Raw genomic sequence first — 72089 nt, forward strand, 5'->3', positions numbered from 1 at the left:
GCACGCAGTATTCCATGTAGGATACGGAGACCGGAACCGCACGCAGTATTCCATGTGACATACAGAGACCGGAACTGCGCGCAGTATTCCATTTAGGGTACAGAGACCGGAACTGCACACAGTATTACATGTAGGATACACAGACCGTAACTGCACGCAGCATTCCATGTGGCATACAGAGACCGGAACGGCACGCAGTATTCCATGTAGGATACACAGACCGTAACTGCATGCAGTATTCCATGTGGCATAGGGAGACCAGAACTGCGCGCGGTATTCCATTTAGGGTACGGAGACCTGAACGGCACGCAGTATTCCATGTGGAATACGGAGACCGGAACTGCACGCAGTATTCCATGTAGGATACAGACACCTGAACTGCACGCAGTATTCCATGTAGGATACGGAGACCGGAACTGCACGCAGTATTCCATGTCGGATACAGACACCAGAACTGCTCGCAGTATTCCATGTAGGATACAGAGACCGGAACTGCACACAGTATTACATGTAGGATGCACAGACCGTAACTGCACGCAGTATTCCATGTGGCATACAGAGACCGTAACTGCACGCAGTATTCCATGTAGGATACGGAGACCGGAACCGCACGCAGTATTCCATGTGACATACAGAGACCGGAACTGCGCGCAGTATTCCATTTAGGGTACAGAGACCGGAACTGCACACAGTATTACATGTAGGATACACAGACCGTAACTGCACGCAGTATTCCATGTGGCATACAGAGACCGGAACGGCACGCAGTATTCCATGTAGGATACACAGACCGTAACTGCATGCAGTATTCCATGTGGCATAGGGAGACCAGAACTGCGCGCGGTATTCCATTTAGGGTACGGAGACCTGAACGGCACGCAGTATTCCATGTGGAATACGGAGACCGGAACTGCACGCAGTATTCCATGTAGGATACAGACACCTGAACTGCACGCAGTATTCCATGTAGGATACAGAGACCGGAACTGCACACAGTATTCCATGTAGGATACGGAGACCGGAACCGCACGCAGTATTCCATGTAGGATACAGACACCTGAGCTGCACGCATTATTCCATGTAGGATACAGACACCTGAACTGCACGCAGTATTCCATGTAGGATACGGAGACCGGAACTGCACACAGTATTCCATGTGGCATACAGAGACCGTAACTGCACGCAGTATTCCATGTAGGATACGGAGACCGGAACCGCACGCAGTATTCCATGTGGCATAGAGAGACCAGAACTGCGCGCACTATTCCATTTAGGATACGGAGACCGGAACTGCACGCAGTATTCCATGTGGCATTCGGAAGCCGGAACGGCACGCAGTATTCCATGTAGGATACAGAGACCGGAACTGCACGCAGTATTCCATGTGGCATTCGGAAGCCGGAACTGCGCACTGTATTCCATGTAGGATACAGAGACCGGAACTGCACGCAGTATTCCATGTGGCATTCGGAAGCCGGAACCGTGCACTATTCCATGTAGGATACAGAGACCGGAACTGCACGCAGTATTCCATGTGTTAGAGATTGGATCTGTGCACAGTAATGGAATGACCTCCTGAAATCTAGTTGACACATCCATTATGGTCAGCAAATACTGATTCCCACTTTTTGTCTTGGGAAATGGTGCCAGGTGATAAATTTGGACCCTATTAAAAGGTCCCTCAAATGCTGGAATGGGGATTAAAAGTGCTGGTCTGATTACCGCTTGAAGTCTCCCTATTACCTGACGTGTGACATTTACACAAAAGTTCAACTATACCCCTGTGCAGTCACGGCCAATAAGAATGATTTTGTATTTTTGGTCAAGGTTTCGTTGCTGTGAAATGACCCCCTACTGGAACCTCAGTCACTACCTGCAAAATCTCCTTTCTATAACCCTCCAGTAATACAATTTGGCGAACCTCTACCTATTTCTCATCTGCCTGCATATGTTAACGGTCTCCATTTGCTCATGACTACATTTTTAAAAAATATATTTTTATTGGTATTTCCCAGTTTAAACTGTTTTTACAGAGTTAAAACGGTAGCACAAGTGGATAGCACTGTGGCTTCACAGCTCCAGGGTCCCAGGTTCGATTCCCGGCTTGGGTCACTGTCTGCGCGGAGTCTGCACGTTCTCCCCGTGTCTGTGTGGGTTTCCTCCGGGTGCTCCGGTTTCCTCCCACAGTCCAAAGACGTGCAGGTTAGGTAGATTGGCCATGATAAATTGCCCTTAGTGACCAGAACGGTAGGAGGGGTTATTGGGTTACGGGGATAGGGAGGAAGTGAGGGCTTAAGTGGGTCGGTGCAGACTCGATGGGCCGAATGGCCTCCTTCTGCACTGTAATTTCTAATCTCAATGTATGGTGTATCTGGGTATTTACAGAGGTACATTATATCTATTGCAATAACACCCTAGTATACACACACATTCTGTATATGTTTTCTGATACGACTGCTTTATCTTTGAATCATTCTGTTGTAATTAGAACCATTCCATAGAGCCACAGAATTATACAGTGCAAGAAGAAGGCTATTGGCCATCGAGTCTGCACCAACCCTCTGAAACGGGCCCACCCTCCTGCCATACCCCCCCGAACGCCACCTAATCTGCACAACTTGGGACACGAAGGGGCAATTTAGCATAGCCAATCAACCTAACCTGCAAATCTTTGAACTGTGGGAGGAAACCCACACAGACACGGGGAGAAAGTACACACTCCACACGGTCATCCAAGGCTGGAATTGAACTTGGGTGTCTGGCACTGTGAGGCAGCAGTGCTAACCAGTGTGCGGCCCTACCAACTTTCCTGACTGAAGATATCAGCTTCACCCTCCACCGCCTCTTGTTCTTTATCAACGGTCTGGTCAAAGATTGTTTCTGATAACTGAACCTCAACCTCCCTATCTGCACTCCTCGATTTCTCCTCCGCCTGGCCCAACCTGTGGTTTTGTGATCTTGTCACTGCATTATCTGGAAACATCCCAGGATATGCTTCTAACAACACCTCAGTTGTTTGACTTTCCATCGGCTTTTCAACCACTCCCACCTGGATATCATTACCCAGGATAAACTGTACACTGTATCGAACCCCGTGCTGTACCTGTCCTGGGGTGTTTGATGGGGACAGTGTTGAGGGAGCTTTACTCTGTATCGAACCCCGTGCTGTACCTGTCCTGGGAGTGTTTGATGGGGACAGTGTAGAGGGAGCTTTACTCTGTATCTAACCCTGTGCTGTACCTGCCCTGGGCGTGTTTGATGGGGACAGTGTTGAGAGAGCTTTACTCTGTATCTAACCCCGTGCTGTACCTGTCCTGGGAGTGTTTGATGGGGACAGTGTAGAGGGAGGTTTACTCTGTATCTAACCCCGTGCTGTACCTGTCCTGGGAGTGTTTGATGGGGACAGTGTCGAGGGAGCTTTACTCTGTATCTAACCCCATGCTGTACCTGTCCTGGGAGTATTTGATGGGGACAGTGTAGAGAGAGCTTTACTCTGTATCTAACCCCGTGCTGTACCTGTCCTGGGAGTGTTTGATGGGGACAGTGCAGAGGGAGCTTTACTCTGTATCTAACCCCGTGCTGTACCAGTCCTGGGAGTATTTGATGGGGACAGTGTAGAGGGAGCTTTACTCAGTATCTAACCCCGTGCTGTACCTGTCCTGGGAGTGTTTGAGCATAGAACATAGAACATAGAAAATACAGCACAGAACAGGCCCTTCGGCCCACGATGTGCCGAACCTTTGTCCCTAATGGTTCCTAATGTTTCCGACTCAACTACTTCCACAGGCAGTGCATTCCATGCCCCCACTACTCTCTGGGTAAAGAACCTACCTCTGATATCCCTCCTATATCTTCCGCCTTTCACCTTAAATTTATGTCCCCTTGTAATGGTTTGTTCCACCCGGGGAAAAAGTCTCTGACTGTCTATCTATTCCCCTGATCATCTTACAAACCTCTATCAAGTCGCCCCTCATCCTTCTCCGTTCTAATGAGAAAAGACCTAGCACCCTCAACTTTTCCTCGTAAGACCTACTCTCCATTCCAGGCAACTTCCTGGTAAATCTTCTTTGCACCTTTTCCAAAGCTTGATGGGGACAGTGTAGAGGGAGCTTTACTCTGTATCTAACCCCGTGCTGTACCTGTCCTGGGAGTGTTTGATGGGGACAGTGTAGAGGGAGCTTTACTCTGTATCTAACCCCGTGCTGTACCTGTCCTGGGAGTGTTTGATGGGGACAGTGCAGAGGGAGCTTTACTCTGTATCTAACCCCGTGCTGTACCTGTCCTGGGAGTGTTTGATGGGGACAGTGTAGAGGGAGCTTTACTCTGTATCTAACCCCGTGCTGTACCTGTCCTGGGAGTGTTTGATGGGGACAGTGTAGAGGGAGCTTTACTCTGTATCTAACCCCGTGCTGTACCTGTCCTGGGAGTGTTTGATGGGGACAGTGTAGAGGGAGCTTTACTCTGCATTTAACCCCGTGCTGTACCTGTCCTGGGAGTGTTTGATGGGGACAGTGTAGAGGGAGCTTTACTCTGTATCTAACCCCGTGCTGTACCTGTCCTGGAAGTGTTTGATGGGGACAGTGCAGAGGGAGCTTTACTCTGTATCAATCCCGGGCTGTACCTGTCCTGGGAGTGTTTGATGGGGACAGTGTGGAGGGAGCTTTACTCTGAATCTAACCCCGTGCTGTACCTGTCCTGGGAGTGTTTGATGGGGACAGTGTAGAGGGAGCTTTACTCTGCATTTAATCCCGTGCTGTACCTGTCCTGGGAGTGTTTGATGGGGACAGTGTAAGAACAAAGAACAAAGAACAAAGAAATGTACAGCACAGGAACAGGCCCTTCGGCCCTCCAAGCCCGTGCCGACCATACTGCCCGACTAAACTACAATCTTCTACACTTCCTGGGTCCGTATCCTTCTATTCCCATCCTATTCATATATTTGTCAAGATGCCCCTTAAATGTCCCTATCGTCCCTGCCTCCACTACCTCCTCCGGTAGTGAGTTCCAGGCACCCACTACCCTCTGCGTAAAAAACTTGCCTCGTACATCTACTCTAAACCTTGCCCCTCTCACCTTAAACCTATGCCCCCTAGTAATTGACCCCTCTACCCTGGGGAAAAGCCTCTGACTATCCACTCTGTCTATGCCCCTCATAATTTTGTATACCTCTATCAGGTCGCCCCTCAACCTCCTTCGTTCCAGTGAGAACAAACCGAGTTTATTCAATCGCTCCTCATAGCTTATGCCCTCCATACCAGGCAACATTCTGGTAAATCTCTTCTGCACCCTCTCTAAAGCCTCCACATCCTTCTGGTAGTGTGGCGACCAGAATTGAACACTATACTCCAAGTGTGGCCTAACTAAGGTTCTATACAGCTGCAACATGACTTGCCAATTCTTATACTCAATGCCCCGGCCAATGAAGGCAAGCATGCCGTATGCCTTCTTGACTACCTTCTCCACCTGTGTAGCCCCTTTCAGTGATCTGTGGACCTGTACTCCTAGATCTCTTTGACTTTCAATACTCTTGAGGGTTCTACCATTCACTGTATATTCCCTACCTGCATTAGCCCTTCCAAAATGCATTACCTCACATTTGTCCAGGTTAAACTCCATCTGCCATCTCTCCGCCCAAGTCTCCAGACAATCTAAATCCTGCTGTATCCTCAGACAGTCCTCATCGCTATCCGCAATTCCACCAACCTTTGTGTCGTCTGCAAACTTACTAATCAGACCAGTTACATTTTCCTCCAAATCATTTATATATACTACAAAGAGCAAAGGTCCCAGCACTGATCCCTGTGGAACACCACTGGTCACAGCCCTCCAATTAGAAAAGCATCCCTCCATTGCTACCCTCTGCCTTCTATGGCCTAGCCAGTTCTGTATCCACCTTGCCAGTTCACCCCTGATCCCGTGTGACTTCACCTTTTGTACTAGTCTACCATGAGGGACCTTGTCAAAGGCCTTACTGAAGTCCATATAGACAACATCTACTGCCCTACCTGCATCAATCATCTTAGTGACCTCCTCGAAAAACTCTATCAAGTTAGTGAGACACGACCTCCCCTTCACAAAACCGTGCTGCCTCTCACTAATACGTCCATTTGCTTCCAAATGGGAGTAGATCCTGTCTCGAAGAATTCTCTCCAGTAATTTCCCTACCACTGAAGTAAGGCTCACCGGCCTGTAGTTCCCGGGATTATCCCTGCCACCCTTCTTAAACAGAGGAACAACATTGGCTATTCTCCAGTCCTCCGGGACATCCCCTGAAGACAGCGAGGATCCAAAGATTTCTGTCAAGGCCTCAGCAATTTCCTCTCCAGCCTCCTTCAGTATTCTGGGGTAGATCCCATCCGGCCCTGGGGACTTATCTACCTTAATATTTTTTAAGACACCCAACACCTCGTCTTTTTGGATCACAATGTGACCCAGGCTATCTACACCCCCTTCTCCAGACTCAACATCTACCAATTCCTTCTCTTTGGTGAATACTGATGCAAAGTATTCATTTAGTACCTCGCCCATTTCCTCTGGCTCCACACATAGATTCCCTTGCCTATCCTTCAGTGGGCCAACCCTTTCCCTGGCTACCCTCTTACTTTTTATGTAAGTGTAAAAAGCCTTGGGATTTTCCTTAACCCTATTTGCCAATGCCTTTTCATGACCCCTTCTAGCCCTCCTGACTCCTTGCTTAAGTTCCTTCCTACTTTCCTTATATGCCACACAGGCTTCGTCTGTTCCCAGCCTTTTAGCCCTGACAAATGCCTCCTTTTTCTTTTTGACGAGGCCTACAATATCACTCGTCATCCAAGGTTCCCGAAAATTGCCGTATTTATCTTTCTTCCTCACAGGAACATGCCTGTCCTGTATTCCTTTCAAAACTAGAGGGAGCTTTACTCTGTATCTAACCCCGTGCTGTACCTGTCCTGGGAGTGTTTGATGGGGACAGTGTAGAGGGAGCTTTACTCTGTATCTAAAACCGTGCTGTACCTGTCCTGGGCGTGTTTCATGGGGACAGTGTAGAGGGAGCTTTACTCTGGATCTAACCCCGTGCTGTACCTGTCCTGGGAGTGTTTGATGGGGACAGTGTAGTGGGAGCTTTACTCGGTATCTAACACCGTGCTGTACCTGTGCTGAGAATGTTTGATGGGGACAGTGTAGGGAAGCTTTACTCCGTATCTAACACCGTGCTGTACAAGTCCCGGGAGTGTTTGATGGGGACAGTGTAGAGAGAGCTTTACTCTGTATCTAACACCGTGCTGTACCAGTCCTGGGAGTGTTTGATGAGGACAGTGTAGAGAGAGCTTTACTCTGTATCTAACCCCGTGCTGTACCTGTCCTGGGAGTATTTGATGGGGACAGTGTAGAGAGAGCTTTACCCTGTATCTAACCCCGTGCGGTACCTGTCCTGGGAGTGTTTGATGGGGACAGTGTAGAGAGAGCTTTACTCTGTATCTAACCCCGTGCTGTACCTGTCCTGGGAGTGTTTGAGCATAGAACATAGAACATAGAAAATACAGCACAGACCAGGCCCTTCGGCCCACGATGTTGTGCCGAACCTTTGTCCTAGATCAATCATAGATTATCATTGAATTTACAGTGCAGAAGGAGGCCATTCGGCCCTTTGAGTCTGCACCGGCTCTTGGAAAGAGCACCCTACCCAAACTCAACACCTCCACCCAACACCAAGGGCAATTTGGACATTAAGGGCATTTTATCATTGGCCAATTCACCTAACCCGCACATCTTTGGACTGTGGGAGGAAACCAGAGCACCCGGAGGAAACCCACGCAAACACGGAGAGGACGTGCAGACACCGCACAGACAGTGACCCAATCCGGAATCAAACCTGGGACCATAGAGCTGTGAAGCAATTGTGCTATCCACAATGCTACCGTGCTGCCCTTGAGAACAAATAAATCTACACTATATCATTTTACCGTAATTCATGTACCTATCCAATAGCTGCTTGAAGGTCCCTAATGTTTCCGACTCAACTACTTCCACAGGCAGTGCATTCCATGCCCCCACTACACTCTGGGTAAAGAACCTACCTCTGATATCCCTCCTATTTCTTCGACCTTTCACCTTAAATTTATGTCCCCTTGTAATGGTTTGATCCACCCGGGGAAAAAGTCTCTGACTGTCTACTCTATCTATTCCCCTGATCATCTTATAAACCTCTATCAAGTCGCCCCTCATCCTTCTCCGTTCTAATGAGAAAAGGCCCAGCACCCTCAACCTTTCCTCGTAAGACCTACTCTCCATTCCAGGCAACATCCTGGTAAATCTTCTTTGCACCTTTTCCAAAGCTTGATGGGGACAGTGTAGAGGGAGCTTTACTCTGTATCTAACCCCGTGCTGTACCTGTCCTGGGAGTGTTTGATGGGGACAGTGTAGAGGGAGCTTTACTCTGTATCTAACCCCGTGCTGTACCTGTCCTGGGAGTGTTTGATGGGGACAGTGCAGAGGGAGCTTTACTCTGTATCTAACCCCGTGCTGTACCTGTCCTGGGAGTGTTTGATGGGGACAGTGTAGAGGGAGCTTTACTCTGTACCTAACCCCGTGCTGTACCTGTCCTGGGAGTGTTTGATGGGGACAGTGTAGAAGGAGCTTTACTCTGTATCTAAACCCGTGCTGTATCTGTCCTGGGAGTGTTTGATGGGAACAGTGTAGAGGGAGCTTTACTCTGTATCTAACCCCGTGCTGTACCTGTCCTGGGAGTGTTTGATGGGTACAGTGTAGAGGGAGCTTTACTCTGTATCTAACCCCGTGCTGTACGTGTCCTGGGAGTGTTTGATGGGGACAGTGTAGAGGGAGCTTTACTCTGTATCTAACCCCGTGCTGTACCTGTCCTGGGAGTGTTTGATGGGGACAGTGCAGAGGGAGCTTTACTCTGTATCTAACCCCGTGCTGGACCTGTCCTGGGAGTGTTTGATGGGGACAGTGTAGAGGGAGCTTTACCCTGTATCTAACCTCGTGCGGTACCTGTCCTGGGAGTGTTTGATGGGGACAGTGTAGAGAGAGCTTTACTCTGTATCTAACCCCGTGCGGTACCTGTCCTGGGAGTGTTTGATGGGGACAGTGTAGAGAGAGCTTTACTCTGTATCTAACCCCGTGCTGTACCTGTCCTGGGAGTGTTTGAGCATAGAACATAGAACATAGAAAATACAGCACAGACCAGGCCCTTCGGCCCACGATGTTGTGCCGAACCTTTGTCCTAGATCAATCATAGATTATCATTGAATTTACAGTGCAGAAGGAGGCCATTCGGCCCTTTGAGTCTGCACCGGCTCTTGGAAAGAGCACCCTACCCAAACTCAACACCTCCACCCAACACCAAGGGCAATTTGGACATTAAGGGCATTTTATCATTGGCCAATTCACCTAACCCGCACATCTTTGGACTGTGGGAGGAAACCAGAGCACCCGGAGGAAACCCACGCAAACACGGAGAGGACGTGCAGACACCGCACAGACAGTGACCCAATCCGGAATCGAACCTGGGACCATGGAGCTGTGGAGCAATTGTGCTATCCACAATGCTACCGTGCTGCCCTTGAGAACAAATAAATCTACACTATATCATTTTACCGTAATTCATGTACCTATCCAATAGCTGCTTGAAGGTCCCTAATGTTTCCGACTCAACTACTTCCACAGGCAGTGCATTCCATGCCCCCACTACACTCTGGGTAAAGAACCTACCTCTGATATCCCTCCTATACCTTCCACCTTTCACCTTAAATTTATGTCCCCTTGTAATGGTTTGATCCACCCGGGGAAAAAGTCTCTGACTGTCTACTCTATCTATTCCCCTGATCATCTTATAAACCTCTATCAAGTCGCACCTCATCCTTCTCTGTTCTAATGAGAAAAGGCCTAGCACCCTCAACCTTTCCTCGTAAGACCTACTCTCCATTCCAGGCAACATCCTGGTAAATCTTCTTTGCACCTTTTCCAAAGCCTGATGGGGACAGTGTAGAGGGAGCTTTACTCGGTATCTAACCCCGTGCTGTACCTGTCCTGGGAGTGTTTGATGGGGACAGTGTAGAGGGAGCTTTACTCTGTATCTAACCCCGTGCTGTACCTGTCCTGGGAGTGTTTGATGGGGACAGTGCAGAGGGAGCTTTACTCTGTATCTAACCCCGTGCTGTACCTGTCCTGGGAGTGTTTGATGGGGACATTGTAGAGGGAGCTTTACTCTGTATCTAACCCCGTGTACCTGTCCTGGGAGTGTTTGATGGGGACAGTGTAGAGGGAGCTTTACTCTGTATCTAACCCCGTGCTGTACCTGTCCCGGGAGTGTTTGATGGAGACAGTGTCGAGGGAGCTTTACTCTGTATCTAACCCCGTGCTGTACCTGTCCCGAGAGTGTTTAATGGGGACAGTGTAGAGGGAGCTTTACTCTGTAGCTAACCCCGTGCTGTAGCTGTCCTGGGAGTGTTTAATGGGGACATTGTAGAGGCAGCTTTACTCTGTATCAAACCCCGTGCTGTACCTGTCCTGGGAGTATTTGATGGGGTCAGTGTAGAGGGAGCTGTACTCTGTATCTAACCCCGTGCTGTACCTGTCCTGGGAGTGTTTGATGGGGACAGTGTAGAGGGAGCTTTACTCTGTATCTAACCCCGTGCTGTACCTGTCCTGGGAGTGTTTGATGGGGACAGTGTAGAGGGAGCTTTACTCTGTATCTAACCCCGTGCTGTACCTGTCCTGGGAGTGTTTGATGGGGACATTGTAGAGGGAGCTTTACTCTGTATCTAACCCCGTGTACCTGTCCTGGGAGTGTTTGATGGGGACAGTGTAGAGGGAGCTTTACTCTGTATCTAACCCCGTGCTGTACCTGTCCCGGGAGTGTTTGATGGAGACAGTGTTGAGGGAGCTTTACTCTGTATCTAACCCCGTGCTGTACCTGTCCCGAGAGTGTTTAATGGGGACAGTGTAGAGGGAGCTTTACTCTGTAGCTAACCCCGTGCTGTAGCTGTCCTGGGAGTGTTTAATGGGGACATTGTAGAGGCAGCTTTACTCTGTATCAAACCCCGTGCTGTACCTGTCCTGGGAGTGTTTGATGGGGACAGAGTAGAGGGAGCTTTATTCTGTAGCTAACCTCGTGCTGTAGCTGTCCTGGGAGTGTTTAATGGGGACATTGTAGAGGGAGCTTTACTCTGTATCTAACCCCGTGCTGTCCCTGTCCTGGGAGTGTTTGATGGGGACAGTGTAGAGGAAGCTTTACTCTGTATCCAACCCCGCGCTGAACCTGTCCTGGGAGTGTTTGATGGGGACAGTGTGGATGGAGCTTTACTCTGTATCTCACCCCGTGCTGTACCTGTCCTGGGAGTGTTTGATGGGGACAGTGTAGAGGGAGCTTTACTCTGTACCTAACCCCGTGCTGTACCTGTCCTGGGAGTGTTTGATGGGGACAGTGTAGAAGGAGCTTTACTCTGTATCTAACCCCGTGCTGTATCTGTCCAGGGAGTGTTTGATGGGGACAGTGTAGAGGGAGCTTTACTCTGTATCTAACCCCGTGCTGTACCTGTCCTGGGAGTGTTTGATGGGTACAGTGTAGAGGGAGCTTTACTCTGTATCTAACCCCGTGCTGTACGTGTCCTGGGAGTGTTTGATGGGGACAGTGTAGAGGGAGCTTTACTCTGTATCTAACCCCGTGCTGTACCTGTCCTGGGAGTGTTTGATGGGGACAGTGCAGAGGGAGCTTTACTCTGTATCTAACCCCGTGCTGGACCTGTCCTGGGAGTGTTTGATGGGGACAGTGTAGAGGGAGCTTTACTCTGTATCTAACCCCGTGCTGTACCTGTCCTGGGAGTGTTTGATGGGGACAGTGTCGAGGAAGCTTTACTCTGTATCTAACCCCGTTCTGTACCTGTCCTGGGAGTGTTTGATGGGGACAGTGTAGAGGGAGCTTTACTCTGTATCTAACCCCGTGCTGTACGTGTCCTGGGAGTGTTTGATGGGGACAGTGTAGAGGGAGCTTTACTCTGTATCTAACCCCGTGCTGTACCTGTCCTGGGAGTGTTTGATGGGGACAGTGCAGAGGGAGCTTTACTCTGTATCTAACCCCGTGCTGGACCTGTCCTGGGAGTGTTTGATGGGGACAGTGTAGAGGGAGCTTTACTCTGTATCTAACCCCGTGCTGTACCTCTCCTGGGAGTGTTTGATGGGGACAGTGTCGAGGAAGCTTTACTCTGTATCTAACCCCGTTCTGTACCTGTCCTGGGAGTGTTTGATGGGGACAGTGTCGAGGAAGCTTTACTCTGTATCTAACCCCGTGCTGTACCTGTCCTGGGAGTGTTTGATGGGGACAGTGTAGAGGGAGCTTTACTCTGTATCTAACCCCGTGCTGTACCTGTCCTGGGAGTGTTTGATGGGGACAGTGTAGAGGGAGCTTTACTCTGTATCTAACCCCGTGCTGTACCTGTCCTGGGAGTGTTTGTTGGGGACAGTGCAGAGGGAGCTTTACTCTGTATCTAACCCCGTGCTCTCCCTGTCCTGGGAGTGTTTGATGGGGACAGTGTAGAGGGAGCTTTACTCTGTATCTAACCCCGTGCTGTACCTGTCCTGGGAGTGTTTGATGGGGACAGTGTAGAGGGAGCTTTACTCTGTATCTAACCTGAGCCATACTTAACCTTGATGAGACTTTACGATGGACGCAATGTTAACACAGAAGGGGTTTGCACTCTGGTGACCTTTCACGTATCAGCTACAGGATTGGCTGTCGTAGGGTCACTCTAATCTCAGTGTGTGAGTCGGGGCTGAAACAAACATTGACATTGCTGCAAAGAGATAAAACTTGGAGAGAAAGCAGAGCAGTATTCAACACGTGTTATTTGTCACCTTCTGGCCTCTGAGTCAGAAGGTCAGGGGTTCAATCCAAACTTCAGAGACGGGAGAGAGAAATATAAACTGGCATTGCCTGCTTCGACTGAGGGAGCGCCGCACTGTGGGAGGGTCAGTGCTGAGGGAGCGCCGCACTGTGGGAGGGTCAGTGCTGAGGGAGCGCCGCACTGTGGGAGGGTCAGTGGTGAGGGAGCGCCGCACTGTCGGAGTTTCAGTGCTGAGGGAGCGCCGCACTGTGGGAGAGTCAGTGCTGCGGGAGCGCCGCACTGTGGGAGGGTCAGTGCTGAGGGAGCGCCGCACTGTCGGAGGGCCAATGCTGAGGGAGCGCCGCACTGTCGGAGGGTCAGTGCTGAGGGAGCGCCGCACTGTCGGAGGGTCAGTGCTGAGAGAGCGCCGGACTGTCAGAGGGTCAGTGCTGAGGGAGCGCCGCACTGTCGGAGGGTCAGTGCTGAGGGAGCGCCGCACTGTCGGAGGGTCAGTGCTGAGGGAGCGCCGCACTGTCGGAGGGTCAGTGCTGAGGGAGTGCCGCACTGTCGGAGGGTCTGTGCTGAGGGAGTGCCGCACTGTCGGAGGGTCAGTGCTGAGGGAGCGCCGCACTGTCGGAGGGTCAGTGCTGAGGGAGCGCCGCACTGTCGGAGGGTCAGTGCTGAGGGAGCGCCGCACTGTGGGAGGGTCAGTGCTGAGGGAGCGCCGCACTGTGGGAGGGTGATTACTGAGGGAGCGCCGCACTGTCGGCGGGTCAGTGCTGAGGGAGCGCCGCACTGATGGAGGGTGATTACTGAGGGAGTGCCGCACTGTCGGCGGGTCAGTGCTGAGGGAGCGCCGCACTGATGGAGGGTGATTACTGAGGGAGCGCCGCACTGTCGGCGGGTCAGTGCTGAGGGAGCGCCTCAGTGTCGGAGGGTCAGTACTGAGGGAGCGCCGCACTGTCGGAGGGTCAGTGCTGAGGGAGCGCCGCACTGTGGGCGGGTCTGTGCTGAGGGAGCGCCGCACTGTCGGAGGGTCAGTGCTGAGGAAGCGCCGCACTGTCGGAGGGTCAGTGCTGAGGGAGCACCGCACTATCGGAGGGTCAGTGCTGAGGGAGCGCCGCACTGTCGGAGGGTCAGTGCTGAGGGAGCGCCGAACTGTCGGAGGGTCAGTACTGAGGGAGCGCCGAACTGTCGGAGGGTCAGTGCTGAGGGAGCGCCGCACTGTCGGAGGGTCAGTGCTGAGGGAGCGTCGCACTGTCGGAGGGTCAGTGCTGAGGGAGCGCCGCACTGTGGGAGGGTCAGTGCTGAGGGAGCTCCGCACTGTGGGAGGTTCAGTACTGAGGGAGCGCCGCACTGTCGGAGGGTCAGTGCTGAGGGAGCGTCGCACTGTGGGAAGGTCAGTACTGAGGGAGCGCCGCACTGTTGGAGGTTCAGCACTGATGGAGCACCGCACTGTCGGAGGGTCAGTGCTGTGGGAGCGCCGCACTGTGGGAGCGTCAGTACTGAGGGAGCGCCGCACTGTCGGAGGCTCAGTACTGATGGAGCACCGCACTGTCGGAGGGTCAGTGCTGAGGGAGCGTCGCACTGTGGGAGGGTCAGTGCTGAGGGAGCGCCGCACTGTCGGAGGGTCAGTGCTGAGGGAGCGCCGCACTGCCGGAGGGTCAGTGCCCAGGGAGCGCCGCACTGTGGGAGGGTCAGCACTGAGGGAGCACCGCACTGTCGGAGGGTCAGTACTGAGGGAGTGCTGCACTGTCGGAGGGTCAGTACTGAGGGAGCGCCGCACTGTCGGAGGCTCAGTACTGATGGTGCACCGCACTGTCAGAGGGTCTATGCTGAGGGAGCGTCGCACTGTCGGAGGGTCAGTGCTGAGGGAGCGCTGCACTGTCGGAGGGTCAGTGCTGAGGGAGCGCTGCACTGTCGGAGGGTCAGTGCTGAGGTAGCGCCGCACTGTCGGAGGGTCAGTACTGAGGGAGTGCCGCACTGTCGGAGGGTCAGTACTGAGGGAGCGCCGCACTGTCGGAGGGTCAGTACTGAGGGAGTGCCGCACTGTCGGAGGGTCGGTGCTGAGGGAGCGCTGCACTGTCGGAGGGTCAGTGCTGAAGGAGAGTCGCACTGTCGGAGGGTCGGTGCTGAGGTAGCACCGCACTGTCGGGGGGTCAGTGCTGAGGGAGTGCCGCACTGTCGGAGGGTCCGTGCTGAGGGAGCGCCGCACTGTCGGAGGGTCAGTGCTGAGGGAGCGCCGCACTGTGGGAGGGTCAGTACTGAGGGAGCGCCACTCTGTCGGAGGGTCAGTGCTGAGGGAGCGCCGCACTGTCGGAGGGTCAGTGCTGAGGGAGCGCCGCACTGTCTGGGGGTCAGTGCTGATGGTGTGCCGCACTGTGGGAGGGTCAGTGCTGAGAGAGCGCCGCACTGTCGGAGGGTCAGTGCTGAGGGAGCGCTGCACTGTCGGAGGGTCAGTGCTGAGGGAGCGCCGCACTGTCAGTGGGTCAGTGCTGAGGGAGCGCCGCACTGTCGGAGGGTCAGGGCTGAGTGAGTGCAGCACTGTCGGCGGGTCAGTGCTGAGGGAGCGCCACACTGACGGAGGGTCAGTGCTGAGGGAGCGCCGCACTGTCGGAGGGTCAGTGCTGAGGGAGCGTCGAGCGTCGCACTGTCAGAGGGTCAGTGCTGAGGGAGAGTCGCACTGTCGGAAGGTCTGAGCAGAGGGAGCACCGCACTGTCGGAGGGTCAGAGCTTAGGGCGCCGACCGTGCAATGCTCCCTCTGCCCAGACCCTCCCACAGTGCGGTGCTCCCTCAGCACTGACTCTCCGACAGTGCGGCGCTCCCTCAGCGCTGACTCTCCGACAGTGCGGCGCTCCCTATGCACAGACCTTCCAACAGTTCAGCGTTCCCTCAGGACTGACTCTCCGACAGTGCGGTCGTCCCTCAGTACTACCCCTCGACAGTGCGGCACTCCCTCAGCACAAACCCTCTGACAGTGCGGCGCTCCCTCAGCACTGACCCTCCGACAGCACGGCGCGCCCTCAGCACTGACCCACCGACAGTGCAACGCTTCCTCTGGACAGAATATCCCACAGTGCAGCGCTCTCTCAGCACTGACCCTCCGACAGTGCAGGAGTCCCTCAGCACTGAACCTCTGGCAGTGCGGCACTCCCTCAGCACTGACCCTCCGACAGTGCGGCGCTCCCTCAACACTGACCCTCCGACAGTGCGGCGCTCCCTCAGCACTGACCCTCCGACAGTGCGGCGCTCCCTCAACACTGCCCCTCCGACAGTGCGGCGCTCCCTCAGCACTGACCCTCCGACAGTGCGACGCTCCGTCAGCACAGACCCTCTGACAGTGCGGGATTCCCTCAGCACTGACCCTCCGACAGTGCGGCGCTCCCTCAGGATTGCCCCTCCGACAGTGCGGCACTCCCTCAGCACTGACCCTCCGACAGCGCGGCTCTCCCTCAGCACTGACCCTCCGACAGTGCGGCGCTCCCTCAGCACTGACCCTCCGACAGTGCGGCGCTCCCTCAGCACTGACCCTCCGACAGTGCGGCGCTCCCTCAGCACTGACCCCCTCGACAGTGCGGTGCTCCCTCAGCACAGACCCTCCGACAGTGCGGCGCTCCCTCAGCACTGACCCCCTCGACAGTGCGGCGCTCCCTCAGCACAGAACCTCTGACAGTGCGGTGCTCCCTCAGCACTGACCCTCTGACAATGCGATGCTCCCTCAGCACTGACCCTCTGACAGCGTGGCGCTCCCTCAGCACTGACCCTCCCACAGTGCGGTGCTCTCTCAGCACTGACCCTCCGACAGTGCGGCGCTCCCTCAGCACTGACCATCCGACAGTGCGGCACTCCCTCAGCACTGACCCTCCCACAGTGCGGCGCTCCCTCAGCACTGACCGTCCGACAGTGCGGCGCTCCCTCAGCACTGACCCTCCGACAGTGCGGCGCTCCCTCAGCACTGACCCTCCGACAGTGTGGCGCTCCCTCAGCACTGACCCTCCGACAGTGCGGCGCTCCCTCAGCACTGAACCTCCAACAGTGCGGCGCTCCCTCAGCACTGACCCTCCGACAGTGCGGCGCTCCCTCAGCACTGACCCTCCGACAGTGCGGCGCTCCCTCAGCACTGACCCTCCGACAGTGCGGCGCTCCCTCAGCACTGACCCTCCGACAGTGCAGTGCTCCCTCAGCACTGACCCTCCGACAGTGCGGTGCTCCCTCAGCACTGACCAAGCTTGTTGTGGGGTGGATATCTGCGGTGGGTGGAGGGGGGGGGATGTTGGTTGGACCTTGTTTGAAATGGAGGCGAATATTATAATAACCTCTCTGTCCCCCATGTCAGTGGGAGAGTTAATGATTGATGGGGTCGGGACAGTGGGTTTACTCGGTGGATTATGCAAACATTCAGCAGTCGGCAGTCGCAGACATGATGTTCCAAACGTTACTGTGCTGTGTTCAGGCTGTGTGCCTTGTAAATCTTGCTGCTGCTCACAGCAGGAGAGGTATGTAACATGGAGCAGGTAATCCCAGGCAGCAGGGCAGTGGGCATATCACTGACTGGTTATTCGCCTCATCTCTTTATCGTTTGGTCTTCCTTCTCGCTCTCTTTCTCTCTCCCTCTTTCTCTCACTCCCGCTCTGTCTCATTCCAACCCTCACTTTCACTCTGTCCAGTGCCCCCTGACATTCTCTCCCTCTCTCCATCATTCTCTGCCTTTCCCTCACTCTGCCTCCCTCCGTCACTGCCTCGTTCACCCCCGTCTCCGTCACATTCGTGGATTCTGATCTTTACTGATCTCACGCGCCCTGTCTCCTTTTCAACCTCCATTTCTCTTCCTCTCTCCGTCATGCTTCCTCCCTTTTGCCTCTGTCACTCTCTGTGCCTCTGTGACTTTCTGTGTCACTCTGTGTGTCTCCCTGCCACTCTCTGTAATTCTGTCACTCTGTCTTACTCTGTCCCTCTGTGTCTCTCTGTCACCCTCTGTCTGCCTGTGTCACTCTCTGTCACTCTCAATGTCTCTGTCACTCTGTGTCACTGTCACTCTGTGTGTCTCTCTGTCATTTTCTGTCTCCCTCTGTCCCTCCCTGTATCACTCTGTGTCATTCTCCCGATCTCGGTCACTCTCTCTGTCTCTGCCACTTCTGTGTCTCTGTCACTCTGTGTCACTCTACCTGTCTCTGTCACTCTCTGGGTCTCTCTGTCACTCTGTGTCTCTGTCACTCTCTGTGTCTCTCTGTAACTCTCTGTGTCTCTGTCACACTCTCTCTCCCTCTGTGTCTCTCCCTGTCACGATCTGTGTTTCTCCGTCACTCTCCCTATCACTCTCTGTCACTCTCTCTGTCTCTGTCACTCTCTCTGTCTCTGTCACTCTCTCTGTCTCTGTCACTCTCCATGTCCCTCTGACACTCTCTGTGTTCCTCTGACACTCTCTGCATTCCTCTGACAGCTCAGTGTCACTCGCTGTCCCTCTCTGCCTCGGTCTGTCACTCACTGTGTTCCTCTGTCACACTGTGTCCTTCTGTCACGCTCTGTATCGCTGTCATTCTCTGTGTCTCTCTATCTCTCTGACACTCTGTATTTACACTCTCTGTGTCACTCTGTGTCTCTATCACTTTCTATGTCTCTGTTACTCTCTGTGCCTCTGTCTCTCTCTGCATCCCTCTGACAGCTCTGTGTCACTCTCTGTAACTCTCTCTGTCTGTGTCACTCGCTGTGCCTCTCTGTCACGCTCTGCCTCGGTCTGTCACTCTCTGTATCGCTCTATCACTCTCTGTATTCCTCTGTCACTCTCTGTATCCCTCTATCACTCACTGTATCCCTCTATCACTCTCTGTATCCCTGTATCACTCTCTGTATCCCTCTATCACTCACTGTATCCCTCTATCACTCTCTGTATCCCTCTATCACTCTCTGTATCCCTCTATCACTCTCTGTATCCCTCTATCACTCTCTGGATTCCTCTGTCACTCTCTGTATCCCTCTATCACTCTCTGTATCCCTCTGTCACTCTCTGTATCCCTCTATCACTCACTGTATCCCTCTATCACTCACTGTATCCCTCTATCACTCTCTGTATCCCTCTATCACTAACTGTATCCCTCTATCACTCTCTGTATCCCTCTATCACTCACTGTATCCCTCTATCACTCTCTGTATCCCTCTATCACTCTCTGTATCCCTCTATCACTCTCTGTATCCCTCTATCATTCTCTGTATCCCTCTGTCACTCTCTGTATCCCTCTATCACTCACTGTATCCCTCTATCACTCACTGTATCCCTCTATCACTCTCTGTATCCCTCTATCACTCTCTGGATTCCTCTGTCACTCTCTGTATCCCTCTATCACTCTCTGTATCCCTCTATCACTCTCTGTATCCCTCTATCACTCTCTGTATCCCTCTATCACTCTCTGGATTCCTCTATCACTCTCTGTATCCCTCTGTCACTCACTGTATCCCTCTATCACTCACTGTATCCCTGTATCACTCTCTGTGTCCCTCTATCACTCACTGTATCCCTCTATCACTCACTGTATCCCTCTATCACTCTCTGTGTCCCTCTATCACTCACTGTATCCCTCTATCACTCACTGTATCCCTCTATCACTCTCTGTATCCCTCTATCACTCACTGTATCCCTCTATCACTCACTGTATCCCTCTATCACTCTCTGTATCCCTCTATCACTCTCTGTATCCCTCTATCACTCTCTGTATCCCTCTATCACTCTCTGTATCCCTCTATCACTCACTGTATCCCTCTATCACTCACTGTATCCCTGTATCACTCTCTGTATCCCTCTATCACTCACTGTATCCCTCTATCACTCACTGTATCCCTCTATCACTCTCTGTATCCCTCTATCACTCTCTGTATCCCTCTATCACTCTCTGTATCCCTCTATCACTCACTGTATCCCTCTATCACTCACTGTATCCCTGTATCACTCTCTGTATCCCTCTATCACTCACTGTATCCCTCTATCACTCTCTGTATCCCTCTATCACTCTCTGTATCCCTCTATCACTCTCTGTATCCCTCTATCACTCTCTGTATCCCTCTATCACTCACTGTATCCCTCTATCACTCACTGTATCCCTGTATCACTCTCTGTATCCCTCTATCACTCACTGTATCCCTCTATCACTCACTGTATCCCTCTATCACTCTCTGTGTCCCTCTATCACTCACTGTATCCCTCTATCACTCACTGTATCCCTCTATCACTCTCTGTATCCCTCTATCACTCACTGTATCCCTCTATCACTCTCTGTATCCCTCTATCACTCACTGTATCCCTCTATCACTCACTGTATCCCTCTATCACTCACTGTATCCCTCTATCACTCTCTGTATCCCTCTATCACTCTCTGTATCCCTCTATCACTCACTGTATCCCTCTATCACTCACTGTATCCCTCTATCACTCTCTGTATCCCTCTATCACTCTCTGTATCCCTCTATCACTCTCTGTATCCCTCTGTCACTCACTGTATCCCTCTATCACTCACTGTATCCCTCTATCACTCTCTGTATCCCTCTGTCACTCTCTGTATCCCTCTATCACTCTCTGTATCCCTCTGTCACTCACTGTATCCTTCTATCACTCACTGTATCCCTCTATCACTCACTGTATCCCTCTATCACTCTCTGTATCCCTCTATCACTCTCTGTATCCCTCTATCACTCACTGTATCCCTCTATCACTCTCTGTATCCCTCTGTCACTCTCTGTATCCCTCTGTCACTCTCTGTATCCCTCTGTCACTCTCTGTATCCCTCTGTCACTCTCTGTATCCCTCTATCACTCTCTGTATCCCTCTATCACTCTCTGTATCCCTCTATCACTCACTGTATCCCTCTATCACTCACTGTATCCCTCTATCACTCTCTGTATCCCTCTATCACTCACTGTATCCCTCTATCACTCACTGTATCCCTCTATCACTCACTGTATCCCTCTATCACTCTCTGTATCCCTCTATCACTCTCTGTATCCCTCTATCACTCTCTGTATCCCTCTATCACTCTCTGTATCCCTGTATCACTCTCTGTATCCCTCTATCACTCACTGTATCCCTCTATCACTCACTGTATCCCTCTATCACTCTCTGTATCCCTCTATCACTCTCTGTATCCCTGTATCACTCTCTGTATCCCTCTATCACTCACTGTATCCCTCTATCACTCTCTGTATCCCTGTATCACTCTCTGTATCCCTCTGTCACTCTCTGTATCCCTCTATCACTCACTGTATCCCTCTATCACTCACTGTATCCCTCTATCACTCACTGTATCCCTCTATCACTCTCTGTATTCCTCTATCACTCTCTGTATCCCTCTATCACTCTCTGTATCCCTCTATCACTCTCTGTATCCCTCTATCACTCTCTGTATCCCTGTATCACTCTCTGTATCCCTCTGTCACTCTCTGTATCCCTCTATTACTCACTGTAACCCTCTATCACTCACTGTATCCCTCTATCACTCTCTGTAACCCTCTATCACTCACTGTATCCCTCTATCACTCTCTGGATTCCTCTGTCACTCTCTGTATCCCTCTATCACTCTCTGTATCCCTCTGTCACTCTCTGTATCCCTCTATCACTCTCTGTATCCCTCTGTCACTCTCTGTATCCCTCTATCACTCACTGTATCCCTCTATCACTCTCTGTATTCCTCTATCACTCTCTGTATTCCTCTATCACTCACTGTATCCCTCTATCACTCACTGTATCACTCTATCACGCTCTGTATCCCTCTCTCACTCTCTGTATCCCTCTATACTCACTGTATCCCTCTATCACTCACTGTATCCCTCTATCACTCACTGTATCCCTCTATCACTCACTGTATCCCTCTATCACTCTCTGTATCCCTCTATCACTCTCTGTATCCCTCTATTACTCTCTGTATCCCTCTATCACTCACTGTATCCCTCTATCACTCACTGTATCCCTCTATCACTCACTGTATCCCTCTATCACTCACTGTATCCCTCTATCACTCTCTGTATCCCTCTGTCACTCTCTGTATCCCTCTATCACTCTCTGTATCCCTCTGTCACTCTCTGTATCCCTCTATCACTCACTGTATCCCTCTATCACTCTCTGTATTCCTCTATCACTCTCTGTATTCCTCTATCACTCACTGTATCCCTCTATCACTCTCTGTATCCCTCTATCACGCTCTGTATCCCTCTCTCACTCTCTGTATCCCTCTATCACTCACTGTATCACTCTATCACGCTCTGTATCCCTCTCTCACTCGCTGTATCCCTCTATACTCACTGTATCCCTCTATCACTCACTGTATCCCTCTATCACTCACTGTATCCCTCTATCACTCACTGTATCCCTCTATCACTCTCTGTATCCCTCTATCACTCTCTGTATCCCTCTATTACTCTCTGTATCCCTCTATCACTCACTGTATCCCTCTATCACTCACTGTATCCCTCTATCACTCACTGTATCCCTCTATCACTCACTGTATCCCTCTATCACTCTCTGTATCCCTCTCTCACTCTCTGTATCCCTCTATCACTCACTGTATCCCTCTATCACTCTCTGTATCCCTCTATCACTCACTGTATCCCTCTATCACTCACTGTATCCCTCTACACTCACTGTATCCCTCTATCACTCTCTGTATCCCTCTCTCACTCTCTGTATCCCTCTATCACTCACTGTATCCCTCTATCACTCACTGTATCCCTCTATCACTCACTGTATCCCTCTATCACTCACTGTATCCCTCTATCATTCTCTGTATCCCTCTATCACTCTCTGTATCCCTCTCTCACTCTCTGTATCCCTCTATCACTCACTGTATCCCTCTATCACTCTCTGTATCCCTCTATCACTCTCTGTATCCCTCTCTCACTCTCTGTATCCCTCTATACTCACTGTATCCCTCTATCACTCTCTGTATCCCTCTATCACTCACTGTATCCCTCTATCACTCACTGTATCCCTGTATCACTCTCTGTATCCCTCTCTCACTCTCTGTATCCCTCTATACTCACTGTATCCCTCTATCACTCACTGTATCCCTCTATCACTCTCTGTATCCCTCTATACTCACTGTATCCCTCTATCACTCACTGTATCCCTCTATCACTCACTGTATCCCTGTATCACTCTCTGTATCCCTCTCTCACTCTCTGTATCCCTCTATACTCACTGTATCCCTCTATCACTCACTGTATCCCTCTATCACTCTCTGTATCCCTCTATACTCACTGTATCCCTCTATACTCACTGTATCCCTCTATCACTCACTGTATCCCTCTATCACTCACTGTATCCCTCTATCACTCTCTGTATCCCTCTCTCACTCTCTGTATCCCTCTATACTCACTGTATCCCTCTATACTCACTGTATCCCTCTATCACTCACTGTATCCCTCTATCACTCACTGTATCCCTGTATCACTCTCTGTATCCCTCTCTCACTCTCTGTATCCCTCTATACTCACTGTATCCCTCTATCACTCTCTGTATTCCTCTATCACTCTCTGTATTCCTCTATCACTCACTGTATCCCTCTATCACTCACTGTATCACTCTATCACGCTCTGTATCCCTCTCTCACTCTCTGTATCCCTCTATACTCACTGTATCCCTCTATCACTCACTGTATCCCTCTATCACTCACTGTATCCCTCTATCACTCACTGTATCCCTCTATCACTCTCTGTATCCCTCTATCACTCTCTGTATCCCTCTATTACTCTCTGTATCCCTCTATCACTCACTGTATCCCTCTATCACTCACTGTATCCCTCTATCACTCACTGTATCCCTCTATCACTCACTGTATCCCTCTATCACTCTCTGTATCCCTCTCTCACTCTCTGTATCCCTCTATCACTCACTGTATCCCTCTGTCACTCTCTGTATCCCTCTATCACTCACTGTATCCCTCTATCACTCACTGTGTCCCTCTATCACTCTCTGTATCCCTCTATCACTCACTGTATCCCTCTATCACTCTCTGTATCCCTCTATCACTCACTGTATCCCTCTATCACTCTCTGTGTCCCTCTATCACTCTCTGTATCCCTCTATCACTCTCTGTATCCCTCTATCACTCACTGTATCCCTCTATCACTCTCTGTATCCCTCTATCACTCACTGTATCCCTCTATCACTCACTGTATCCCTCTACACTCACTGTATCCCTCTATCACTCTCTGTATCCCTCTCTCACTCTCTGTATCCCTCTATCACTCACTGTATCCCTCTATCACTCACTGTATCCCTCTATCACTCACTGTATCCCTCTATCACTCACTGTATCCCTCTATCACTCTCTGTATCCCTCTATCACTCTCTGTATCCCTCTCTCACTCTCTGTATCCCTCTATCACTCACTGTATCCCTCTATCACTCTCTGTATCCCTCTATCACTCTCTGTATCCCTCTCTCACTCTCTGTATCCCTCTATACTCACTGTATCCCTCTATCACTCTCTGTATCCCTCTATCACTCACTGTATCCCTCTATCACTCACTGTATCCCTGTATCACTCTCTGTATCCCTCTCTCACTCTCTGTATCCCTCTATACTCACTGTATCCCTCTATCACTCACTGTATCCCTCTATCACTCTCTGTATCCCTCTATACTCACTGTATCCCTCTATCACTCACTGTATCCCTCTATCACTCACTGTATCCCTGTATCACTCTCTGTATCCCTCTCTCACTCTCTGTATCCCTCTATACTCACTGTATCCCTCTATCACTCACTGTATCCCTCTATCACTCTCTGTATCCCTCTATACTCACTGTATCCCTCTATACTCACTGTATCCCTCTATCACTCACTGTATCCCTCTATCACTCACTGTATCCCTCTATCACTCTCTGTATCCCTCTCTCACTCTCTGTATCCCTCTATACTCACTGTATCCCTCTATACTCACTGTATCCCTCTATCACTCACTGTATCCCTCTATCACTCACTGTATCCCTGTATCACTCTCTGTATCCCTCTCTCACTCTCTGTATCCCTCTATACTCACTGTATCCCTCTATCACTCACTGTATCCCTCTATCACTCTCTGTATCCCTCTATACTCACTGTATCCCTCTATCACTCACTGTATCCCTCTATCACTCACTGTATCCCTGTATCACTCTCTGTATCCCTCTCTCACTCTCTGTATCCCTCTATACTCACTGTATCCCTCTATCACTCTCTGTATCCCTGTATCACTCTCTGTATCCCTCTCTCACTCTCTGTATCCCTCTATACTCACTGTATCCCTCTATCACTCACTGTATCCCTCTATCACTCTCTGTATCCCTCTATCACTCACTGTATCCCTCTATCACTCACTGTATCCCTCTATCACTCACTGTATCCCTCTATCACTCACTGTATCCCTCTATCACTCTCTGTATCCCTCTCTCACTCTCTGTATCCCTCTATACTCACTGTATCCCTCTATCACTCTCTGTATCCCTCTATCACTCACTGTATCCCTCTATCACTCACTGTATCCCTGTATCACTCTCTGTATCCCTCTCTCACTCTCTGTATCCCTCTATACTCACTGTATCCCTCTATCACTCACTGTATCCCTCTATCACTCTCTGTATCCCTCTATACTCACTGTATCCCTCTATCACTCACTGTATCCCTCTATCACTCACTGTATCCCTGTATCACTCTCTGTATCCCTCTCTCACTCTCTGTATCCCTCTATACTCACTGTATCCCTCTATCACTCACTGTATCCCTCTATCACTCTCTGTATCCCTCTATACTCACTGTATCCCTCTATACTCACTGTATCCCTCTATCACTCACTGTATCCCTCTATCACTCACTGTATCCCTCTATCACTCTCTGTATCCCTCTCTCACTCTCTGTATCCCTCTATACTCACTGTATCCCTCTATACTCACTGTATCCCTCTATCACTCACTGTATCCCTCTATCACTCACTGTATCCCTGTATCACTCTCTGTATCCCTCTCTCACTCTCTGTATCCCTCTATACTCACTGTATCCCTCTATCACTCACTGTATCCCTCTATCACTCTCTGTATCCCTCTATACTCACTGTATCCCTCTATCACTCACTGTATCCCTCTATCACTCACTGTATCCCTGTATCACTCTCTGTATCCCTCTCTCACTCTCTGTATCCCTCTATACTCACTGTATCCCTCTATCACTCTCTGTATCCCTGTATCACTCTCTGTATCCCTCTCTCACTCTCTGTATCCCTCTATACTCACTGTATCCCTCTATCACTCACTGTATCCCTCTATCACTCTCTGTATCCCTCTATCACTCACTGTATCCCTCTATCACTCACTGTATCCCTCTATCACTCACTGTATCCCTCTATCACTCTCTGTATCCCTCTCTCACTCTCTGTATCCCTCTATACTCACTGTATCCCTCTATACTCACTGTATCCCTCTATCACTCACTGTATCCCTCTATCACTCACTGTATCCCTGTATCACTCTCTGTATCCCTCTCTCACTCTCTGTATCCCTCTATACTCACTGTATCCCTCTATCACTCTCTGTATTCCTCTATCACTCTCTGTATTCCTCTATCACTCACTGTATCCCTCTATCACTCACTGTATCACTCTATCACGCTCTGTATCCCTCTCTCACTCTCTGTATCCCTCTATACTCACTGTATCCCTCTATCACTCACTGTATCCCTCTATCACTCACTGTATCCCTCTATCACTCACTGTATCCCTCTATCACTCTCTGTATCCCTTTATCACTCTCTGTATCCCTCTATTACTCTCTGTATCCCTCTATCACTCACTGTATCCCTCTATCACTCACTGTATCCCTCTATCACTCACTGTATCCCTCTATCACTCACTGTATCCCTCTATCACTCTCTGTATCCCTCTCTCACTCTCTGCATCCCTCTATCACTCACTGTATCCCTCTGTCACTCTCTGTATCCCTCTATCACTCACTGTATCCCTCTATCACTCACTGTGTCCCTCTATCACTCTCTGTATCCCTCTATCACTCACTGTATCCCTCTATCACTCTCTGTATCCCTCTATCACTCACTGTATCCCTCTATCACTCTCTGTATCCCTCTATCACTCTCTGTATCCCTCTATCACTCTCTGTATCCCTCTATCACTCACTGTATCCCTCTATCACTCTCTGTATCCCTCTATCACTCACTGTATCCCTCTATCACTCACTGTATCCCTCTACACTCACTGTATCCCTCTATCACTCTCTGTATCCCTCTCTCACTCTCTGTATCCCTCTATCACTCACTGTATCCCTCTATCACTCACTGTATCCCTCTATCACTGACTGTATCCCTCTATCACTCACTGTATCCCTCTATCACTCTCTGTATCCCTCTATCACTCTCTGTATCCCTCTCTCACTCTCTGTATCCCTCTATCACTCACTGTATCCCTCTATCACTCTCTGTATCCCTCTATCACTCTCTGTATCCCTCTCTCACTCTCTGTATCCCTCTATCACTCTCTGTATCCCTCTATCACTCACTGTATCCCTCTATCACTCTCTGTATCCCTCTACACTCACTGTATCCCTCTATCACTCTCTGTATCCCTCTATCACTCACTGTATCCCTCTATCACTCACTGTATCCCTCTATCACTCACTGTATCCCTGTATCACTCTCTGTATCCCTCTCTCACTCTCTGTATCCCTCTATACTCACTGTATCCCTCTATCACTCACTGTATCCCTCTATCACTCACTGTATCCCTCTATACTCACTGTATCCCTCTATCACTCACTGTATCCCTCTATCACTCACTGTATCCCTGTATCACTCTCTGTATCCCTCTCTCACTCTCTGTATCCCTCTATACTCACTGTATCCCTCTATCACTCACTGTATCCCTCTATCACTCTCTGTATCCCTCTATACTCACTGTATCCCTCTATACTCACTGTATCCCTCTATCACTCACTGTATCCCTCTATCACTCACTGTATCCCTCTATCACTCTCTGTATCCCTCTCTCACTCTCTGTATCCCTCTATACTCACTGTATCCCTCTATACTCACTGTATCCCTCTATCACTCACTGTATCCCTCTATCACTCACTGTATCCCTCTATCACTCTCTGTATCCCTCTCTCACTCTCTGTATCCCTCTATACTCACTGTATCCCTCTATACTCACTGTATCCCTCTGTCACTCACTGTATCCCTCTATCACTCTCTGTATCCCTGTATCACTCTCTGTATCCCTCTCTCACTCTCTGTATCCCTCTATACTCACTGTATCCCTCTATCACTCACTGTATCCCTCTATCACTCTCTGTATCCCTCTATACTCACTGTATCCATCTATACTCACTGTATCCCTCTATCACTCACTGTATCCCTCTATCACTCACTGTATCCCTGTATCACTCTCTGTATCCCTCTATCACTCTCTGTATCCCTCTCTCACTCTCTGTATCCCTCTATACTCACTGTATCCCTCTATCACTCTCTGTATCCCTCTATCACTCACTGTATCCCTCTATCACTCTCTGTATCCCTCTATACTCACTGTATCCCTCTATACTCACTGTATCCCTCTATCACTCACTGTATCCCTCTATCACTCACTGTATCCCTGTATCACTCTCTGTATCCCTCTCTCACTCTCTGTATCCCTCTATCACTCACTGTATCCCTCTATCACTCACTGTATCCCTCTATCACTCACTGTATCCCTCTATCACTCTCTGTATCCCTCTATCACTCTCTGTATCCCTCTATCACTCACTGTATCCCTCTATCACTCTCTGTATCCCTCTGTCACTCTCTGTATCCCTCTATCACTCACTGTATCCCTCTATCACTCACTGTATCCCTGTATCACTCTCTGGATTCCTCTGTCACTCTCTGTATCCCTCTATCACTCACTGTATCCCTCTGTCACTCTCTGTATCCCTCTATCACTCACTGTATCCCTCTATCACTCACTGTATCCCTGTATCACTCTCTGGATTCCTCTGTCACTCTCTGTATCCCTCTATCACTCACTGTATCCCTCTATCACTCTCTGTATCCCTCTATCACTCTCTGTATTCCTCTATCACTCTCTGTATCCCTCTGTCACTCTCTGTATCCCTCTATCACTCACTGTGTCCCTCTATCACTCTCTTTATCCCTCTATCACTCACTGTATCCCTGTATCACTCTCTGGATTCCTCTATCACTCTCTGTATCCCTCTATCACTCACTGTATCCCTCTATCACTCACTGTATCCCTCTATCACTCACTGTATCCCTCTATCACTCACTGTATCCCTCTGTCACTCTCTGTATCCCTCTGTCACTCTCTGTGTCCCTCTATCACTCTCTGTATCCCTCTATCACTCACTGTATCCCTCTATCGCTCTCTGTATCCCTCTATCACTCTCTGTATCCCTCTAACACTCTCTGTATCCCTCTATCACTCACTGTATCCCTCTATCACTCTCTGTATCCCTCTATCACTCTCTGTATCCCTCTATCACTCACTGTGTCCCTCTATCACTCTCTTTATCCCTCTATCACTCACTGTATCCCTGTATCACTCTCTGGATTCCTCTATCACTCTCTGTATCCCTCTATCACTCACTGTATCCCTCTATCACTCACTGTATCCCTCTATCACTCACTGTATCCCTCTATCACTCACTGTATCCCTCTGTCACTCTCTGTATCCCTCTGTCACTCTCTGTATCCCTCTATCACTCTCTGTATCCCTCTGTCACTCTCTGTGTCCCTCTATCACTCTCTGTATCCCTCTAACACTCTCTGTATCCCTCTATCACTCACTGTATCCCTCTATCACTCTCTGTATCCCTCTATCACTCACTGTATCCCTCTATCACTCTCTGTATCCCTCTGTCACTCACTGTATCCCTCTATCACTCACTGTATCCCTCTACCACTCTCTGTATCCCTCTCCTCACTGTATCCCTCTGTCACTCTCTGTGTCCCTCTATCACTCTCTGTGTCCCTCTATCACTCTCTGTATCCCTCTATCACTCACTGTATCCCTCTATCGCTCTCTGTATCCCTCTATCACTCTCTGTATCCCTCTAACACTCTCTGTATCCCTCTCCTCACTGTATCCCTCTGTCACTCTCTGTGTCCCTCTATCACTCTCTGTGTCCCTCTATCACTCTCTGTATCCCTCTATCACTCACTGTATCCCTCTATCGCTCTCTGTATCCCTCTATCACTCTCTGTATCCCTCTATCACTCTCTGTATCCCTCTAACACTCTCTGTATCCCTCTCCTCACTGTATCCCTCTATCACTCACTGTATCCCTCTGTCACTCTCTGTATCCCTCTATCACTCACTGTATCCCTCTGTCACTCACTGTATCCCTCTATCACTCTCTGTATCCCTCTGTCACTCACTGTATCCCTCTATCACTCACTGTATCCCTCTATCACTCACTGTATCCCTCTATCACTCACTGTATCCCTCTGTCACTCTCTGTGTCCCTCTATCACTCTCTGTATCCCTCTGTCACTCACTGTATCCCTCTATCACTCACTGTATCCCTCTATCACTCACTGTATCCCTCTATCACTCACTGTATCCCTCTGTCACTCTCTGTGTCCCTCTATCACTCACTGTATCCCTCTCTCACTCTCTGTATCCCTCTGTCACTCTCTGTATCCCTCTATCACTCTCTGTATCCCTCTATCACTCTCTGTATCCCTCTGTCACTCACTGTATCCCTCTGTCACTCACTGTGTCCCTCTATCACTCTCTGTATCCCTCTGTCACTCACTGTATCCCTCTATCACTCACTGTATCCCTCTATCACTCACTGTATCCCTCTATCACTCACTGTATCCCTCTGTCACTCTCTGTGTCCCTCTATCACTCACTGTATCCCTCTATCACTCACTGTATCCCTCTGTCACTCTCTGTATCCCTCTATCACTCACTGTATCCCTCTATCACTCTCTGTGTCCCTCTGTCACTCACTGTGTCCCTCTATCACTCTCTGTATCCCTCTATCACTCACTGTATCCCTCTATCACTCTCTGTATCCCTCTATCACTCACTGTATCCCTCTGTCACTCTCTGTATCCCTCTATCACTCTCTGTATCCCTCTATCACTCTCTGTATCCCTCTATCACTCACTGTATCCTTCTATCACTCACTGTATCCCTCTATCACTCTCTGTATCCCTCTCTCACTCTCTGTATCCCTCTATACTCACTGTATCCCTCTATCACTCTCTGTATCCCTCTATCACTCTCTGTATCCCTCTATCACTCTCTGTATCCCTCTATCACTCACTGTATCCCTCTATCACTCACTGTATCCCTCTATCACTCACTGTATCCCTCTATCACTCTCTGTATCCCTGTATCACTCTCTGTATCCCTCTATCACTCTCTGTATCCCTCTATCACTCTCTGTATCCCTCTATCACTCACTGTATCCCTCTGTCACTCTCTGTGTCCCTCTATCACTCTCTGTATCCCTCTATACTCACTGTATCCCTCTATCACTCACTGTATCCCTCTATCACTCACTGTATCCCTGTATCACTCTCTGTATCCCTCTATCACTCTCTGTATCCCTCTATCACTCTCTGTATCCCTCTATCACTCTCTGTATCCCTCTGTCACTCTCTGTATCCCTCTATCACTCTCTGTATCCCTCTATCACTCACTGTATCCCTCTATCACTCTCTGTATCCCTCTGTCACTCTCTGTATCCCTCTATCACTCTCTGTATCCCTCTATCACTCACTGTATCCCTCTATCACTCTCTGTATCCCTCTATCACTCTCTGTATCCCTCTATCACTCTCTGTATCCCTCTATCACTCTCTGTATCCCTCTATCACTCTCTGTATCCCTCTATCACTCTCTGTATCCCTCTATCACTCTCTGTATCCCTCTGTCACTCACTGTATCCCTCTATCACTCACTGTATCCCTCTATCACTCTCTGTATCCCTCTATCACTCTCTGTATCCCTCTATCACTCACTGTATCCCTCTATCACTCACTGTATCCCTGTATCACTCTCTGTATCCCTCTATCACTCTCTGTATCCCTCTATCACTCTCTGTATCCCTCTATCACTCTCTGTATCCCTCTGTCACTCTCTGTATCCCTCTATCACTCTCTGTGTCCCTCTATCACTCTCTGTATCCCTCTATCACTCTCTGTATCCCTCTATCACTCTCTGTATCCCTCTATCACTCTCTGTATCCCTCTATCACTCTCTGTATCCCTCTATCACTCTCTGTATCCCACTGTCACTCTCTGTATCCCTCTATCACTCTCTGTATTCCTCTGTCACACTCTGTATCCCACTGTCACTCTCTGTGTCCCTCTGTCACTCACTGTATCCCTCTATCACTCTCTGTATCCCTCTATCACTCTCTGTATCCCTCTATCACTCTCTGTATCCCTCTATCACTCTCTGTATCCCTCTATCACTCTCTGTATCCCTCTATCACTCTCTGTATCCCTCTATCACTCTCTGTGTCCCTCTGTCACTCACTGTATCCCTCTATCACTCTCTGTATCCCTCTATCACTCTCTGTGTCCCTCTGTCACTCACTGTATCCCTCTATCACTCACTGTATCCCTCTATCACTCTCTGTGTCCCTCTGTCACTCACTGTATCCCTCTATCACTCTCTGTATCCCTCTATCACTCTCTGTGTCCCTCTGTCACTCACTGTATCCCTCTATCACTCACTGTATCCCTCTATCACTCTCTGTATCCCTCTATCACTCTCTGTATCCCTCTATCACTCTCTGTATCCCTCTATCACTCTCTGTATCCCTCTATCACTCTCTGTATCCCTCTATCACTCTCTGTATCCCTCTATCACTCTCTGTATCCCTCTATCACTCTCTGTATCCCTCTAACACTCTCTGTATCCCTCTATCACTCTCTGTGTCCCTCTGTCACTCACTGTATCCCTCTATCACTCTCTGTATCCCTCTATCACTCTCTGGATTCCTCTGTCACTCACTGTATCCCTCTGTCACTCTCTGTATCCCTCTGTCACTCTCTGTATCCCTCTATCACTCTCTGTATCCCTCTATCACTCTCTGTATCACTCTATCACTCACTGTATCCCTCTGTCACTCACTGTATTCCTCTATCACTCACTGTATTCCTCTGTCACTCACTGTATCCCTCTATCACTCTCTGTATCCCTCTATCACTCTCTGTATCCCTCTATCACTCACTGTATCCCTCTATCACTCTCTGTATCCCTCTATCACTCTCTGTATCCCTCTGTCACTCTCTGTGTCCCTCTGTCACTCTCTGTGTCCTTCTGTCACTCTCCGTATCCCTCTGTCACTCTCTGTATCCCTCTATCACTCTCTGTATCCCTCTATCACTCTCTGTATCCCTCTATCACTCTCTGTATCCCTCTGTCACTCTCTGTGTCCCTCTGTCACTCTCTGTGTCCTTCTGTCACTCTCCGTATCCCTCTGTCACTCACTGTATTCCTCTATCACTCACTGTATTCCTCTGTCACTCTCTGTATCCCTCTATCACTCACTGTATCCCTCTATCACTCACTGTATCCCTCTATCACTCTCTGTATCCCTCTATCACTCTCTGTATCCCTCTATCACTAACTGTATTCCTCTATCACTCACTGTATCCCTCTATCACTCACTGTATCCCTCTATCACTCACTGTATCCCTCTATCACTCTCTGTATCCCTCTATCACTAACTGTATCCCTCTATCACTCACTGTATCCTGCTATCACTCTCTGTATCCCTCTATCACTCTCTGTATCCCTCTATCACTCTCTGTGTCCCTCTATCACTCTCTGTATCCCTCTGTCACTCTCTGTGTCCCTCTATCACTCACTGTATCCCTCTATCACTCACTGTATCCCTCTATCACTCACTGTATCCCTCTATCACTCACTGTATCCCTCTATCACTCACTGTATCCCTCTATCACTCACTGTATCCCTCTATCACTCACTGTATCCCTCTATCACTAACTGTATCCCTCTATCACTCTCTGTATCCCTCTATCACTCTCTGTATCCCTCTATCACTCACTGTATCCCTCTATCACTCTCTGTATCCCTCTATCACTCTCTGTATCCCTCTATACTCACTGTATCCCTCTATCACTCTCTGTATCCCTCTATCACTCTCTGTATCCCTCTATACTCACTGTATCCCTCTGTCACTCACTGTATCCCTCTGTCACTCTCTGTGTCCCTCTACCACTCACTGTATCCCTCTATCACTCTCTGTATCCCTCTATCACTCTCTGTATCCCTCTATACTCACTGTATCCCTCTGTCACTCACTGTATCCCTCTATCACTCACTGTATCCCTCTATCACTCACTGTATCCCTCTATCACTCTCTGTATCCCTCTATCACTCTCTGTATCCCTCTATCACTCTCTGTATCCCTCTATCACTCACTGTATCCCTCTATCACTCACTGTATCCCTCTACCACTCTCTGTATCCCTCTATCACTCTCTGTGTCCCTCTATCACTCACTGTATCCCTCTATCACTCTCTGTATCCCTCTATTACTCACTGTGTCCCTCTCTCACTCTCTGTGTCCCTCTATCACTCTCTGTAGCCCTCTGTCACTCAGTGTATCCCTCTGTCACGCTCTGTATCCCTCTATCACTCACTGTATCCCTCTATCACTCACTGTATCCCTCTATCACTCTCTGTAACCCTCTAGCACTCACTGTATCCCTCTATCACTCTCTGTATCCCTCTATCACTCACTGTATCCCTCTATCACTCTCTGTATCCCTCTATTACTCTCTGTATTCCTCTATCACTCACTGTGTCCCTCTATCACTCTCTGTATCCCTCTGTCACTCACTGTATCCCTCTATCACTCACTGTATCCCTCTATCACTCACTGTATCCCTCTATCACTCACTGTATCCTTCTATCACTCTCTGTATCCCTCTGTCACTCTCTGTATCCCTCTGTCACTCACTGTATCCCTCTATCACTCACTGTGTCCCTCTATCACTCACCGTATCCCTCTATCACTCTCTGTATCCCTCTATCACTCACTGTGTCCCTCTATCACTCACTGTATCCCTCTATCACTCACTGTATCCCTCTATCACTCACTGTATCCCTCTATCACTCACTGTATCCCTCTATCACTCTCTGTATCCCTCTATCACTCACTGTATCCCTCTATCACTCTCTGTATCCCTCTATCACTCACTGTATCCCTGTATCACTCTCTGTATCCCTCTATCACTCTCTGTATCCCTCTATCACTCACTGTATCCCTCTATCACTCACTGTATCCCTCTATCACTCTCTGTATCCCTCTATCACTCTCTGTATCCCTCTGTCACTCTCTGTATTCCTCTATCACTCTCTGTATCCCTCTATCACTCTCTGTATCCCTCTATCACTCTCTGTATTCCTCTAACACTCACTGTATCCCTCTATCACTCACTGTATCCCTCTATACTCACTGTATCCCTCTATCACTCTCTGTATCCCTCTATCACTCTCTGTATCCCTCTATCACTCTCTGTATCCCTCTATCACTCTCTGTAACCCTCTATCACTCTCTGTATTCCTTTGTCACTCTCTGCATTCCTCTATCACTCACTATCCCTCTAACACTCTCTGTATCCCTCTATCACTCACTGTATCCCTCTATCACTCTCTGTATTCCTTTGTCACTCTCTGCATTCCTCTATCACTCACTATCCCTCTAACACTCTCTGTATCCCTCTATCACTCTCTGTATCCCTCTATCACTCTCTGTATCCCTCTATCACTCTCTGTATCCCTCTATTACTCTCTGTATCCCTCTATCACTCACTGTATCCCTCTATCACTCTCTGTATCCCTCTATTACTCTCTGTATCCCTCTATCACTCTCTGTATCCCTCTATTACTCTCTGTATCCCTCTATCACTCACTGTATCCCTCTATCACTCTCTGTATCCCTCTGTCACTCTCTGTATCCCTCTATCACTCTCTGTATCCCTCTATCACTCACTGTATTCCTCTATCACTCTCTGTATCCCTCTAACACTCTCTGTATCCCTCTGTCACTCTCTGTGTCCCTCTATCACTCTCTGTATCCCTCTATCACTCTCTGTATCCCTCTATCACTCACTGTATCCCTATATCACTCACTGTGTCCCTCTATCACTCACTGTATCCCTCTATCACTCACTGTATCCCTATATCACTCTCTGTGTCCCTCTAGCACTCTCTGTATCCCTCTATCACTCACTGTATCCCTCTATCACTCACTGTATTCCTCTATCACTCTCTGTATCCCTCTAACACTCTCTGTATCCCTCTGTCACTCTCTGTGTCCCTCTATCACTCTCTGTGTCCCTCTATCACTCACTGTATCCCTCTATCACTCACTGTATCCCTCTATCACTCTCTGTATCCCTCTATCACTCTCTGTATCCCTCTATCACTCACTGTATCCCTATATCACTCACTGTGTCCCTCTATCACTCACTGTATCCCTCTATCACTCACTGTATCCCTATATCACTCACTGTGTCCCTCTATCACTCACTGTATTCCTCTATCACTCACTGTATCCCTCTATCACTCTCTGTGTCCCTCTATCACTCTCTGTATCCCTCTGTCACTCTCTGTGTCCCTCTATCACTCTCTGTATCCCTCTATCACTCACTGTATCCCTCTGTCTCTCTCTGTATCCCTCTATCACTCTCTGTATCCCTCTGTCACTCTCTCTGTCCCTCTATCACTCACTGTATCCCTCTAACACTCTCTGTATCCCTCTATCACTCTCTGTGTACCTCTATCTCTCACCATATCCCTCTATCACTCTCTGTATCCCTCTATCACTCTCTGTATCCCTCTATCACTCTCTGTGTCCCTCTATCACTCTCTGTATCCCTCCATCACTCTCTGTGTCCCTCTATCACTCACTGTATCCCTCTATCACTCACTGTATCCCTCTATCACTCTCTGTATCCCTCTATCACTCACTGTATCCCTCTATCACTCACTGTATCCCTCTGTCACTCTCTGTATCCCTCTATCACTCACTGTATCCCTCTATCACTCTCTGTGTCCCTCTATCACTCACTGTATCCCTCTGTCACTCTCTGTATCCCTCTATCACTCACTGTATCCCTCTATCACTCACTGTATCCCTCTATCACTCTCTGTATCCCTCTATCACTCACTGTATCCCTCTATCACTCACTGTATCCCTCTATCACTCACTGTATCCCTCTATCACTCACTGTATCCCTCTGTCACTCTCTGTATCCCTCTATCACTCTCTGTATCCCTCTATCACTCTCTGTATCCCTCTATCACTCTCTGTGTCCCTCTATCACTCACTGTATCCCTCTGTCACTCTCTGTATCCCTCTATCACTCACTGTATCCCTCTATCACTCACTTTTTGCGACTCATGCACTAGGACACCCAGGTCTCTCTGCACAGCAGCATGTTTTAATATTTTATCATTTAAATAATAATCCCTTTTATTTGTTATTCCTACTAAAATGGATAACCTCATATTTGTCAACATTGTATTCCATCTGCCAGACCCTAGCCCATTCACTTAACCTATCCAAATCCCTCTGCAGACTTCCAGTATCCTCTGCACTTTTTGCTTTACCACTCATCTTACTGTCGTCTGCAAACTTGGACACATTGCCCTTGGTCCCCAACTCCAAATCATCTCTGTAAATTGTGAACAGTTGTGGGCCCAACACTGATCCCTGAGGGACACCACTAGCTACTGATTGCCAACCAGAGAAACACCCATTAATCCCCACTCTTTGCTTTCTATTAATTAACCAACCCTCTATCCATGCTACACTTTCCCCTTAATGGCATGCATCTTTATCTTATGCAGCAACCTTTTGTATGGCATCTTGTCAAAAGCTTTCTGGAAATCCAGATATACCACATCCATTGGCTCCTCAAGTGTGTTGACAGCAGTTACCAATTGTCTGACGTAAAGAGGAGCCAATGCGAGGAGGTTATTAAAATTATTAAAGTGGGACATTTTTTTCCGATCTCCTCTCTCTCTCTCTCTCTGTCTAGATCTCTCTGTGTCTACTTCTCTCTCTCTAACTCTCTCACTCAGTCTATCACTCTATCTCTTGTCTATCTCTCGCAATCTCTTTCACATCCTCTCCCTCTGTATCTCTCTTTCTGTCTTTCTCTCTCTCTTGTGTGTGTGCTGCTCTTTCTGTCTTTCTCTCTGTCTATCTCTCTCTCTGTCTATCTCTATGTGGGTAGCAAAGTGGTTAGCACTGTTGCTTCACAGCGCCAGGGTCCCTGGTTCGATTCCCGGCTTGGGTCACTGTCTGTGCGGAGTCTGCACGTTCTCCCCGTGTCTGCGTGGGTTTCCTCCGGGTGCTCCGGTTTCCTCCCACACAAGTCCCGAAAGACATGCGGTTAGGTAATGTGGACATTCTGAATTCTCCCTCTGTGTACCCAAACAGGTGCCGGAATGTGGCGACTAGGGGCTTTTCACAGTAACTGCATTGCAGTGTTAATGTAAGCCGACTTGTGACAATAAAGATTATTATTATAAAAAGTGAAATTAGATTTTATTTTTAAAATACCCGAGGTCCTTGGCTGAGCTGCAATCACCAGGTTTGTACATTTACACAGATAACCTTTTATTATTTAAGATTAATGTCATTAAATTGACAAAAATGTAACAGACGACCCAATACCCCTTTCCCGACATTCCCCTTTCCTACCCACCCCACTCTGTATACACACACACTTACAGTCTCACACACACTCACACACAAACACAAACTCACTCACACACACACACACTCTCACATGCGCGCGCACACAAAAACTCATAGACACAAACACATTCTCACACACAAACACTCACACACACTCAAACTCACATACACACACACACATCCTCACAAACACACACAAAAACACTCACCACAAACACACCCACAAACACACACACACTCACACACACACACTCAAACACACACACTCACATACACATACAAACTCACACACAAATACACACACTCACATACACATACAAACTCACACACACAAATACACACACTCACATACACTCACACACAAACAAACACACACCCACACACCAAACTCACCCACACACACAAACACACACTCACATACACTCACACACACAAACTCATACTCAAACCCACTCATACACACACTCACACATACACACATTCACACACATACACTCACACACATTCACATATACTCACACATATACACACACTCGCATACACTCACACACACTCATACACTCACACACTCAAACACACACATTCTCTCACACAAACTCTCATGCACACACGCTTACACACACACATACAGTCTCACACATCCAAACACTCACAGACACACACACACACACAGACTCGCATACATACACACACTCACATACACACACAAACTCACACGCACACTTGCACAACACAGACACACACGCCCACACACACTCAATACACACACATACACTCATACACTCACAGACACACACATTCACACACTCAGACACATACACACTCACAGTCACACATTCGCACAAACAAACACACTCACAGACACACACTCACATAAAACATTCGCAAGCACACACAATCCAACACATTCACACTCACAGACACATACACTCACACACATAAACACAGACACACTCGCACATGCTCAAACACACAGACACAGAGTCACACACACACACACACTCGTGTACACACACTCAAACACACAGTCTCACACGCGCGCACACACAAATGCACTTACACACAGTCACACACACACATACACTCACAGACACACACACACACACATACATTCTCACACACAACATGGAGAGATAAGGTGGTGAAATGGGAAGAAAGTAATGATAAAATAAAAGGATAAAGAATCTCTGATGCACTATGGTGATTTTTAAATAAAGTCTTTCAGGAGTTGAAGCTTTCATTTTGATACTTCTTCCATCTAAGCTTGAGATGGTTTTCCCTGGCAAGGCTGTCTACTTTCTCTGTAGATTCAAGATAATCTCACCTACAGAGTAACGATGTGCTAGGCACTCCCTGGTTTTAGCAAATCAGTCCTTTACTTCAGCAGAGAGAGAGAGAGAATGTTCCTTCTCCTTTCAAGGTCTAAACACCCAGCTTTTCTCAGGAGCACCCCGCAGGAACCAGTCACTGGGTGTTGTCGGGTAGGACACTGTCCCTGGCCAACCCACACCAGGCAGCCAATCAAACCGACTCCCTCCAAAGCTGGTACTGAAGATTCACTCAGAGCCGACAAATCTGTTTTCACCTCCCCCCCCAAAAATAATCCTGGAGCACCCTGTCCTGACTAGCAGCTTGCCTCAGCTGTAATCCACCGGTTAAAGGCACATTCTGATTATGTGTCCATGGGCCATAAATCATAAAATAAGACAAAAGCAATGGGAAAGAAAGAAAATCAAAAGGAACGACTCAAACAGAACACGGTGAGTGGTAACGAGCCGGGTTTCGCTGCACATCAGGGGGCTCGAAGGGGAGATAATGGTCGATTTCCAAAAGGGGATTGGAGTGTGGCGCTTGAGTGAATCTTGAGAACCAGCTTTGGAGGAAGTCGGTTCGATTGGCTGCCTGGGGTGGGCCAGGGACAGTGTTCTACCGACAACAGCCAGTGACTGGTTCCTGCGGGATGCTTCTGAGGGAGATGGGCAGAAGTGATCAGACCTTGAAAGGCTAAGGAACAGGGAGGGGGGGGGCGGGGAGATGGGAAGTGACTGCATTGGGCAGAGAAGAGCCAGCACTGAGTCGGCGGGCTGAATGGCCTGCTGCTGGGTTAGATTGGTTCCCTGATTTCTCCAACTCGTTCTCCATCTTCCCCATGAGAACGGGAGGCGGGATGGAGGGAAGGGGAGAAGTCGTCACGAGAGAGGGGAATGATGCTAACTGTTTTTCTGCCTTGTGGATAGATTGCGGATGCACAGATACTGCCAGGGACACTGGACGCGGAACACACAGTCAAGGGGTAGGTCAAACTTGAAGCGCACAATGTCCATCACTCCCGACTGTTCATGCTCCGACTCTCTCATACGCTGCCCTGAGCAGGTTACCAATGCCTGCACAACCCTGAAACTCTGAAGCCTTGGGCCTACAGGCCCCATGTCCTACCTGACTCCCCCTCCGGCTTTCCAATATAAGTCGGCAGCAAATACCTTCTTTCCTAAATCTACAGCCGCAATCCAAAGGGTCCCACTCTCACCCCCGAGACAGAGATTGTGGGTTTCGAGCCCCCACTTCGAGTCTTGAGGTCAGGGCTCCAGACCGGCTCTCCATCACCCAGCCACCAGCCAGCTCCAGTACAGAGGGAGCGCTGCACGCTCGGAGGGTCAGTGCTGAGGGAGCACCGCACTGTTGAAGGGTCAGTGCTGAGGGAGCGCCGCACTGCCGGAGGGTCAGTGCTGAGGGAGCGCCGCACTGTCGGAGGGATTGTACTGAGGGAGCGCCGCACTGTCGAAGGGTCAGTACTGAGGGAGCGCCGCACTGTCGTAGGGTCAGTACTGAGGGAGCGCCACACTGTCGGAGGGTCAGTGCAGAGGGAGCGCCGCACTGTCGGAGGGTCAGTGCTGAGGGAGCGCCGCACTGTCGAAGGGTCAGTACTGAGGGAGCGCCGCACTGTTGGAGGGTCAGTGCTGAGGGAGCGCCACACAGTCGGAGGGTCAGTGCTGAGGGAGCGCCGCACAGCCGTAGGGTCAGTACTGAGGGAGCGCCGCACTGTCGGAGGGTCAGTGCTGAGGGAGCGCCGCATTATCGGAGGGTCAGTGCTGAGGGAGCGCTGCACTGTCGGAGAGTCAGTGCTGAGGGAGCGCCGCACTGTCAGAGGGTCAGTGCTGAGGGAGCACCGCACTGTCAGAGGGTCAGTGCTGAGGGAGCGCCGCACTGTCAGAGGGTCAGTGCTGAGGGAGTGCCGCACTGTCAGAGGGTCAGTGCTGAGGGAGTGCCACACTGTTGGATGTGCTGTCTTTTTGATGCAGTGCGAAATAAAGGCCTCATCTACCGGTTCAGGTTATGCAAATGGGCCCTCGGCCACAAGTGGAAAAAGGGGCTCGGCTGTGTACGGGGTGGGAGGAAGAGGAGATGTTCTCCCCAACAACATAATTCCTTCAGCTAACAGTTTTGAACAACCGGTGATCTGGGTCAGTTATCACATTGCTGTTTGTGGGATCTTGCTGTGCGCACGCCGGGGTGCCCGGTGTGACACCAGTGACCACACCGCCAAAAGCGCAAACCTCATTGAGTTTGCTGGGGGTCTGTGAAACGTGAGTTTCACTTCCAATTCAGGCCTTGTAGGCCCAGACCCTACTCCCGGTTGCCATGGCTGCGACCCAGAGGGTTAGCCTCCAGCCTCTGAACGGCCGCTTCCAATTCGGCTTCCGAGTGTTGCTGTCACGATCATTGGAATGGGAATTAACGGGATCCATTTCATTCCTGTTTGTTCCAGGAGGGCTATAGGCCCAGTCACACACGGGAGCATGCGCATCCACGGGGGCACGGACGATCAGGGGAGAATGGAGCCCCAGCGGCCTACGGCATCTGCCATGTGCAGCCCAACCCACGAGGAGGCGGGCAGAACGCCACCATCATTACCGGAGACATCCACCTTCGGTGGCAGGTGCGTCGGTGTGGGGAAGGGGAGGGCAGGCTGGATAGAACAACTGCCAGGCCGGGGGAGGGAGGGGCTGATGCTGAGGGGGCACGTACCCCTGACCAGCAGCTGAAAAAGGACGAGGAGGGGAATGGGGAATAGCCAGCCCGCCGGTCGAAATGGCTCCGTTGAGATTGTGACCCCCAAATGGTTGTTGGATGGAGAAGGGTTGTTGTCACAGACACAGAGCAAGCGGCCACTCATCCCCTGTGCACACAAACAGCAGGGCGGGCAAGGAAAGGGGGAGTTTAGTCTCCGGTTCAAATCCCATCTCAGCCACATGCCGTCTTCACAAATGGATGTCTCATACAGAAAGGGGAACAGTATCTAGGGAGCTTTACTCTGTATCTAACCCCGTGCTGTACCTGTCCTGGGAGTGTTTGATGGGGACAGTATAAAGGGAGCTTTACTCTGTATCTAACCCCGCGCTGTGCCTGTCCTGGGAGTGTTTGATGGGGACAGTGAAGAGGGAGCTTTACTCTGTATCTAACCCCGTGCTGTACCTGTCCTGGGAGTGTTTGATGGGGACAGTATAGAGGGAGCTTTACTCTGTATCTAACCCCGTGCTGTACCTGTCCTGGGAGTGTTTGATGGGGACAGTATAGAGGGAGCTTTACTCTGTATCTAACCCCGTGCTGTACCTGTCCTGGGAGTGTTTGATGGGGACAGTATAGAGGGAGCTTTACTCTGTATCTAACCCCGTGCTGTACCTGTCCTGGGAGTGTTTGATGGGGACAGTATAGAGGGAGCTTTACTCTGTATCTAACCCCGTGCTGTACCTGTCCTGGGAGTGTTTGATGGGGACAGTGTAGAGGGAGCTTTACTCTGTATCTAACCCTGTGCTGTACATGTCCTGGGAGCGTTTGATGGGGACAGTGTAGAGGGAGCTTTACCCTGTATCTAACCCCGTGCTGTCCCTGTCCTGGGAGTGTTTGATGGGGACAGTGTAGAGGGAACTTTCCTCTGTATCTAACCCCGTGCTGTACCTGTCCTGGGAGTGTTTGATGGCAACAGTGTAGAGGGAGCTTTACTCTGTATCTAACCCCGTGCTGTCCCTGTCCTGGGAGTGTTTGATGGGGACAGTGTAGAGGGAGCTTTACTCTGTATAGAACCCCGTGCTGTACCTGCCTGGGAGTGTTTGATGGGGACAGTGTAGAGGGAGCTTTACTCTGTATCTAACCTCGTGCTGTACCTGTACTGGGAGTGTTTGATGGGGACAGTGTAGAGGGAGCTTTACTCTGTATCTAACCCCGTGCTGTCCCTGTCCTGGGAGTGTTTGATGGGGACAGTGTAGAGGGAGCTTTACTCTGTATCTAACCCCGTGCTGGACCTGTCCTTGGAGTGTTTGATGGGGACAGTGTAGAGGGACCTTTACTCTGCATCTAACCCCGTACTGTACCTGCCTGGGAGTGGTTGATGGGGACAGTGTAGAGGGAGCTTTACTCTGTATCTAATCCTGTGCTGTACCTGTCCTGGGAGTGTTTGATGGGGACAGTGTAGAGGGAGCTTTACTCTGCATCTAACCCCCTACTGTACCTGCCTGGGAGTGTTTGATGGGGACAGTGTAGAGGGAGCTTTACTCTGTATCTAACCCCGTGCTGTTCCTGTCCTGGGAGTGTTTGATGGGGACAGTGTAGAGGGAGCTTTACTCTGTGTCTAACCCCGTGCTGTACCTGTCCTGGGAGTGTTTGATGGGGACAGTGTAGAGGGAGCTTTACTCTGTGTCTAACCCCGTGCTGTACATGTCCTGGGAGTGTTTGATGGGGACAGTGTTGAGGGAGCTTTACTCTGTATCGAACCCCGTGCTGTACCTGTCCTGGGAGTGTTTGATGGGGACAGTGTAGAGGGAGATTTACTCTCTATCTAACCCCGTGCTGTACCTGCGCTGAGAGTGTTTGAAGGGGACAGTGTAGAGGGAGCATTACTCTGTACCTAACCCCGTGCTGTACCTGTCCTGGGAGTGTTTGATGGGGACAGTGTAGAGGGAGCTTTACTCTCTATCTAACCCCGTGCTGTACCTGTCCTGGGAGTGTTTGATGGGGACAGTGTAGAGGGAGCTTTACTCTGTATCGAACCCCATGCTGTACTTGTCCTGGGAGTGTTTGATGGGGACAGTGTAGAAGGAGCTTTACTCTCTATCTAACCCCGTGCTGTACCTGTCCTGGGAGTGTTTGATGGGGATAGTGTAGAGGGAGCTTTACTCTGTATCGAACCCCGTGCTGGACCTGTCCTGGGAGTGTTTGATGGGGACAGTGTAGAGGAGCTTTCCTCTGTATCTAACCCTGTGCTGTACCTTTCCTGGTCCTGGGAGTGTCTGATGAGGGCAGTGTAGAGGGAGCTTTACTCTGTATCTAACCCCGTGCTGTACCTGTCTTGGGAGTGTTTGATGGGGACAGTATAGAGGGAGCATTACTCTGTATCTAACCCCGTGCTGTACCTGTCCTGGGAGTGTTTGATGGGGACAGTGTAGAGGGAGCTTTACTCTGTATCTAACCCTGTGCTGTACATGTCCTGGGAGCGTTTGATGGGGACAGTGTAGAGGGAGCTTTACCCTGTATCTAACCCCGTGCTGTCCCTGTCCTGGGAGTGTTTGATGGGGACAGTGTAGAGGGAACTTTCCTCTGTATCTAACCCCGTGCTGTACCTGTCCTGGGAGTGTTTGATGGGGACAGTGTAGAGGGAGCTTTACTCTGTATCTAACCCTGTGCTGTACATGTCCTGGGAGCGTTTGATGGGGACAGTGTAGAGGGAGCTTTACCCTGTATCTAACCCCGTGCTGTCCCTGTCCTGGGAGTGTTTGATGGGGACAGTGTAGAGGGAACTTTCCTCTGTATCGAACCCCATGCTGTACTTGTACTGGGAGTGTTTGATGGGGACAGTGTAGAGGGAGCTTTACTCTGTACCTAACCCTGTGCTGTCCCTGTCCTGGGAGTGTTTGATGGGGACAGTGTAGAGGGAGCTTTACTCTGTATCTAACCCCGTGCTGAACCTGTCCTTGGAGTGTTTGATGGGGACAGTGTAGAGGGACGTTTACTCTGCATCTAACCCCGTACTGTACCTGCCTGGGAGTGTTTGATGGGGACAGTGTAGAGGGAGCTTTACTCTGTATCTAATCCTGTGCTGTACCTGTCCTGGGAGTGTTTGATGGGGACAGTGTAGAGGGAGCTTTACTCTGCATCTAACCCCCTACTGTACCTGCCTGGGAGTGTTTGATGGGGACAGTGTAGAGGGAGCTTTACGCTGTATCTAACCCCGTGCTGTTCCTGTCCTGGGAGTGTTTGATGGGGACAGTGTAGAGGGAGCTTTACTCTGTGTCTAACCCCGTGCTATACATGTCCTGGGAGTGTTTGATGGGGACAGTGTTGAGGGAGCTTTACTCTGTATCGAACCCCGTGCTGTACCTGTCCTGGGAGTGTTTGATGGGGACAGTGTAGAGGGAGCTTTACTCTCTATCTAACCCCGTGCTGTACCTGCCCTGAGAGTGTTTGAAGGGGACAGTGTAGAGGGAGCATTACTCTGTACCTAACCCCGTGCTGTACCTGTCCTGGGAGTATTTGATGGGGACAGTGTAGAGGGAGCTTTACTCTCTATCTAACTCTGTGCTGTACCTGTCCTGGGAGTGTTTGATGGGGACAGTATAGAGGGAGCTTTACTCTGTATCGAAGCCCATGCTTGACTTGTCCTGGGAGTGTTTGATGGGGACAGTGTAGAGGGAGCTTTACTCTCTATCTAACCCCGTGCTGTACCTGTCCTGGGAGTGTTTGATGGGGATAGTGTAGAGGGAGCTTTACTCTGTATCGAACCCCGTGCTGGACCTGTCCTGGGAGTGTTTGATGGGGACAGTGTAGAGGGAGCTTTCCTCTGTACCTAACCCTGTGCTGTACCTTTCCTGGTCCTGGGAGTGTCTGATGAGGGCAGTGTAGAGGAAGCTTTACTCTGCATCTAACCCCGTGCTGTACCTGTCCTGGGAGTGTTTGATGGGGACAGTGTAGAGGGAGCTTTCGTCTGTATCTCACCCTGTGCTGTACCTTTCCTGGTCCTGGGAGTGTTTGATGGGGACAGTGTAGAGGGGGCTTTACTCTGTATCTAACCCCGTGTTGTACCTGTCCTGGGAGTGTTTGATGGGGCAGTGTAGAGGGAGCTTTACTCTGTATCTAACCCCGTGCTGTACCTGTCTTGGGAGTGTTTGATGGGGACAGTGGAGAGGGGGCTTTACTCTGTATCTAACCCCGTGTTGTACCTGTCCTGGGAGTGTTTGATGGGGCAGTGTAGAGGGAGCTTTACTCTGTATCTAACCCCATTCTGTACCTGTCCTGGGAGTGTTTGATGGGGACAGTGTAGAGGGAGCTTTACTCTGTATCTAACCCCGTGCTGTACCTGTCCTGGGAGTGTTTGATGGGGCCGTGTAGAGGGAGCTTTACTCTGTATCTGACCCCGTGCTGTACCTGTCCTGGGAGTGTTTGATGGGGACAGTGTAGAGGGAACTTTACTCTGTATCTAACCCGTGCTGTACCTGTCCTGGGAGTGTTTGATGGGGACAGTGTAGAGGGAGCTTTACTCTGTATCTAACCCTGTGCTGTACCTGTCCCGGGAGTGTTTGATGGGGACAGTGTAGAGGGAGCTTTACTCTGTGTCTAACCCCGTGCTGTACCTGTCCTGGGAGTGTTTGATGGGGACAGTGTAGAGGGAGCTTTACTCTGTATCTAACCCGTGCTGTACCTGTCCTGGGAGTGTTTGATGGGGACAGTGTAGAGGGAGCTTTACTCTGTATCTAACCCTGTGCTGTACCTATCCCGGGAGTGTTTGATGGGGACAGTGTAGAGGGAGCTTTACTCTGTGTCTAACCCCGTGCTGTCCCTGTCCTGGGAGTGTTTGATGGGGCAGTGTAGAGGGAGCTTTACTCTGTATCTAACCCCGTGCTGTACCTGTCCTGGGAGTGTTTGGTGGGGACAGTGTAGAGGGAGCTTGACTCTGTATCTAACCCCATGCTGTACCTGCCCTGGGTGTGTTTGATGGGGACAGTGTAGAGGGAGCTTGACTCTGTATCTAACCCCATGCTGTACCTGCCCTGGGTGTGTTTGATGGGGCAGTGTAGAGGGAGCTTTACTCTGTATCTAACCCCGTGCTGTACCTGTCCTGGGAGTGTTTGATGGGGCAGTGTAGAGGGAGCTTTACTCTGTATCTAACCCCATGCTGTGTATCCATTCTTCAATCCCACAGAGAAGCAATGGAACGGAGATAAAGCTCGACCTGCACGGATTTCGCAGCAACGGGAAGCCTCACGCGATGCACGTTCACGAGTTCGGTGACCTGAGCGAAGGTTGTGAGACACTTGGTGGCCACTTTAACCCTCACAACATGCAACACGGCAGGTACATTAACTTGGGGGTGGGGGCCTGGCGTGGGGCGAAGCTCAAGTCGGACGAGGGCGGGATCTTTGGAATTAGCAAGGTGAATCCTCTTTTGTGTCATGGAATGGTTTACGAAATGACAGCAAAGGAAGTGGCCCTTCTGCCTCCCATTCCCATGCTAGCATCTTTGGAAGGATTCACCCCCCCCAGTCCCATACTCTCTCCCGTCACTTCCCCAAACTGGGCACAGCTCAGCAAATGTTTCCCCTTCGTGGGAGGTGGGGAGAATCGTTGTCTATTTGAATCGTTCCGGCTCTCGTGAGCAGGAGAGATCCTGTGACCAAAGCGCCTCAAGGGTGGTCAAACTCCAGCCCTGAGGATGGAGGTCATCAGTTTTCCCAGGATGTGTCCAGAGTGGCCAACACCTGCTCCACTGTTGTTTTGAGCTTTTGGTTTGATTTCCTGCAGTCATGCCGGTGATTTGGGGAACTTTCGGCCGAGTCCGGATGGATCCGTGCACAAGACGTTGACGCACGTGCAGCTGCACCTTCAGGGGCACGATTCGGTCATCGGGCGATCAATCGTGGTAAGTGACTGTGCTGGGTGGAACTCTCAGTCAGGTCATGGCTTTGAACCTGCATTCCATGTTCTAAGGGAGCGCCACACTGTCGGAGAGTCAGTGCTGAGGGAGCGCCACACTGTCGGAGGGTCAGTGCTGAGGGAGCGCTGCACTGTCAGAGGGTCAGTGCTGTGGGAGCGCCGCACTGTCGGAGGGTCAGTGCTGAGGGACCGCCGCACTGTCAGAGGGTCAGTGCTGAGGGAGCGCCACATTATCGGAGGGTCAATGCTGAGGGAGCGCCGCACTGTCGGAGGATCAGTGCTGGGGGAGTGCCGCTCTGTCGGAGGGTCAGTGCTGAGGGAGCGCTGCACTGTCAGAGGGTCAGTGCTGTGGGAGCGCCGCACTGTCGGAGGGTCAGTGCTGAGGGAGCGCTGCACTGTCGGAGGGTCAGTGCTGAGGGAGCTCCACACTGTCGGAGGGTCAGTGCTGAGGGAGCGCCGCACTGTCGGAGGGTCGGTGCTGAGGGAGCGCTGCACTGTCAGAGGGTCAGTGCTGAGGGAGCGCCACATTATCGGAGGGTCAGTGCTGAGGGAGCGCTGCACTGTCGGAGGGTCAGTGCTGAGGGAGCTCCACACTGTCGGAGGGTCAGTGCTGAGGGAGCGCCGCACTGTCGGAGGGTCGGTGCTGAGGGAGCACTGCTCTGTCGGAGGGTCAGTGCTGAGGGAGCGCCACATTATCGGAGAGTCAGTGCTGAGGGAGCTCCACACTGTCGGAGTCAGTGCTGAGGGAGCGCCACATTATCGGAGGGTCAGTGCTGAGGGAGCGCTGCACTGTCGGAGGGTCAGTGCTGAGGGAGCTCCACACTGTCGGAGGGTCAGTGCTGAGGGAGCGCCGCACTGTGGGAGGGTCAGTGCTGAGGGTGCGCCGCACTGTTGGAGGGTCAGTGCTGAGGGAGCGCCGCACTGTCGGAGGGTCAGTGCTGAGGGAGCGCCGCACTGTCGGAGGGTCGGTGCTGAGGGAGTGCCGCACTGTCGGAGGGTCAGTGTTGAGGGAGCGCCGCACTGTCGGAGGTTCAGTGCTGAGGGAGCGCCGCACTGTCAGAGGGTCAGTGCTGAGGGAGCGCCACACTGTCGGAGGGTCAGTGCTGAGGGGGCGCCGCACTGTCGGAGGGTCAGTGCTGAGGGAGCGCCACACTGTCGGAGGGTCAGTGTTGAGGGAGCGCCGCACTGTCGGAGGGTCAGTGCTGAGGGAGCATCGCACTGTCAGAGGGTCAGTGCTGAGGGAGTGCCGCACTGTTGGAGGGTCAGTGCTGAGGGAGCTTCGCACTGTTAGAGGGTCAGTGCTGAAAGAGCATCGCACTGTCAGAGGGTCAGTGCTGAGGGAGCACCGCACTGTGGGAGGGTCAGTGTTGAGGGAGCGCAGCACTGTCGGAGGGTGTCGGAGGGTCAGTGTTGAGGGAGCGCCGCACTGACAGAGGGGTATTTATGTGGGATGTGACATTGAACCTGAGGCTCCTGTCTGCCCTCTCAGGTGAAAAGTTCCCACACAGGTATCCCACACAGGTAACCTACACAGGTATCCCACACAGGTAACCCACACAGGTATCCCACACAGGTAACCCACACAGGTAACCCACACAGGTATCCCACACAGGTAACCCACACAGGTAACCCACACAGGTAACCCACAAATGTATCCCACACAGGTAACCCACACAGGTATCCCACACAGGTAACCCACACAGGTAACCCACACAGGTATCCCACACAGGTAACCCACACAGGTAACCCACACAGGTAACCCACAAATGTATCCCACACAGGTAACCTACACAGGTAACCCACACAGGTATCCCACACGGGTAACCCACACAGGTAACCCACACAGGTAACCCACACAGGTAACCAACACAGGTAACCCACACAGGTATCCCACACAGGTAACCCACACAGGTAACCCACACAGATATCCCACACAGGTATCCCACACAGGTAACCCACACAGGTATCCCACACAGGTAACCTACACAGGCAACCCACACAGGTAACCCACACAGGTATCCCACACAGGTATCCCACACAGGTAACCCACACAGGTATCCCACACAGGTAACCCCGACAGGTAACCCACACAGGTAACCCACACAGGTATCCCACACAGGTAACCCACACAGGTAACCCACACAGGTATCCCACACAGGTAACCCACACAGGTAACCTACACAGGTAACCCACACAGGTAACCCACACAGGTATCCCACACAGGTATCCCACACAGGTAACCCACACAGGTAACCCACACAGGTATCCCACACAGGTAACCCACACAGGTAACCCACACAGGTATCCCACACAGGTAACCCACACAGGTATCCCACACAGGTAACCCACACAGGTATCCCACACAGGTAACCCACACAGGTAACCCACACAGGTAACCCACACAGGTATCCCACACAGGTAACCCACACAGGTAACCCACACAGGTAACCCACACAGGTATCCCACACAGGTAACCCACACAGGTAACCCACACAGGTATCCCACACAGGTAACCCACACAGGTAACCCACACAGGTAACCCACACAGCCACTATTGGAATATTAGGACTACAGTTTCCTCGGCTGATATTAATGCTTCAAACGTATATCACTGAAAATAAGATCGAATGCTGATGAGAGTCATTATCACTTTGGCAGTTGTTGGGATCGTGCTGTGCGTAGATTGGGCTTGGGAGAGGCTGATCAAAAGGTGCGGCCGGAGGTTATGGAAGTTTTTTAGGTGTTTTTGAAGGTAGGGAGTGATATTGGGGCTGGAGGAAATTACAGAGATAGGGAGGGTTGTGAGAGATGGAGGTTAGAGAGATAGGGTAGTTAGAGAGATGTTGGGGTTAGAGGAGGTTACAGAGGTAGGGAGGGATTTGGGGGTCTGGAGGAGGTTACAGAGGTAGGGAGGGTTTGGGGGGTCTGGCGGAGGTTACAGGGATAGGGAGGGGTGTAGGGGCTGGAGGAGGTTACAGAGGTAGGCAGGGATTTGGGGGTCATGAGGTTAGAGAGATAGGGAGGGTTGTTGGGGTTAGAGGAGGTTCCAGAGATAGTGAGGGTTGTAGGGGCTGGAGGAAGTTACAGAGATAGGGAGGGTTGTCGGGGCTGGAGGAGGTGACAAAGATAGGGAGGATTGTCGGGGCTGGAGGAGGTGACAAAGATAGGGAGGGTTTTGGGGGTCTGGAGGAGGTTACAGAGATAGGGAGGGTTTGGGGGATGTGGAGGAGGTTACAGAGATAGGGAGGGTTGTAGGGGCTGGAGGAGGTTACAGAGATAGGGAGGGTTTTGGGGGTCTGGAGGAGGTTACAGAGCTAGGGAGAGTTTGGGGGGCTGGAACAGGTTGTCCCACTGGGAGCACTGTCTTTCCAGGGGCACTGTGGGGCATGGTGGATGGTTAGGTGGAGTCTGGGTGCAATGTTGACAAAATGTTCGTCTGGAGGGATGTGGTCCACGTCCCGACCCAGTTGCCTCGTCTTCTTCCCCATGTTTCTCCTTTGATGTTTTCCGCAGATCCACGAGAACGAGGATGACCTGGGTCACCATGACAACCCCGGGAGCCTGGCGCACGGGAACGCGGGCCGGCGGTTAGCCTGCTGTGTGATCGGGGTCGCGTCCGGCAGGGGTTGGCACCAGGCCGTCCACTCGCCCTCCAGGGTCAACAGGAACCAGGGGCGGAGGGAGAACTCGCGGAAACCTCAGCGGAGCGATCATGAATGAACGGGCGGGCGGGGGGTGGGGGGGGGGGCGATACGGAGATCGGAGGGTCATCGGGGTGACTCCGTGGCATTGCTCTCCGTGCGAGAGGAGTTATTAACTGACAAAGATTGAGGCGGATGGTTGATCACTCGATGTGGGCAAATCGTAGGATTGGTGGTGGGGGTCAGGTGGCTGAGAAGTCATCGAAGGGAAGGGGGCGGGGAAAGGAATGCCCCCAAAGGCGCCACGTACACCAAATACATGACAAAATTCCTCCTTGGCAAAGCATGGTGTCAGCAAGGGAGCACCAACCGACACGACACCAGGCAAGCGGCAACGCCCACTGAATCACAGCGACTCCATCCTCCTCAACGGACACCAGTTAAGGATTCTGGGGCCTCCTGTTTCCGGGGCACAAAACCCAGGCCTCAGTTGTGGACCTGCACGGGCCTTCCTGTTTATTGGAGCCCTCCCTCAAGATTTACAATTCTTGAAAAAATAAAACATGTGCAATGATACCTGTGACGGAATTATTGATTTGAACTATTGGGGAGAGTGTAGAGGAAGCTTTACTCTGTATCTAACCCCGTGCTGTACCTGTCCTGGGAGTGTTTGATGGGGACAGTGTAGAGGGAGCTTTACTCTGTATCTAACCCCGTGCTGTACCTGTCCTGGGAGTGTTTGATGGGGACAGTGTAGAGGGAGCTTTACTCTGTATCTAACCCCGTGCTGTACCTGTCCTGGGAGTGTTTGATGGGGACAGTGTAGAGGGAGCTTTACACTGTATCTAACGCCGTGCTGTACCTGCCCTTGGAGTGTTTGATGGGGACAGTGTAGAGGGAGCTTTACTCTGTATCTAACTCCGTGCTGTACCTGTCCTGGGAGTGTTTGATGGGGACAGTGTAGAGGGAGCTTTACTCTGTATCTAAACCCGTGCTGTACCTGTCCTTGGAGTGTTTGATGGGGACAGTGTAGAGGGAGCTTTACTCTGTATCTAACTCCGTGCTGTACCTGTCCCGGGAGTGTTTGATGGGGACAGTGCAGAGGGAGCTTTACTCTCCAGAGGGAGATGGAGGGAGAGAGTGTGACAGAGACAGAGAGAAAGACAGTTTGGGAAAGAGAAACAGATTGATAGAGGGACTGATTGAGAGAGAAGACAGAGAGAGAGAAAGTGAAAGATGGACGGAGAGGGACATAGCGAGACGGAAAGAGAGAGAGAGACAGTAAAAGAAAGGCAGACAGAGAGACAGAGATTAACAAAGACAGAGCCTAAGTGAGTGACAGAGGGAGTGAGAGAGCCAGAGAGAGAAAGAGCGAGTGAGACACTGTGAGAGTGAGAGCCAGCGAGTGAGAGACAGAGGGTGGGATTCTCCGAAATGGAGGTAGAGTGTTCACGCCGTCGTGAACGCCGTCGAGGTTCACAACGGCGCAAAACGGCCCCTACCCCGACCGATTCAGGGCCCGATAATGGGGAAATTTGGCGACCCAGGCGATTCTCCCAACCGGCGCGGGAGCGGGAATCGCGCCCAGAGAGTGAGACACAGAGGGCGGGATTCTCGAATACCGGGGCTAGGTCCCCACGCCGACGCGGAAACCGGTGCCAACCACTCCGGCGTCAACGAAAGTGAGGAAGTCTCCCCGTCCTAGGGGCTAGGATGGCGCTGGAGGGGACCCCCCCAGCTCCAGCCGACGCGCAACGGCCCGCGTGAGTTCACGGGCTCCTGTCAGTCAGCCGCCTTCCCAGCAAGCGCTCACGTCGATTAGTACTCCTTTAAAAAAATGTGAACCTGGCGGAAGGGCTTCTGTGCGAAGCCGAGGAGGGGAGTAGCCATCTTTGCTCACACGCAAAGAGCACTGGGGGGTGCTGGACTTGCCACCCCAGTGCTCAGCGGGCGGGGGAGGAACCTCCACAGGGGTGAGGGGGGGGGAAGGTGCTGCGGGGCAACGGGTGGGGGGCACCACCATGCCAACCCCTGGATCTCGTGTACCCGTTCCTGGGGCAACCCTTGCCCGTCTGCCCCACCGACCACCCAGAGTCCCCACCGACTGCCGAGGCCCCTGGCCACGCGGCTGAAGGCTAACCAGGAATGGTGAGCACGTCACACATCCCAAGTGGATTCCCGCGGGCGGGCGGGCATTGTAGCAAGTGGGAGTCATTGCCTAGCATCCCGATCACACCTTGGTGCCTGGACACTTGAGTGGAGGCAACTCCACACACGCAGCAGCTGTCAGCCCAACACCCAGGGGTTGGGACACAGCTCAGGGGTCGTGTCCACGGCCGGAGGGGCAACAGGGTCGGTGGGTGCCATGGGGAGGGGGAGATGCCTGGGAGAGATGGGCCAAGTGTTCGGAGGTCGGGCCGGATTGCAGAAGAAAGCGGCAGAGGCATCAAACTGGTTGTGCACAAGGGTGTTTATTGTGTGTAACGATTTTCCACTCTCCTGACGGCAACTCCCCACCCCCCCCCCCGCCCCCCCAGCCTGCCCAGTGCCCATAGGGCCCTCGGCACGGAGGGCAGCTGCTCCGAGCCCCGGCTGCCCCTGCATCGTCTGGCTCTGCCAGTCCTGGCGGTTCCCCATGGTCTGCACCATCGTGTCAACGCCCTCGCCGATGCTCCTCGGTGATTGGGCCAACTCCGCAATGCCCACCTGCGACTGGGGCCAGCTCCGCAGGGACTCTGAGAGCGGGCCGTGTCCCGCAGAACCTCATCAAGGTCGGCCTGGTGCTGGGTGACATCCCCCGGTGAGGCAGACATCCGCTGAGACCCTCAGCCACGGCCGTCACTGACTGTGCCACACCTTCACACGTGGTACAGACACTCTGGCTGCCCGGTGGAGGTTGTTGACGTTCCGACTGGAGGCCAGTCCTGGTCACACTCCCGGTGCTCACAGCTGCCACCTTATCCCAGGCAGCGCTGCCTGCCTTGTGCCTCACCCTCCGGGACCCTCGGGGGAACAGGACATTCCTCCCCGCCTCCGCCGCGTCCAGGAGCCTCCCCAGGTCAGTATTCCCGAATCCTGGGGTCGGTCTTCGTTGCCTGGGGTTGGCTGAACAAGTGCAGCCGAAGTGCTACTCAACCGACCTAGCGGGGGGCCGGCGAGCGCGGTCCCGGCGAAGCAGCCGGCGAGCGCGGTCCCGGCGAAGCAGCCGGCGAGCGCGGTCCCGGCGAAGCAGCCGGCGAGCGCGGTCCCGGCGAAGCAGCCGGGGAGCGCGGTCCCGGCGAATCAGCTGCCGAGCGCGGTCCCGGCGAAGCAGCCGGCGAGCGCGGTCCCGGCGAAGTAGCTGGCGAGCGCAGTCCCGGCGAAGCAGCTGGCGAGCGCGGTCCCGGCGAGCGCGGTCCCGGCGAAGCAGCCGGCGAGCGCGGTCCCGGCGAAGCAGCCGGCGAGCGCGGTCCAGGCGAAGCGGCCGGCGAGCGCGGTCCCGGCGAAGCGGCCGGCGAGCGCGGTCCCGGCGAAGCAGCCGGCGAGCCGGTCCCGGCGAAGAAGCCGGCGAGAGCGGTCCCGGCGAAGCAGCCGGCGAGCGTGGTCCCGGCGAAGAAGCCGGCGAGCGCGGTCCCGGCGAAGCAGCCGGCGAGCGCGGTCCCGGCGAAGCAGCCGGCGAGCGCGGTCCCGGCGAAGCAGCCGGCGAGCGCGGTCCCGGCGAAGAAGCCGGCGAGCGCGGTCCCGGCGAAGCAGCTGGCGAGCGCGGTCCCGGCGAAGCAGCAGGCGAGCGCGGTCCCGGCGAAGCAGCCGGCGAGCGCGGTCCCGGCGAAGAAGCCGGCGAGCGCGGTCCCGGCGAAGCAGCAGGCGAGCGCGGTCCCGGCGAAGCAGCCGGCGAGCGCGGTCCCGGCGAAGCAGCCGGCGAGCGCGGTCCCGGCGAAGCAGCAGGCGAGCGCGGTCCCGGCGAAGAAGCCGGCGAGCGCGGTCCCGGCGAAGCAGCCGGCGAGCGCGGTCCCGGCGAAGCATCCGGCGAGCGCGGTCCCGGCGAAGAAGCCGGCGAGCGCGGTCCCGGCGAAGCAGCTGCCGAGCGCGGTCCCGGCGAATCAGCTGCCGAGCGCGGTCCCGGCGAAGCAGCTGGCGAGCGCGGTCCCGGCGAAGCAGCAGGCGAGCGCTGTCCCGGCGAAGCAGCCGGCGAGCGCGGTCCCGGCGAATCAGCTGCCGAGCGCGGTCCCGGCGAAGCAGCCGGCGAGCGCGGTCCCGGCGAAGTAGCTGGCGAGCGCGGTCACGGCGAAGTAGCCGGCGAGCCGGTGTTTGTGGTGAGAAGCCCGTGAGGCCTCGGTAAGTGGACCTATTGACGTTGAATTTTGTGACCGGCCGAGCGCCGGAAAGCTCACGGCAATTCCCATTCGCTACTGTACTTACCGGAGAATCGCGCCCAGAGAGACACAGAGAGATAGAGAGAGAGAGAGATAGAGAGACAGAGAGAGAGAGAGAGTGAGAGAGAGACACAGAGAGAGAGAGAGAGATAGAGAGAGAGTGAGAGAGAGACACAGAGAGAGAGAGACAGAGAGAGAGAGAGAGAGAGACAGAGAAGAGAGAGAGACAGAGAGAAAGAGACAGAGTGAGAGAGAGTGAGAGAGACAGAGAGAAAAAGACAGAGAGAGTGAGAGAGAGACAGAGAGAGTCAGAGAGAAAGAGACAGAGAGAGTGAGAGAGAGACAGAGAGAGAGAGAGAGAGAGTGAGTGAGACAGAGAGAAAGAGACAGACAGAGAGAGTGAGAGAGAGACAGAGAGAGTGAGAGAGAGACAGAGAGTGAGAGATAGAGAGAGTGAGAGAGACAGAGAGAGAGACAGAGAGAAAGAGACAGAGAGAGTGAGAGAGAGACAGAGAGATAGAGAGAGACAGAGCGAAAGAGACAGAGAGTGAGAGAGAGACACAGAGAGAGTGAGAGAGAGACAGAGAGAGAGAGAGATAGAGAGAGTGAGAGAGACAGAGAGAAAGAGACAGAGAGTGAGAGAGAGACAGAGAGAGAGAGACAGAGAGAGAGAGACAGGGAGTGAGAGACAGAGAGAGTGAGATTGAGACAGAGAGAGAGAGTGAGACAGAGAGAGAGAGACAGCAAGAGAGAGAGAGAGAGAGTGACAGTGAGAGTGAGAGGCAGAGAGAATAAGACAGAGAGAGAAACAGAGAGGGAGAGAGAGAGACAGTGTACCCGAACAGGGGCCAGACTGTGGTGACGAGGGGCTTTTCACAGTAACTTCATTGCAGGGTTAATGTAAACCTACTTGTGACAATAAAGATTATTCTCCGCTGACAGAAGGTGTGAGGAAGGACCAGTAAATGGGGCCATGAAACAGAAACCTGGCTGGAGATCAGGAGAGATTAAATCACTAAATGAAAGTTTTGAAAGCCACACAGGCCCATCAGTCTTTCTAGTGGAACACCAGTTTGTAAAATATCCAGTAAGTCCCAGTTAGGACGAGATTGAATCTCCAATTTGCTATTGTGAGTTGGCAATCTCGAAAGGTCATCATTTTCAAATGGTTCATTAATCCATAATATAACTTGGCAAAGGGATGATATTAACCGTTTCTCACCCAGACCCAATCACTCCAGAGACACAACTCCCATAATCCAGGCCTCACAATGCCAGTGCTGAGGGAGCGCCGCACTGTCGGAGGGTCAGTGCTGAGGGAGCGCCGCACTGTCGGAGGGTCAGTGCTGAGGGAGCGCCGCACTGTCGGAGGGTCAGTGCTGAGGGAGCGCCGCACTGTCGGAGGGCCAGTGCTGAGGGAGCGCCGCACTGTCGGAGGGCCAGTGCTGAGGGAGCGCCGCACTGTCGGAGCGTCAGTACTGAGGGAGCACCGCACTGTCGGAGGGTCAGTGCTGAGGGAGCGCCGCACTGTCGGAGGGTCAGTGCTGAGGGAGCGCCGCACTGTCGGAGGGTCAGTGCCAAGGGAGCGCCGCACTGTGGGAGGGTCAGTGCTGAGGGAGCACCGCACTGTCGGAGGGTCAGTGCTGAGGGAGCGCCGCACTGTCGGAGGGTCAGTGCTGAGGGAGCGCCGCACTGTCGGAGGGTCAGTACTGAGGGAGCGCCGCACTGTTGGAGAATCAGTGCTGAGGGAGCGCCGCACTGTCAGAGGGTCAGTGTTGAGGGAGCACCGCACTGTCGGAGGGTCAGTACTGAGGGAGTGCCGCACTGTCAGAGGGTCAGTGCCGAGGGAGTGCCGCACTGTCGGAGGGTCAGTGCTGAGGGAGCACTACACTGTCGGAGGGTCAGTGCTGAGGGAGCGCCGCACTGTCAGAGGGTCAGTGCTGAGGGAGCGCCGCACTGTCAGAGGGTCAGTGTTGAGGGAGCGCCGCACTGTCGGAGAGTCAGTGCTGAGGGAGCACCGCACTGTCGGAGGGTCAGTACTGAGGGAGTGCCGCACTGTCAGAGGGTCAGTGCTGAGGGAGCGCCGCACTGTCGGAGGGCCAGTGCTGAGGGAGCGCCGCACTGTCGGAGGGCCAGTGCTGAGGGAGCGCCGCACTGTCGGAGGGCCAGTGCTGAGGGAACGCCGCACTGTCGGAGGGTCAGTGCTGAGGGAGCATCGCACTGTTGGAGGGTCAGTGCTGAGGGAGCACAGCACTGTCGGAGGATCAGGGTTGAGGGAGCACCGCACTGTGGGAGGGTCAGTGCTGAGGGAGCATAGCACTGTGGGAGGGTCAGTGCTGAGGGAGCACCGCACTGTCAGAGGGTCAGTGCTGAGGGAGTGCCGCACTGTGGGAGGGTCAGTGCTGAGGGATCGCAGCACTGTCGGAGGGTCAGTGCTGAGGGAGCGTCGCACTGTGGGAGGGTCAGTGCTGAGGGAGCGCCACACTGTGGGAGGGTCAGTGCTGAGGGAGCGCCGCACTGTCGGGGGGTCAGTGCTGAGGGAGCGCCGCGCTGTCGGGGGGTCAGTGCTGAAGGAGTGCCGCACTGTCAAAGGGTCAGTGCTGAGGGTGCGCCGCACTGTCGGAGGGCCAGTGCTGAAGGAGCGCCGCACTGTCGGAGGGTCAGTGTTGAGGGAGAGCCGCACTGTCGGAGGGTCAGTGCTGGGGGAGCGCCGCACTGTCGGAGGGTCAGTGCTGAGGGAGTGCCGCACTGTCGGAGGGACACTGCTGAGGGAGCGCCGCACTGTCGGAGGGTCAGTGTTGAGGGAGTGCCGCACTGTCGGATGGTTAGTGCTGAGGGAGTGCCGCACTGTTGGGGCAGTATTGTGGGAGTGCCGCACTGTCGGATGGTTAGTGCTGAGGGAGTGCCGCACTGTTGGGGCAGTGCTGTGGGAGTGCCGCACTGTCGCAGGGTCAGTGCTGAGGGAGCGCCATATTTGGGATGGATAACCTGAGGGCCCTATCTGCCCTCTCTGGTGGATCTGACGGCCACTAGAGGTGGGGAGTTTGTTGGGTGGAAGAGGTGGTGTGATTCTGTCCCTCCGCATGTGGCCCAACATTTATCCCAGTGGGAGAAGATGACCGCATCAATCACCACATTTGCAGTTAGTGGGATCGTGCTGTGCACCGAATTTCCCCCGTCGCAAAAGTAATTGCTCTTCAAAAAGAAACCTCCAGCGTGAGTCACCACGCCCGTCGGGAGGCCCAGAAATGGAGGACGGGTCCCTGGGGAAACACCGGCTTGTCTGTCCCCATGTATTTCCGTCTCCTCCCGGACTCCCCCCCCCCTTCTCCTCCTCCCGGACCCCCCGCCCCCACACTGCCCCGCTCTCTGATGGATTTCCCGGCCTGTTGCTGAGGATGCTGAGGGCTTGGCCCACATTGAGGCCTCCTCGGGCCTCTGCCACTGAATCATCCTGCCTTGGCTTCAACTCGGCCTCGCTCGGGGCCAGTGAGCAGGACGATGAACACCCAAAGACCTAAAAAAAACCTGGAACGGTTATCCGTTGCTCCTTGGAGCACGGTGACAGGGATTTCAAACCAATTGGATTGTGGTTTGTTCATTACATGTCAACCCCATCACAAGCTTTGCCCTTCGAGGTTGCCAGGCACCACGTACATATAAAAACGCCACACACAGACACGCACACACGAGGAGAATGTGCCTGCACTCCAGCACAGGCGCAGGGGATACTTGTAAGTTTGAAAAGGGGGAGGGGGGGGGAGGGCGCGGCAGTTTCCAACAGGGTTGGGTGGGCCGGGGGAGATGGCACACATTCCAAATTCGGCCTCCCCTGAAATGGCCCCTGGGGAAGGGCTGCCCTGGGCGGCGCTGCTCGGTGGCTGCCGCTACATCTCGGACAATGCGCCCCCCCCCCCCCCCCACAAAGGGGAGGGAGGGTCATGTCGCGGGGTCTCGGTCCCGATCGTGCTCTAGCGGAGCGGACGGTGACCTTAGGTAGCCAGAGCGGAGAACTGAGACACAAAATGCGAGGGTTTTGTTCTGGGCTTTGGCAAACGGCTATTGAGAGAGTCAACCGAGCAGTGAGATTAGTTTGGGGATTGATACAGGGCTATGGGGAGAGAGCAGGGCAGTGGGATTAGTTTGGGGATTGATACAGGGCTATGGGGAGAGAGCGGGGCAGTGGGATTAGTTTGGGGATTGATACAGGGCTATGGGGAGAGAGCAGAGCAATGGGATTAGTTTGGGATTGATACAGGGCTATGGGGAGAGAGTGGGGGACTGGGATTAGTTTTGGGATTGATACAGGGCTATGGGGAGAGCGCGGGGCAGTGGGATAAGTTTGGGGATTGATACAGGGCTATGGGGAGAGAGCGGGGCAGTGGGATTAGTTTGGGGATTGATACAGGGCTATGGGGAGAGAGCGGGTAGTGGGATTAGTTTGGGATTGATACAGGGCTATGGGGAGAGAGCGGAGCAATGGGATTAGTTTGGGATTGATACAGGGCTATGGGGAGAGAGTGGGGCAGTGGGATTAGTTTGGGGATTGATACAGGGCTATGGGGAGAGAGCGGGTAGTGGGATTAGTTTGGGATTGATACAGGGCTATGGGGAGAGAGCGGAGCAATGGGATTAGTTTGGGATTGATACAGGGCTATGGGGAGAGAGTGGGGCAGTGGGATTAGTTTTGGGATTGATACAGGGCTATGGGGAGAGCGCGGGGCAGTGGGATTAGTTTGGGGATTGATACAGGGCTATGGGGAGAGAGCGGGGCAGTGGGATTAGTTTGGGGTTTGATACAGGGCTATGTGGAGAGAGCGGGGCAGTGGGATTAGTTTGGGATTGATACAGGGCTCTGGGGAGAGAGTGGGGCAGTGAGATTAGTTTGGGGATTGATACAGGGCTATGGGGTGAGAGTGGGGGAGTGGGGTTAGTTTGTGGATTGTTACAGGGCTATGGGGAGAGAGCGGGGCAGTGGGATTAGTTTGGGGATTGATACAGGGCTATGGGGAGAGAGCGGGTAGTGGGATTAGTTTGGGATTGATACAGGGCTATGGGGAGAGAGCGGAGCAATGGGATTAGTTTGGGATTGATACAGGGCTATGGGGAGAGAGTGGGGCAGTGGGATTAGTTTTGGGATTGATACAGGGCTATGGGGAGAGCGCGGGGCAGTGGGATTAGTTTGGGGATTGATACAGGGCTATGGGGAGAGAGCGGGGCAGTGGGATTAGTTTGGGGTTTGATACAGGGCTATGTGGAGAGAGCGGGGCAGTGGGATTAGTTTGGGATTGATACAGGGCTCTGGGGAGAGAGTGGGGCAGTGAGATTAGTTTGGGGATTGATACAGGGCTATGGGGTGAGAGTGGGGGAGTGGGGTTAGTTTGTGGATTGTTACAGGGCTATGTGGAGAGAGCGGGGCAGTGGGATTAGTTTGGGGTTTGATACAGGGCTATGGGGAGAGTGGGGCAGTGGGATTAGTTTGGGGATTGATACAGGGCTATGGGGAGAGAGCGGGGCAATGGGATTAGTTTGGGGATTGATACAGGGCTATGGGGAGAGAGCGGAGCAGTGGGATTGTTTGGGATTGATACAGGGCTATGGAGAGAGAGCGGGGCAGTGGGATTAGTTTGGGATTGATACAGGGCTATGGGGAGAGCGCGGGGCAGTGGGATTAGTTTGGGGATTGATACAGGGCTATGGGGAGAGAGCGGGGCAGTGGGATTAGTTTGGGGTTTGATACAGGGCTATGTGGAGAGAGCGGGGCAGTGGGATTAGTTTGGGATTGATACAGGGCTCTGGGGAGAGAGTGGGGCAGTGAGATTAGTTTGGGGATTGATACAGGGCTATGGGGTGAGAGTGGGGGAGTGGGGTTAGTTTGTGGATTGTTACAGGGCTATGGGGAGAGAGCGGGGCAGTGGGATTAGTTTGGGGATTGATACAGGGCTATGGGGAGAGAGCGGGTAGTGGGATTAGTTTGGGATTGATACAGGGCTATGGGGAGAGAGCGGAGCAATGGGATTAGTTTGGGATTGATACAGGGCTATGGGGAGAGAGTGGGGCAGTGGGATTAGTTTTGGGATTGATACAGGGCTATGGGGAGAGCGCGGGGCAGTGGGATTAGTTTGGGGATTGATACAGGGCTATGGGGAGAGAGCGGGGCAGTGGGATTAGTTTGGGGTTTGATACAGGGCTATGTGGAGAGAGCGGGGCAGTGGGATTAGTTTGGGATTGATACAGGGCTATGGGGTGAGAGTGGGGGAGTGGGGTTAGTTTGTGGATTGTTACAGGGCTATGTGGAGAGAGCGGGGCAGTGGGATTAGTTTGGGGTTTGATACAGGGCTATGGGGAGAGTGGGGCAGTGGGATTAGTTTGGGGATTGATACAGGGCTATGGGGAGAGAGCGGGGCAGTGGGATTAGTTTGGGGATTGATACAGGGCTATGGGGAGAGAGCGGAGCAGTGGGATTGTTTGGGATTGATACAGGGCTATGGAGAGAGAGCGGGGCAGTGGGATTAGTTTGGGATTGATACAGGGCTATGGGGAGAGAGCGGGGCAGTGGGATTAGTTTGGGATTGATACAGGGCTACAGGGAGAGAGCGGGGCAGAGGGATTGTTTGGGATTGATACAGGGCTATGGAGAGAGATGGGGCAGTGGGATTAGTTTGGGATTGATACAGGGCTCTGGGGAGAGAGTGGGGCAGTGAGATTAGTTTGGGATTGATACAGGGCTATCGGGAGAGAGTGGGGCAGTGGGATTAGTTTGGGATTGATACAGGGCTATGGGAAGACAGTGGGGCAGTGGGATTAGTTTGGGATTGATTCAGGGCTCTGGTGAGAGCGCGGGGCAGTGGGATTAGTTTGGGGATTGATACAGGGCTATGGGGAGAGAGTGGGGCAGTGGGATTAGTTTGGGATTGATACAGGGCTACAGGGAGAGAGCGGGGCAGTGGGATTAGTTTGGGGATTGATACAGGGCTATGGGGAGAGAGCGGGGCAGTGGGATTAGTTTGGGGATTGATACAGGGCTATGGGGAGAGAGTGGGGCAGTGGGATTAGTTTGGGCATTGATACAGGGCTTTGGGGAAAGAGTGGGACAGTGGGATTAGTTTGGGATTGATACAGGGCAATGGGGAGAGAGGGGCAGTGAGATTAATTTTGGGATTGATACAGTTCTATGCGGCGAGTGCGGGGCAGTGGGATTAGTTTGGGGATTGATACAGAACTATGGGGATAGAGTGGGACTAGTTTTGGGATTGATACAGAGCTATGGGGAGAGAGCGGGGCAGTGGGATTAGTTTGGGATTGATACAGGGCTATGGGGAGAGAGCGGGGCAGTGGGATTAGTTTGGGGATTGTTACAGGGCTATGGGGAGAAAGCGGGGCAGTGGGATTAGTTTGGGATTGATACAGGGCTATGGGGAGACAGCGGGGCAGTGGGATTAGTTTGGGATTGATACAGGGCTATGGGGAGAGAGCGGGGCAGTGGGATAAGTTTGGGGATTGATACAGGGCTATGGGGAGAGAGCGGGGCAGTGGGATTAGTTTGGGATTGATACAGGGCTATGGGGAGAGAGTGGGACAGTGGGGTTACTTTGGGATTGATACAGGGCTATGGGGAGAGAGTGGGGCAGTGGGATTAGTTTGGGATTGATACAGGTTTACAGGGACAGAACGGGGCAGTGGGATTAGTTTGGGATTGATACAGGGCTATGGGGAGAGAGCGGGGCAGTGGGATTAGTTTGGGGATTGTTACAGGTCTATGGGGAGAGAGCGGGGAAGTAGGATATGTTTGGGGATTGATACAGGTATATGGGGAGAGAGCGGGGCAGTGGGATTAGTTTGAGATTGATACAGGGCTATGGGGAGAGAGCGGGCCAGTGGGATTAGTTTGGAATTGATACAGGGCTATGGGGAGAGCGCGGGGCAGTGGGATTAGTTTGGGATTGATGCAGGGCTATGGGGAGAGAGTGGGACAGTGGGATTAGTTTGGGGATTGATACAGGGCTATGGGGAGAGAGCAGGGCAGTGTGATTAGTTTGGGGATTAATACAGGGCTATGGGGAAAGAGCGGGGCAGTGGGATTAGATTGGGGATTGACACAGGGCTATGGGGAGAGAGAGGGGCAGTGGGATTAGGTTGGGGATTGATACAGGGCTATGGGGAAAGAGCGGGGCAGTGGGATTAGTTTGGGGATTGACACAGTGCTATGGGGAGAGAGAGGGGCAGTGGCATTAGTTTGGGGATTGAAACAGGGCTATGGGGAGAGAGCAGGGTTGTGGGGGATTAGTTTGTGGATTGATACAGGGCTCTGGGGAGAGAGAGGGGCAGTGGGATTAGTTTTGGGATTGATACAGGGCTATGGCGAGAGGGCGGGGCAATGGGATTAGTTTGGGGATTGACACAGGGCTATGGGGAGAGAGACGGGCAGTGGGATTAGTTTGGGGATTGATAGAGGGCTATGGGGAGAGAGCGGGGCAGTGGGATTAGTTTGGGGATTGATACAGGGCTATGGGGAAAGAGCGGGGCAGTGGAATTAGTTTGGTGTTTGATAATGGGCTGTGGGGAGAGAGCAGGACAGTGGGATTGTTTGGGGATTTATACAGGGCTATGGGGAGAGAATGGGGCAGTGGGATTAGGTTGGGGATTGATACAGGGCTATGTATCATAGCTCACAGGGAGAGAGCAGGATAGTGGGATTAGTTTCGGGATTGGGGATTGATACAGGGCTATGTATCATTGCTCACAGGGATAGAGCAGGATAGTGGGATTAGTTTGGGGATTGATACAGGGCTATGGGGAGAGAGCGGGGCAGTGGGATTAGTTTGGGGATTGTTACAGGTCTATGGGGAGAGAGTGGGGCAGTGGGATTAGTTTGGGATTGATACAGGGCTCTGGGAAGAGAGCGGGGCAGTGGGATTAGTTTGAGATTGATATAGGGCTATGGGGAGAGAGCGGGGCAGTGGGATTAGTTTGGGATTGATACATGGCTATGTGGAGAGAGCGGTGCAGTGGGATTAGTTTGGGATTGATACAGGGCAATGGGGAGAGAGTGGGACAGTGGGATTAGTTTTGGGATTGATACAAGTCTATGGGGAGAGAGCGGGGCAGTGGGATTAGTTTGGGATTGACATAGGGCTATGGGGAGAGAGCGGGGCAGTGGGATTAGTTTGGGATTGATACAGGTCTATGGGGAGAGAGTGGGACAGTGGGATTAGTTTGGGGATTGATACAGGGCTATGGGGAGATCGCGGGGCAGTGGGATTAGTTTGGGGATTGATACAGGGCTATGTAGAGAGAGTGGGACAGTGGGGTTACTTTGGGATTGATACAGGTCTATGGGGAGAGAGCGGGGCAGTGGGGTTAGTTTGGGGATTGTTACAGGTCTGTGGGGAGAGAGCGGGGAAGTAGGATATGTTTGGGGATTGATACAGGTCTATGGGGAGAGAGCGGGGCAGTGGGATTAGTTTGAGATTGATACAGGGCTATGGGGATAGAGCGGGCCAGTGGGATTAGTTTCGAATTGATACAGGGCTATGGGGAGAGCGCGGGGCAGTGGGATTAGTTTGGGATTGATACAGGGCTATGGGGAGAGAGTGGGACAGTGGGATTAGTTTGGGGATTGATACAGGGCTATGGGGAGAGAGCGGGGCAGTGAGATTAGTTTGGGAATTGATACAGGGCTATGGGGAGAGGGCGGGGCAATGGGATTAGTTTGGGTATTGACACAGGGCTATGGGGAGAGAGCGGGGCAGTGGGATTAGTTTGGGGATTGATACAGGGCTATGGGGAAAGAGCGGGGCAGTGGAATTAGTTTGGGGATTGATACAGGACTATGGGGAGAGGGCGGGGCAATGGGATTAGTTTGGGGATTGATACAGGTCTATGGGGAGAGAGAGGGGCAGTGGGATTAGTTTGGGGATTGATAGAGGGCTATGGAGAGGGAGCGGGGCAGTGGGATTAGTTTGGGGATTGATACAGGGCTATGGGGTGAGAGCGGGGCAGTGGGATTAGTTTGGGGATTGATACAGGGCTATGGGGAGAGGGCGGGGCAATGGGATTAGTTTGGGATTGATACAGGGCTATGGGGAGAGAGCGGGGCAGTGGGATTAGTTTGGGGATTGATACAGGGCTATGGGGAAAGAGCGGGGCAGTGGAATTAGTTTGGGGATTGATACAGGGCTATGGGGAGAGGGCGGGGCAATGGGATTAGTTTGGGATTGATACAGGGCTATGGGGAGAGAGCGGGGCAATGGGATTAGTTTGGGATTGATACAGGGCTATGGGGAGAGGGCGGGGCAATGGGATTAGTTTGGGGATTGACACAGGGCTATGGGGAGAGAGAGGGGCAGTGGGATTAGTTTGGGGATTGATGGAGGGCTATGGGGAGAGAGCAGGACAGTGGGATTGTTTGGGTATTGATCCAGGGCTCTGGGGAGGGAGCGGGGCAGTGGGATTAATTTGGGTTTGCTACACGGCTATGGGGGGAGAGCGGGGAAGTTGGATTAGTTTGGGATTGATGCAGGGCTCATGGGTGAGAGCGGGACAGTGGGATTAGTTTGGGATTGCTACAGGGCTATGGGGAGAGAGTGGGGCAGTGGGGTTAGTTTGGGGATTGATACAGGGCTATGGGGAGAGAGCGGGGCAGTGGGATTAGTTTGGAGATTGATACCCGGCTATGGGGAGAGAGTGGGGCAGTGGGGTTAGTTTGGGGATTGATACAGGGCTATGGGGAGCGAGCGGTGCAGGGTGATTAGTTTGTGATTTGATGCAGTGCTAAAGGGAGGGAGCTGGGCAGTGGGATTAGTTTGGGGATTGATACAGGGCTGTGGGGAGAGAGCGGGGCAGTGGGATTAGTTTGGGATTGATACAGGGCTGTGGGGAGAGAGCGGTGCAGTGGGATTAGTTTGGGATTGATACAGGGCTATGGGGAGAAAGCGGGGCAGTAGGATTAGTTTGGGATTGATACAGGGCTATGGGGAGAGAGTGTGGTAGTGGGATTTGTTTGGGGATTGATGCAGGGCTATGGGGAGAGAGCGGGGCAGTGGGAATAGTTTGGAGATTGATACAAGGCTATGGGGAGAGAGCGGGGCATTGGGAACAGTTTTCGGATTGATACAGAGCTGTGGGGAGAGAGCGGGGCAGTGGGAATAGTTTGGAGATCAATACAAGGCTATGGGGATAGAGCGAGACAGCGGGTTTAGGTTGGATTTTGATACAGGGCTACGGGGACACGGCGGGGCTGTGGGATTAGTTTGTGACTGATACAGGGCTATGGGGAGAGAGCGGGGCAGTGGGATTAGATTGGGGATTGATACAGGGCTATGGGGAGAGAGCGGGGCAGTGGGATAGTTTGGGGATTGATACGGGGCTATGGGGAGAGAGCGGGGCAGTGGGATTATTTTGGGGATTCATACAAAACTATGGGGAAAGAGCGGGGCAGTGGGATTAGTTAGGCATTTGATACAGGGCCATGGGGAGAGAACGGGGCAGTGGGATTAGTTTGGGCATTGATACAGGGCAATGGGGAGAGAGCGGGACAGTGGGATAGTTTGGAGATTCATACAGAGCTGTGGTGGGAGAGTGGGGCAGTGGGATTAGTTTGGTGATTGATAAGGGCTATGGGGAGAGAGCGGGGCAGAGGGAATAGTTTGGGGATTCATACAGGGCAATGGGGAGAGTGCTGGGCAATGGGATTAGTTTGGGATTGATACAGGGCAATGGGGAGAGAGCGGGACAGTGAGATTAGTTTGTGGATTGATACAGGGCTATGAGGAGAGAGTGGGGCAGTCGGATTAGTTTGGGGATTGATACAGGGCTATGGGGGGAGAGCGGGACAGTGAGATTAGTTTGTGGATTGATACAGGGCTATGAGGAGAGAGTGGGGCAGTCGGATTAGTTTGGGGATTGATACAGGGCTATGGGGGGAGAGTGGGGCAGTGGGATTAGTTTGGGGATTGATACAGGGCTATGGGGAGAGAGCGGGGCAGTGGGATTAGTTTGGGGATTGATACAGGGCAATGGGGAGAGATCGGGACAGTGGGATAGTTTGGGGATTGATACAGAGATGTGGGGGGAGAGTGGGGCAGTGGGATTAGTTTGGGATTGATACAGGGCTATGGGGGGAGAGTGGGGCAGTGGGATTAGTTTGGGGATCGATACAGGGCAATGAGGAGAGCGCGGGGCAGTGGGATTAGTTTGGGGTTTGATACAGGGTTGTGGGGAGAGAGCGGGGCAGTGGGATTAGTTTGGGGATTGATACAGGGCTATGGGTAAACAGCGGGGCAGTGGGATTCGTTTGGGATTGACACAGGGCTATGGGGAGAGAGCGGGGCAGTGGGATTAGTTTGGGGATTGATACAGGGCTATGGGGAGCGAGCGGGGCAGTGGGAATAGTTTGGGGATTGATTCAGGGCTATGGGGAGAGCGCGGGCAGTGGGATTAGTTTGGGGATTGATTCAGTGCTATGGGGAGAGAGCGGGACAGTGGGATTAGTTTGGGGATTGATACAAGGCTATGGGGAGCGAGCGGGGCAGTGGGAATAGTTTGGGGATTGATTCAGGGCTATGGGGAGAGAGCGGGACAGTGGGATTAGTTTGGGGATTGATACAGGGCTACGGGGAGAGAGTGGGACAGTGGGATTTGTTTGGGGATTGATACAGGGCTGTGGGGAGAGAGCGGGACAGTGGGATTAGTTTGGGGATTGATACAGGGCTATGGGGAGAGAGCGGGGCAGTGGGATTAGTTTGGGGATTGATTCAGGGCTATGGGGAGAGAGCGGGCCAGTGGGATTAGTTTGGGGATTGATACAGGGCTATGGGGAGAGAGCGGGGCAGTGGGATTAGTTTGGGGATTGATACAGGGCTGTGGGGAGAGCGGGGCAGTGGGATTAGTTTGGGGATTGATACAGGGCTATGGGGAGAGTGGGGCAGTTGGATTAGTTTGGGGATTGATACATGGCTATGGGGAGAGAGCGGGGCAGTGGGACTAGTTTGGGGATTGATACAAGGCAATGAGTTGAGAACTGGGCAATGTGATTAGTTTGGGATTGATACAGGGCAATGGGGAGAGATCGGGACAGTGGGATAGTTTGGGGATTGATACAGAGATGTGGGGGGAGAGTGGGGCAGTGGGATTAGTTTGGGATTGATACAGGGCTATGGGGGGAGAGTGGGGCAGTGGGATTAGTTTGGGATTGATACAGGGCTATGGGGAGAGAGTGGGGCAGTGGGATTAGTTTGGGATTGATACAGGGCTATGTGGAGAGAGTGGGGCAGTGGGATTAGTTTGGGGATTGATACAGGGCAATGGGGAGAGAGTGGGGCAGTGAGATTAGTTAGGCATTTGATACAGGGCCATGGGGAGAGAACGGGGCAGTGGGATTAGTTTGGGGATTCATACAGAGCTGTGGTGGGAGAGTGGGGCAGTGGGATTAGTTTGGGGATTGATACAGGGCTATGGGGAGAGCGGGGCAGAGGGAATAGTTTTGGGGTTCATACAGGGCAATGGGGAGAGTGCTGGGCAATGGGATTAGTTTGGGATTGATACAGGGCAATGGGGAGAGAGCAGGACAGTGAGATTAGGTTGTGGATTGATACAGGGCTATGAGGAGAGAGTGGGGCAGTGGGATTAGTTTGGGGATTGATACAGGGCTATGGGGAGAGAGTGGGGCAGTGGGATTAGTTTGGGGATTCATACAGGGCTATGGGGAGAGAGCGGGGCAGTGGGATTAGTTTGGGGATTGATACAGGGCCATGGGGAGAGAACGGGGCAGTGGGATTAGTTTGGGTATTGATACAGGGCAATGGGGAGAGAGCGGGACAGTGGGATAGTTTGGGGATTCATACAGAGCTGTGGTGGGAGAGTGGGGCAGTGGGATTAGTTTGGGGATTGATACAGGGCTATGGGGAGAGAGCGGGGCAGAGGGAATAGTTTGGGGATTGATACAGGGCAATGGGGAGAGTGCTGGGCAATGGGATTAGTTTGGGATTGATACGGGGCAATGGGGAGAGAGCGGGACAGTGGGATAGTTTGGGGATTCATACAGAGCTGTGGGGGGAGAGTGGTGCAGTGGGATTAGTTTGGGATTGATACAGGGCTATGAGGAAACAGCGCGCAGTGGAATTAATTTGGGGATTGGGACAGGAATATGGGGAGGGAGCGAGGCAGTGGGATTAGTTTGGGATTGATAATGGGCTATAGGGAGAGAGGGGGACAGTGGGATTAGTTTGGGGATTGATACAGGACTATGGGGAGAGAGCGGGACAGTAGGATTAGTTTGGGGATTGATACAGGGCTATGGGGAGAGAGCGTGGTAGTGGGATTAGTTGGGGGATTGATACAGTGCTATGGGGAGAGCGTGGGGCAGTGGGATTAGTTTGGTGTTTTATACAGTGCTTTGGGCTGAGAGCAGGGCTATGGGATTAGTATGGGGATTGATACAGGGCTATGGGGAGAGAGCGGGGCAGTGGGATTAGTTTGGGTATTGACACAGGGCTATGGGGAGCGAGCAGGGCTGTGGGATTAATTTGGGGATTGATACAGGGCTATGGCGAGAGAGCGGGACAGTGGGATTGGTTTGGGGATTGACACAGGGCTATGGGGAGCGAGCAGGGCTGTGGGATTAGTTTGTGGATTGTTACAGGTCTATGAGGAGAGCGCGAGGCAGTGGGATTAGTTTGGCGTTTGATACAGGGCTATGGGGAGAGAGCGGGGCAGCGGGATTAGTTTGGGGTTGATACAGGGCTATGGGGAAAGAGCGGGGCAGTGGGATTAGTTTGGGGGTTGATACAGGGTGAGGGGAGAGAACGGGGCAGTGGGATTAGTTTGGGGATTGACACAGGGCTATGGGGAGAGAGCGGGACAGTGGGATTAGTTAGGGGATCGATACAGGGCTATGGGGAGAGCGGGGCAGTGGGATTAGGTTGGGGTTTGATACAGGGTTGTGGGGAGAGAGCGGGGCAGTGGGATTAGTTTGGGGATTGATACAGGGCTATGGGTAAAGAGCAGGGCAGTGGGATTAGTTTGGGGATTGATATAGGGTTGTGGGGAGAAAGCGGGGCAGTGGGATTAGTTTGGGGATTGATACAGGGCTATGGGTAAAGAATGGGGCAGTGGGATTAGTTTGGGGATTGATACAGGGCTGTGGGGAAAGAGCGGGGCAGTGGGATTAGTTTGGGATTGACACAGGGCTATGGGGAGAGGGCAGGGCTGTGGGATTAGTTTGTGGATTGATACAGGGTACTGGGGGGAGAGCGGGGCAGTGCGATTAGTTTTGGGATTGATACCGGGCTATGGGGAGAGACCAGGTCAGGGGGATTAGTTTGGGAATTGATACAGGGCTATGGGGGGAGATTGGGGTAGTGGGATTAGTTTGGGATTGGTAAACGGCTATGGCGAGAGACCGGGGCAGTGGGATTAGTTTGGGGATTGATACAGGGCTATGGGGAGAGAGCAGAGCAATGGGATTAGTTTGGGATTGATACAGGGCTATGGGGAGAGAGTGGGGGACTGGGATTAGTTTTGGGATTGATACAGGGCTATGGGGAGAGCGCGGGGCAGTGGGATAAGTTTGGGGATTGATACAGGGCTATGGGGAGAGAGCGGGGCAGTGGGATTAGTTTGGGGATTG

At 52.3% G+C, this 72089-nt stretch overlaps 1 protein-coding gene across 1 annotated transcript; it reads left to right on the plus strand.

Moving 5' to 3' along the window:
* The first annotated feature begins 17158 nt into the window (after positions 1 to 17158).
* LOC140398920 (extracellular superoxide dismutase [Cu-Zn]-like) lies at positions 17159 to 52683 on the plus strand. The gene is made up of 6 exons (XM_072487909.1): positions 17159 to 17318; positions 40785 to 40840; positions 42314 to 42484; positions 47738 to 47889; positions 48337 to 48454; positions 51982 to 52683. The coding sequence occupies exons 1-6, from the start codon at positions 17177 to 17179 to the stop codon at positions 52186 to 52188; spliced, it is 846 nt and encodes a 281-aa protein (XP_072344010.1). The 5' UTR covers positions 17159 to 17176; the 3' UTR covers positions 52189 to 52683.
* Positions 52684 to 72089: the final 19406 nt, after the last annotated feature.

The sequence above is a fragment of the Scyliorhinus torazame genome, chromosome 22, assembly GCF_047496885.1.
Source record: "Scyliorhinus torazame isolate Kashiwa2021f chromosome 22, sScyTor2.1, whole genome shotgun sequence".
Classification (NCBI taxonomy): domain Eukaryota; kingdom Metazoa; phylum Chordata; class Chondrichthyes; order Carcharhiniformes; family Scyliorhinidae; genus Scyliorhinus; species Scyliorhinus torazame.

Excerpts from the sequence above, each read along its gene's own strand:
- LOC140398920 (XM_072487909.1), top strand. The coding sequence starts at position 17,177 with ATGGGGTCGGGACAGTGGGTTTACTCGGTGGATTATGCAAACATTCAG. Across the intron at positions 17,319-40,784 it reads TGCTGCTCACAGCAGGAGAG|ATTGCGGATGCACAGATACT; the intron begins GTATGTAACATG and ends CCTTGTGGATAG. Across the intron at positions 48,455-51,981 it reads TCATCGGGCGATCAATCGTG|ATCCACGAGAACGAGGATGA; the intron begins GTAAGTGACTGT and ends TGTTTTCCGCAG.